The 58,339-nt window shown below is 35.8% G+C and overlaps 2 protein-coding genes across 2 annotated transcripts in view; one reads left to right on the forward strand and one right to left on the reverse strand.

Moving 5' to 3' along the window:
- Window positions 1-898, reverse strand: part of LOC128991688 (60S ribosomal protein L7a-like) — an 8,139-nt gene extending 7,241 nt beyond the window's left edge. Inside the window, exon 1 of the mRNA XM_054414788.1 lies at window positions 774-898. Coding sequence (XP_054270763.1) covers window positions 774-788 — 15 coding nt within the window. The 5' untranslated portion in view covers window positions 789-898. The remainder of the gene's footprint in view (window positions 1-773) is intronic.
- An 11,978-nt stretch (window positions 899-12,876) lies between these two features.
- On the forward strand, window positions 12,877-57,249 carry LOC128991643 (HEAT repeat-containing protein 5B-like). Its single transcript, XM_054414717.1, has 38 exons — window positions 12,877-13,068; window positions 16,457-16,590; window positions 17,511-17,722; window positions 17,958-18,105; window positions 19,301-19,411; window positions 21,490-21,670; window positions 22,535-22,695; window positions 23,210-23,459; window positions 23,874-24,011; window positions 24,373-24,496; window positions 25,660-25,786; window positions 26,541-26,652; window positions 27,366-27,484; window positions 27,676-27,809; window positions 28,707-28,816; window positions 29,442-29,605; window positions 30,679-30,711; window positions 32,113-32,187; window positions 32,543-32,818; window positions 33,540-33,696; window positions 34,040-34,164; window positions 34,909-35,098; window positions 35,945-36,114; window positions 36,438-36,579; window positions 37,735-37,914; window positions 39,017-39,283; window positions 39,792-39,973; window positions 40,840-41,085; window positions 42,532-42,685; window positions 43,940-44,128; window positions 45,132-45,294; window positions 46,054-46,172; window positions 46,693-46,959; window positions 48,892-49,128; window positions 49,305-49,456; window positions 50,315-50,528; window positions 54,886-55,022; window positions 56,892-57,249. The coding sequence occupies exons 2-38, from the start codon at window positions 16,462-16,464 to the stop codon at window positions 57,066-57,068; spliced, it is 6,072 nt and encodes a 2,023-aa protein (XP_054270692.1). The 5' UTR covers window positions 12,877-13,068; window positions 16,457-16,461; the 3' UTR covers window positions 57,069-57,249.
- The last annotated feature ends 1,090 nt before the right edge of the window (window positions 57,250-58,339 follow it).

Here is a 58,339-nt window from a genome sequence, read left to right on the forward strand (position 1 = left end):
AGCGGCAGATCGCAAGACCTATCTTTGACAGTCTATATTTACTCTATTGTCTATGGTTGTACTCAACGGTGGTGTTATTCATACAGCCTTCTTTAGTAGTACTTAGCAGCTGACTGCCGGCTCTAGGGTTAAGGGACCTTTAGAGAAATGCTAAAAGATAGAAATGCTAACAAAGACATAAGTTTGTATTAGAAGTTTAGTTCTTTTTTTCTATTATTTCATGAGTTTCATAAACTTAGTTAACCTTAAAGCTGCAACAGCATAAAATGGGGTGGCAGACTACACTCTAGAACTAAAAACACATGACAGAAAATAAAACATTTATGTTAACTTACAGTACGCCAGACCTATAGGTAGATATATTGAAATATTTTAAGTGACACTTATGACAAACTTATATTTCATCTGATAATAGGCCTATACATCGCAGGTTCTCTGCTTAACTGTATCCTAACCTAAACAGGGTCGATATAAGGGGTAGTAGCCCAGCCTATAGAAATTTAAAATTTTGAGAAGACCTAAACCCCTACGGTAATAGAAGGGGTATTATCAAATGGTGAGGGTAAATCATTTGTTTTAAAATCTTATAAAATAAAAAATACGATCAAAATTGAAAACTAGGGGACTAACAAGCGCTATTTCGTGAGTTGGAATATAACCATAACCTAACTTGTATAATACCAAGGGAAAGGATTTATTTTGCAAAAATATTACGTGTAAAATATAAATACTTAAAAATGTATTACTAATTAACAGTAATTTGAGTGTATTACCTTTTTCTGGACCATTGTGGAAAGGATTAATTAGAATAAATCTATGAAAACTAACACACGTAAATTGTGTGTAGAATAGTCAAACCGGATGAAAGGAAAAGAAGTAAAAAAAACATCTATCAACATCAACTGAGAAGAAACCAGTGGGGAGGAAATCGAAAAACGTGCATGGAACTATCTACCTAAAGAGATATATAATACCAAGGAATATGGCATAAATAAGAAAATTTTTTTTTATATGTATAATTTTAACTAATTTCATGTATATTTATTTTTCGATATGAATGTTACACCTAATGCCCATGTTAATAACTACAATCTTTAATAGCCAATGCTACAATTCAGTATTAAAGTTGAGAGTTGAATACTAATTGATTACACCTGCATTTCCCCAACTATAATCTCCCTCCTATAAATGTCCTATATACTATAACATATTCTATACTATAATCTTCCTCCTCCTGGATATGCCTGCCGTCCCGCCGTAGCCATAGTGGGCACACTCATATCACATTCAATAATAACTTGTAAAAATTGCCTTGCCAGCCATCCGTCCGTACCATGCCACCATCAATACAATATTTGTATTTAAAAATAAAATGAATATAATAAGAAGAGCAATTAATTAATAACAATATGAAGAACAGTGCGAGAACAATAAAAACAACTATAAACAAACATTGAACAAATGAGATGATTTAAAAAATCAAAACATGGATAAACATCTTTTTAATCATCTCTTCTCTGCAAACAATTTTTTGTTCAGCATTTGTTTCTGGTTCAATGAGGTTGTCACAGAAAAGTTGACAAAATAAGAACAATAAATTAACAATAATAACATTATCGTGGGTTCACCCAGATCTGAGACACCCTGTAACATAATTACCGTAATTTAACTAAACATATCCAATCTTCTTATGGTTATAATAGGCTTAATACATCCAAAAGATCTTGAGGGAGCCTTCGACGTAGCCTCACCTGTTCTCATAGTTGCTTCGCCAAGATCAAAAGCTAGTGCACGTCAGGAACATTGTTTAAAGACTTCAGAAATTTGGAGGTGGTTTTTTTTTCAATAAAGGCCGAGATAGACTCCATTCCTAGCTCTTCATGTATATGCCTGTTTCTAAAAATCCAGGGAGCATTAAATAAAATAAATAAAAAAGGTCTTTTTTCATGAGCGAATGTCAGTAACAATACTGTTTTACAAATTAACTCAAAAGTCAGGACTAAAACTAAACAAAGATTCTTAACACTACAAAACAAAATAAAAATTTAATTACAAATTTTTCAGACAAGTTTTAAATTTGTTAGTGCTTTTAGTTTACAAGGAAGTGCACTGTACTGAGCTGGCCCGAAGTAAGAAAACCTCCTTCTACCAGCATCAAGAACAACCTTGATATGTCAAGCAACAAGTCCTGTCTAGTTCTGCGCTCTCTCAGCGGCCGACCTCGCTTTCAGTTTTTCCTTTAAATATTGCGGTGCCTCAGTGACAAGTGTCTTGTGGACGATACAGACAACCTGCTTATCACAGCTCTCCTGGATGGAAATTGTATTCGACATCCTACGGTGACTTCTGATGAATACTTTTTAAGGTTGTATACGAAGGCTCCGTGTTTAGCCCGGACGTGTTTGACGCGGACACCCTCAAAATGGTGTTTCACCCGGACGGACGCTTCAGAAATCCCCGCGCCACGGCTGGGTGGGTATTTCGTCGCTTTTCGCCCCCATTATATCGAGTAAGGACGCTCGTTGGCATTTCCCTCCCAACACAGGGAATTAACTATCGTAACCAGAACTGGTGGCCCGTAGCTACAAGTGGTAGAAAATACTGTTTTTTTGTTTATTATTAATTCTATTCGGATTTCAAAAACTAAACGTTATTACTACCTGTATAATTGCAAGCACGGAATCTATAATGTTATAAATTACAATTACAAATATTACTTTTAGCAATAACTTTTAAATATAACAATAAAATAAAGGACATTGAAAGTAAAGCCTTCAAATTTTAGTATTATATCAAATATTGCACATACTTATTAACAATGAACCTGAGCATATTCAATAACAATTAGAGAATGATTACTTAGGTGGCTATTTTAAAATCAAAATTTAAACTTCAATTTTAGTCCTGCCCCACGGATGGGGAACAAGACCGTTTCATGATTCTTAGCCTGAATTTTTTATACTGCTTTACTGCTGTACCGGATTTTTTAAATTATGACACAACTATATATTAATGACGTAAGCCGATTCTTTGCGTCAAAATTGTGGGCAACTGGGAAGTTGTAGAACGACCGGAGAGGGCTCAAATTAAAGGTCTCGATCCCGTAACGGCGGGAAAAATACCGGTAGTGAAATTCCAAAACTTTTTTGATCGTGATTTATCTTTAAGCCAGTATGCAAAATTACATTTGGATTACTCCATTTGCTAGTCAATTCTGCAACATACTGTATACTATATAAAACCAGGGTTAAGGGTACCTATATTAATTAAGACTTTTTAGGGTTATAGAATGTTGAAGTAAATTATTTTACTGTGAAACTTTTCAAATTTGTGTATTTTTAACGTTTAACATAAAATAACCACGTTGACTAAATAATTAACGATTCAAGATGGAAAACTTCGGCTTTGTTTATATTTCAAAACACATGTTCTAGATTTATTCTACACCTTCTTTGTAAATTAACTAACATTTTAAATTTTGAGATTTATTGTATATCAATTTTTGTATATAATTGTATATAATAGGGTCTATAATTTTTATTTATTGTATATAATCAATATTTGGTATGAAGTAAAATAACCTCAACGGCTACTCTTACAAAATAACCTGGGAATAAAGATGAAATAGGTTTGATCAGGAAATAAATTTCTTAACTAAGTGAGTACTATGACAAGTTCCAATGGGCGGAAAACAATATTGTTTGGAGGAGATTTGAAACAGGTACTGTCTTTACGTTCCAAGCAAAAAAGGTTAAAATAATATAGCCTAGCAAGTATGGTATAGTAGTAAATGGAGCATCCATATATAACAGTAAAACCTAGATGTAGTTTCTGTTTCTTTACGTTTTTTAAACAAAGGAGTATAAACTATTATTTTGATTTAGCTGTTTTGGCCAAGAACTAAGCATACCTCAACACACCTTCTTTGCCTTTATTTGCCTTTTTATATTTCACGAAGGCAATGTCTAACATTCAAATCAGGGAATCCTTTTTTATGCAAGTTAATCACGAAACTAAATCTACCTTAGTATGACAGTACCGTATTTATTCACAAACAAGTATATAGTAAAAAATATGTTGATATGTTTGCTGCCTTTAGCAGAGTGATTTACTTATGGAGTGATTCAAATAATCTATTGAAAATAACATCATCAAAAGCAAACAAAAACAAACAACAAACTGTTTCTACACAAAAGTAAAGTAAATTAAAGTAATGTGTTCTCCATAAGAATAGCATTAGCAGCCATTTTACAGCTGATTTTTGTTTACTTCAATACTGCTGATCGTGATTTATCACTAATCCAGTACGCAATATTATAATTTAGAGGATTGCGTATATAATTCAAATATACTCTTATTTGCCAGTATATTTGGCAATGCACTGTATACTGTATAAAACCAGAAATAATGTTATCTGCATAGACCCTTTTCGTTAGTCTAATAACATCCAAAGGCTCTCTAAGAGTTCAAGTTCTGATTTGTATACTTATCTATTTTGAGATAGACCTATGTTTTCACTAAGCTGAATGAATACATCGAAGTAACCTCTCTGAAAGGTACTAGGAAGCCATATAAGTTAGCCTAACTTCAATGAAAGATATTTTTCCAAACTAAGAGGTCCAATTAATTTTTTTTAATAATTCAAAATAATACAACTTCCTTTACTGTAACAATTACGGTTCAAAAGTTATTGCAACTTTTGGGATTTTTTCTACAAAATTATTATAGTTACTCATCCCACCAACTTACCCATGATAAAGGTTGTTTACAAGCTTATGGGAGAAAGTATGTGTCAGATTTGTGATACTGTTTATTTAGTTTCTTTAGACTATTTAAAGATTTTTACACATTTTTTAATTTTCTTCTATTTGCCGAAAGACATTTTGTTGGACAACTTCAGATTCGTGTTCAGAACCTCCAAAAATATAAAGTAAGCCTTAAAAAAACAATTACCTATGAACTTTCCACTTCAAGCCCTTTTAAAAACCCACTTGACTAGACTATAAGGCCGTTATTTTAAATACAAAATTAATGTAGGTTAGGATAAGGTTGCCGTCATAAATATCCTTAATTCTGTAAGACAAAATTTTTACCCTAAAATTGTGAACGTCTGGTAAGTCGCAGAAACGTGGGAGGGGTCTTAAATTAAAGGTCTTGACCCCAAGGACTCAGGAAAAATTATAGAATTTCCATAAAGTTACAAGAAAACGAGATGTAACGTTAAATGTTCTTTATAGTAACTAGCTATTACCCACGGGCTTCGCCCCGTTTGAGTTCATAAGTTTAATAGCATTATTGATTGGTTAGGTTGGGCTGAAATAAACAAAACAGAATAAAGTAATACAAACAAATAAGTACAGCTGAGGTATTTTAACATTAGGTAAATGGAAAGTTTCCTTTAGAAAAGAATTACGACCTTAAATGGCAATTTATGAAATAATGGATAGTTTTGCGCAAGGTTTCTCGTCATTACGAACATTTTAAGTATATGGTTTATGGGCATGGTGGAAGATGTTTGCGACTCGGTCCCTGCACTGAAGCTTTGCTTCGCAGGGACCTGATTTCAGATTATTTAATGTAAAAAGTATATGTAATGTTTATTTTTTCTAAATAAATGAATGAATTGAATTGAATGAATTATATGTTTGCTGCCTTTATCAGAGTTAAACTTATGGAGTGATTCAAATTATTTATTGACTAGCTGTGTACCCGTTCTACGCACGGGGATCTTATAATATTCAGTTGAAACCTTCTTATATAAAGAACAGCAGTTGGTTTGCATATTTTAAGATATGCTGGCCAAACTATTATACATAGCTTCATTTTATGTTGTTTTTTGTTGTTCCGGATCGGTATGACAATCAATAAAAGGTTAAATTACCTCTGTGTCTGCCGGTCGATCCTATAACGGTAGGCTTACTTTTATTTTTACTATCTGATCTCGTTTGCATGGCTCAATCACGTCCTGGTTGAAGTTCGTTCGCTACGCTCACTCACCTGTATGTTGGAGCTCGTTCGCTGCGCTCACTTTCCTTCAGGTTAGCTCGTTCGCTACGCTCACTTGCCTTCAGGTTAGCTCGTTCGCTACGCTCACTCGCCTCCAGGTTGCAAATTAGCTGTTGTCATAAATGTAAAAGAAATAATAGTGCTAGTGCTGCACCCTGTTGGTAATCCTTGTAACTTTAATGCTATTGAACATCACAGAACAGAACCAACTTGTTTAATTGAAACAGCTGTTAAGATTCAATAATTTCATTTCTCATAAGGTTAACATGGGCTTCCAGAAATTCCACGTCAAAAATCGACAAAAACTTGATTTTCAAGGGTTTACTGTTAAATATCTAACTGTCTCATATTCGATGAAATACGTCTAAAACCATCTCATATATGTATAGTATTTGGAAAATAAGTTTCAGGCGGGACAGTGCTATAGTTATTGAGGAGTAGTTGTAATAAAGTGCGTATTTTAGCGTTACCAAGAGAATGACAGATAGACAGACAGACAGACAGACAGACAGACAGACAGAAATTGAGATAAGGTTTGATTCGGTTTCTCTGACCTATGAAATGTAAAAATAACCAAAAAGTTCATTATTCTAAGCAATGTACAGACAAAACTCTAATTTTATTTATATAGATAATAAATATATTTTCATGACTCACAACACCGTATAACATCAACAAAAGCAAACAAATGCAAAACACCAAAATGTTTTTTTACACAAAAGATATGGTGTACGGGGATATCTATTCTGACACATTGATAACATATTTATGAGATTGTTTAAATATTAAAATAATTTGTCAATTATTCAGCTTTTTAGGGACTTATATCCTTACAAGCCACTAGTGATATTTATTTAAGTAAATAAAATAGGTATGTTGAACTTTAGCTTATGTTCTTTATTTTCACACCTATTAATAATTGCTGCGGCACGCGTGGTGCGCCAATATTTTGGTAATAATAAAAACTAACACTTTTAACTGAACTATGATTTTATTGATGTAAATATAAACAAATTGTATCAGTGGACTGTATAGTGAAACTACAATAAATGAATTTCTATATCGAAACTGATTTGGTTGTAAACTAAATGTGAATTTAAGAATATTATGAAGCTGAAAGAAAGCAATGTTACTCGGCCGAACACGACAATCTCTTGGCTAGACCCTACTAATCATATTGACCACAGACCACCCTTAACCCACGGTCCTAGATAGCAATTCTAAAGACAAATAGAAAGGGAGTTTATGTGACCGTATTAGTTCTTTATGCAGAAGGACGGTCTCAACTGCTTTGTTAAGAAGCCGACTTGCCCTAGCAGAACGAATGAGTGGTTTATGCGATCGTAAACAACTCTAGATGTTTGACAATATTTGAAATGTAGAAACGTAACTATCTTCTAAAAACATAAATATAAAGACACACAACAGATGAATTAGATACACTCTCCTCAACAATGATTGTTTCAAGCAAAAATACTCATAAATAAAAAACAAATTTTTGAATGAACAGTATACAAGTATTTGCCAAAATCGTGTACGCCATCTTTAATTTTGGACTTCCGAGACTCCGATTTATTTATACCGTTTCCCTAGTAAATGCACACAATTCTTAGTCAAAATAACCAATTAAACAATTTAAAGCAATTTTCTCAGGGTTGTCTTACGGATTTACTCGACTATATTCAAATCTTTGAATTATGTTTCAATTGTTTACTTATTAGTTCAGTATATTTTGAAAACACAGAAATTGATGTTGCTGACAAATGCTGTGAATACAATTCAGTGACACAAGAACAAAAAATCTATGTAAATAATAATACCCCCGCCGCAGCAAGCCTGCAGTCTAAGCGAATTTCCATTTACCCGGTTCGTTCGATTTTTACTAAAATATTCCCACAAAATTGTCAGATTTATTTCCTATTTCTAAATACCATTACTTTTAGTGAGTACTTAGGTTTGCTGCTACGGGAAAGATATTGAGGTGTGATTTTTATTGAAATGTTGATAACTATGTTGATAGCTTAGTATGAAATAAACAAAATTGCCAAATTTGATTAAAATATATCCATAAACAACCAAACTACAACAGTTTATTTATCCTCCATAAGAATAACAAGGGAATGTTAAATTTACAATTTTTAAAATTATCTCCAAACCGTTGGGCATACAACAACTCTTCAATATACGAGTACAAAATTATTTATTTTATAAGCTCTACAATATGGTTTGGAGAGAAATTAAAAAAAATTGTGTTTTGGGGTCAAAAATAGGAAAAATCAATTTTCACCCCATAAAACTGGTTAGCAAACTCGTTCGAATAAACGTAGATTTACACGTTTGTGCCAAAATGTCATCAAAATCGGATCATTTTTGCTCTAGTTATCCTCAAAACGATAACGTAAATCGGTTCCGGGTCTAGTCTTACCATGTGTTACATGTGTCTTGCCATGAGACCTAGGGTGAATTTTTGCTTAGTCCCTATATGGGAAATTCGCTAAAATTAGAGTTTTGTCTGTACACTGCTTAGAATCGTAAATGTTTCGGTTAGTTTCATCGTATGGAACGAGTATTACGATAGGAAAGCCATAACGCGTGCTATCTCAATTTCTGTATAAAAAGGTTTAGGTGAAAGGTTATAATACCCCCGCCGCAGCAAACCTGCAGACTAAGCGAATTTCCAATTGACTGATTGGATTTACACTGAAATGTCTACTTAAAAATATAACATTTATTCTCGATTTAAAAATTAAAAATAAAAGTTAATAATTAGTACCTTAGCCATAATGTTGTACCACTAACAACACTAACGCCTTAAGATTACTAAACATTCGCAAAATATCACAAATTAATAATGATATCAAAAACATACCCCCGCCGCAGCAAACCTGCAGACTAAGCGAATTTCCATTTGACTGATTGGATTTACACAGAAATGTCTACTTAAAAATATATAATTTATTCCCTATTTAAATAGAATTAGTTTAACAAGTACATAGGTTTGCTAGTTAAACTGCTAGAAATGTTAATAGTTAGTAAGAAATAAAAACATTTTCCAAATTTGATCGAAATATGTTCATAAACAAGCAAACTACAACAATTGACTTATTCTCCATAAGAATAACATGGGAATTTTAAATTAAATTTTTGGAATTTTCTCCGTAACCATTATATAGGCGCATAATAACGCTTCAATATACTAAATTATTTGTTTTTTTAAGCTCTACAAAATGGTTTGGAAAGAAATTGCTAAATTTTATGTTTTTTTGGGTCAAAAATGGGAAAAACCTATTTTTACCCCATAAAACCCCCCGTAAACCCCCGTTCCCATGGTCCGATCATGCTGGATCGCGAACTCGTTCGAATAAACGTAGGTTTGCACGTTTGTACCAAATTTCATCAAAATCGGATCATTTTTGCTCGAGTTATCGTGCTAACGGACACACATATATATGAATTTGAACGGATGGTGTTTTTGGCCTCTAGGGACCTCAAAATGAAAAAAATCGGTCCCGCGTCCAGGTCTTACCATGAGTACTACGGTAATAGCTTATTCCCTATATGGGAAATCCGCTAAAAAGTACAAACAAAGAAACAGCCAAGAATAAATTATTCACAAACACAATTGTAGCGTATTACAACAATGTAAATGATCACTGTTTTACAGGGTTTTGCCCGTGGTCTGTGTGTACTGTTATCCAAGTGAATCTTTCATATACATATTTCATTTGCAGTTGTGGAATGTTTATTAATATTCTCTACCCAGTTACTATAACATATCAATACTATTATGCCTGCTTCGGAAAGTCCTAGAGGAAGATGATTTGCAATTTCGACTAGGCTATATCTTGAGCAAACAAAACACCCTACATGACTTACACCACTTTTAGCTGAACCAATCTTTCATATAATATTTTCCAAAGGTACTATACGTGTTAACGACCAATTTTCCACTTTTGAGAGATTTTTTAGTGCTGGTTTCTGAGGAATAACTTTCATATAGTCCCAAAAGGCTTGAGACGTTACTGTATTTCTTTTTATAATGTAGAAGTACACCGATTGCAGGAAACGATGATGTCTGACATTTCAATGTATCTAGAAAAGACAATTAGTTTTTCATTAGGCCTAATGTAATGGACAACTCTTTCTTTCCTAAGGAATATCTAAAAATGTTTATTTGCATTACCCATTTGATACCTGAACAGGTGACTCAAGCAGTTTTACAATAATGATTGTTCTGTGGAACTTTTGATTGTTTCAAACAGTTTTGCTTATCAAAAAACCTCAAGTTGTTAATACATAAAAAAATATACAGTCACTAAAAATCATGAAATAATTTATTTTTGTAAAAAAATACAACCGACTTCAAACGCTCTAAAAAGAATGAAATAATTCCAATAAAGTAAACTTTTGTATTAGGCAAGCTCACGTATTTCAAGTCGGCGCGGCTCAAACTGCAAATATGATTGAAATTAAATATTGTGTGTGATTTTGAAAATCAATTAATTGTAGCTGGATAACATAAATAATATAAAAAAAACATACTGAACTGTTTTGTTTATATATTAAAGGAAATATTTTCTTGTATATTATGTTTACTTCAGAATAAATGCATTATGACAATAACACACACAAATGTTCTATATGAATATGAAAATAATTTAGTTTGATATTATGATAGGGAAAAGAAGCTAGTTTAGTATTAAAACGTTACTTTTCCAAGTTAGAAACATTTAAAATGCGTTATAATCTTTTTAAAGATACTCGTTAATACTATAATGCCGATCTCTGATTACGGTAATAAAATAACCCTTAACGCATTAACTATGAAAAAGACATGCAGATTAACACCTTTAGTTATAGATAGTCACCTGCAATATGGACACCCTCTTTCAATTTTGTATCAAAAATCATCATAGAGCCGCGCCGATTTAAAATACGTGAGCTTGCCTAATACAAAAGTTTACTTTATTGGAATTATTTCATTCTTTTTAGAGCGTTTGAAGTCGCTTGTATTTTTTTACAAAAATAAATTATAGATGAGTACGGTAACGCCAAATCCTGAACATATAAATCAACAAATCCTAAATTAACACATAGACTTATTCACGTCTTAAATTTAAATTGAAGATTCCACAGCATTTTAGAGTTTAAAGATTTGTCTAACTCTTCTAAAATGTTAACATTAAAAATTTGGACGTCCACGGGGAGTAACCAGATATGACTAGGCCTACGTGTTAGGTACTGTAATTGGGTTATTAGAAATTATAGATAAAACATAGTCTCTCAGCTATTAACCTACAAAATCAGAGTAGGTAGTTTAGGTGTGGTTGAAAGAACTGGGCGCTGGGAGGCAAAACACGATAATTCCTCGGACGATTCGGTAACGGGGATATTCCCCGCGAGCCGGGTAGATGCAGGGAGACGTCCGCTCAATTACCCACCCGAACCAGTTTTGTCCGCCTCACGCACTGTCCGCCTCAAGCACGTCCGGGGGAAACACGGCACCGTATACGAACCTTGGAGAGGAATTCTGTAGCCTGTGTAGGATAGTGATCTGTTCTTGTGTTAAACTGTATAAAAAAAACAGGTAGGCAGTAATTTAAGGTAGGGAAAATCAGGTATTTGACCAACCTCAACTTGATGTTTGTTGGGAGCAATGTTCTTAACCTACCTATTAAGAACTTTTAATTTTCCAACAACACTTGCTTATCTGTTTTACATGGTTAAAAAAGGTCACATGTGAGTCAATCGTCACCCCAAGAATCTTTAATGCTTTTGGAAGTTGATAGCTCTGAATTATCAACTGTGACTTTGATGCTGTGTTTTTCCAACTGCTCATTGATTGCTGCATTGGCAAAGTGCAAAGTGGAACATTATTCAGGGCTTAGTTTTAACCCATGATCCCTAGACCATTCACAAACCTTTGAAAGGTTACTCACATGTTGTAATGCCTCTCCAACCAAAGTAGGCTGGTATGATAAGAAGATTTGGCAGTCGTCAGCATAAGAATACATAATCTCGAAATCCATACCTACTATACATATTAAATAAGATAGGACCAAGACAACTTCCCTGGGTAACACCGACTGTCTTTGCCAGTGACGACGAGAGCTGATTTCCCACCTTTGTAATCTGTGATCTCCCACTCAAATAACATTCACAGCTATTCTTTGAATTTTTGTTTGGATCACTTGAATTTTGAAGAGTTTGTTTTTTGCTACAGCTAATCCCCAAGATGCATTTGTAATCAAAGGCCGGATTATTGATTTGTAGATTAGAACTGTATACATGCTAGCTAAGAGTAGATTTCCTATTGATAAAAGGGAAAAGCTTTACAAGGCGAGCATAACCTTCGGATGGTTTTTTTATTGACGTGGTAGTTCCAATTAAGTTTTTTTGTCTAGCTATATTCCAAGATATTTTATGGCCAGGTCGTCAGGGTTCTCCACACGGTAGAAAGTTACCATATATTTGAATTTCATATGTGGCTATGTATGTTTTTTTCAATGGGCCCCTGGTCCATATAGGTGGGATGTCTACTAACTGTAGTCCAAACATCTTCATTCCCTTGATATGGTAACACCATTAATATTATTATTATTAAATTACCTAAATATAACGGGTTTTTGTTTAATTAGTGGATATTAATGAAATAAAATCCCGTCATACATGACTATACGACATTTAACATCATACTATTTAGCTAAATACTTAATCGATGCACCTAAGAAGAGTTTGTTCTGTTGACTGTTTACAATTTTCTTTCATATGCATACCAACTACATTTACCTTTTTTGAACACCTGTCATTTCATTTTTATCCTGAATTGTCTATCTGTCATCTGCCTGCATTTGACATGTAAGCGATGGGAGATGGGACGTCGACGTCCGTAGATCTCTAGATCGTTGAAGTGGGTGATTTTATGGGCATTATGGCATCAATAAAGTGTCTGTTTTACTACTAAATCTGTGCAAGGGTTTCTGAATAGTATATTACTAACGGAGCAATAGTAAATAGATACATTAATTAGGTGATTTGATTGGAATCGAAGTACATAAGAGTGTAAGTGTTATGGAGTTTGATCAACTAAGTAAGATAGGGAATAAGTCAAAAATGGTCAATAAAACATACTATAGTGTGGTATTTAAATACTTTATACATAATACAAATAATAAGGTTTTTATCTGTTTGTTTGGAATCTAAATATTTGGACGAACTTGAAGGATTTTATTGGTCTCAACAATTTTGGGTAGTGATGTACTTAGGCCTAGGCCTATTAGCCTTAAGCATAGACAAAAAGGATTAAATATAGACTGTCAGCCGTGCAGTGGTTACCACAGGTTCTGGCGCACACCGCTGGGAGCGCCATGTAGTTACGTAGCGCGTAGGCTGTACTACGGCGCTACCAGCGGTGTGCGCCAGAACCTATGGTAACCGCAGTGCAGCTGACGGTCTATATTTAATTCTTTTTCTCTATGCCTTAAGTTAGTAGGCCTAACCAAATCACTACACATAAAAAAAACTTTAGTTACGGTACATTTAAAAAATCACTTGCTGAGCCAATGTTATTTTTGTAGAATGCCAATGACGATTATCACTTGTTGAAGTAGGACGTAGTAGGCTATATTAGTTATCGTGCCAATATGTAAATTGTGTAGTGTAGCATGATGAGGTAAAAATAGGGTTCTCAGAAACCCTCCATAAAATAAAGAGTAGGCTACAATAAAAACTCACGGGACTTGGGGGATGCTGGGTCACTTGTGAGCAGAGTGACAGTAAGGCAGTGTTAGTGTTGCTATTGTCTCTAAATTAAGCTTTTAAAAAAAATTTGATCCAAAGTGGAAACAAGACTTCTACAATTAAGATATTATTAATTTAGTGCAATGGTATTTTAAATTAGTTTAGAGTTTCATTCTCATTCTTGGTGAAGTTGGTTCAAGTGTTGAAAGCTGATTAGGGCTACGGTATTTATTGTGATTAATAGTGACCATGGGAACTTATCAGGTATATAGATTCAACAGAAACAAAATTTTTAGCTGAAAATAAAGGTGCAAAAATTTCTCTGCGCTCATAAATATTAACGGAACTACGGCCGTTTGAAGTTTTGTTTAGCCTATATGTAAAATGACTAGGCCTAACCTATTTCTTAGCCTATGATATTTCCTCACTAGAAACTTTATATCTTACGTTAATTTTAAGTGATTAATAAAGTAACTATTAAGAGTATTAGCTTTGACTAACTTATTAATGAAACTAGACATTCATTCCCATGTTAAATTTGTAGCCAGTTTTTTTTACCCAGTTGGTTGATGTGAGCCACCGACAAATTGTGCTGATCTTAATTAGGTACTGATTTCTGTCGAATACACAATCTTCTTTATCAACTCAAACTAATGGAATGACTTATTGTGGACTATAGCAACTGTTATGACCCATCAACTTGGCCAGCAACAAAAAAATAAGGTAGAAAATAGAGTTTTAGTCGCTAGCGCATTCTGTGACTAATTCACACAACTTCGTTCTTTTTAACAAAAAATAGGCTACAGCTGGTCCATATAGATGGGAAGTCTACTTTAGTATCCAATAGTCAGTTATTAGACTCACTTTTAACCTGAAAATAAAAGGGCAATATTTTCGGAGGTCGCGAATATTAACTAAGATACCGTAGTTTGAAGTGTTGATTTATTCTATATACATTCTTGTCTGCCTGCAGTCAACTAAAACTGAAATAAAATGAAAATACGAAAACTGAAAAGGAGAAGAGAAGAGGATAAAAATAAGTTAATGCAATGGCATTCAAAGTACATGTTTTACAGACATCTAAAACACAACTGAGTACTGAATTTTTTAATATCTTATTTAGGCATCTTATTTAGACTACATGCCTTCCACTCATGCCTTTTCTGTCATAAAACACAACATTTAGGCTTTACAGCAAGTTTGGTTAGGTTATGTTAGCTTAGAACAATTTAATTTTATGATTAACATATTGTCTTAGTTTTGAAAGAGCTTTAAAACTATTCTAAAGCTATATGGTAAAAAAACTTAAGCCAAAGCAAGCATGGCATGGATTACTGGAAATGGATGAGCGGATGTATATCCAAATGTATCATGGCCGCGTTTAGTAACAATCAGTTTAGTTGTCTAGATGACAATTTTGTTGTTTTTTGTTTCCTAAACTATTGATACCGGTATGTTGATAAATAAGCGTATACTTTAAATAACCCATTAACTATTAGTGTGGGCCTAATATTCACTTTAAATCATTTAGAATCAACAGAAAATTGATAACTATAAGTATATAGTGAGGAAACATTGCATCAAAATTCAGTAGATTAAAAAAAGTAAACAAAACTTTAAACGGTTGTAGTTCCGTTAATATTTGTGAGCGCGGAGAAATTTTTGCAACATTATTTTCAGCTAAAAATCTAGTTTCTGGTGATATATATATATATATATATATATATATATATATATATATATATAGGTTCCCATGGTCACATTAATCGCAATAATTACCAGGCCTACTTAGGCATGCAGAAATAATTTTTAATTTTCTTCAAAAGTCGAAATCCCGGACGTTTTGCTGATAACCCCCCTGGTTGTTTCTACTTACCCTACCCAAAAAGAAAACGTGCAGAGAAATGGGGTTTTCTGGGATCCCTGGGTAAAATAAAAATAGTGTCCATTGGGTTCGAGCCCATACATTCGCTGGTGGTTTTTGGGTTTGCTTTAAGACAATAATTGTTAAGTTAAATGTTCTATTCAAGAGCATTTATCTTGAGAATGCCTATTGCATGTACATGCCTAACGGATAATAAAGATTTTCATTTCAATTCATTTTCTGTTTGACTGTTTGATCTTATCATCACTCCTATAACATTGATACAATGTGAAATTTGGCAATATTTTTTTCTTAGAACTGCACACAAGTTACAGTTATATTTTAATGACAGTAGATATAGCCTATTTACTTATTTATTCCATCGGCAGTGTAGATTGTGTGTTAAGCGGCAGAACTTAAAATTATAGTTCTTTTATTCTATTAGATTTTCCTTATTAATTGATCTTAGCAATATTTACAAGTTATCAATTGAATTTTATTCTGTCAAAAATTATAAGACACATGCCATGCAATTTTGAACTATTGCTATTTAATAACGTGGTTGGGTTAGGTAGGTCATTTTTTTAACATTAAATAGGCTAACTCTATTAAACATTATATGATGCAAGTATCAACAATTGAGTTACCGGTAACGTCACAGAAAAAGATTGATTCAATTGAAAATACCGATGGTTTTGGTTTGATGATTGGGTGGCATTAGAAGAATTGTTAAACGTTTTACCTGTTAATCTAATAAACCTTGAAATGACTTAGATTTTACAATTTAGATATATAGCTTAAGTTGGCGTACTGTGGACATAATTTAAGATCAATCTCAATTTTTAGGAGCCATGATGGAACTTAGCCACAGCCTAACCCTTAACGAAGAAGCTTTAAATCAACTTCCCGAGTCCAAAAGGCCAGTGTTCGTTTTTGAGTGGCTCAGATTTTTAGACAAAGTATTGATTGCTGCACAAAAAGTAAGTACATTTATTTAAGATTCGTTCAATCAATTTATATTTAGCTTTAATCAACCAATAGTCTCCTTCAATATTTAAGGCAAATGATATAGAAACAAGGTTAGCTTATAGACATCTTTAGCAAAATGAGATACAGTAGGCCTAGTATCTATTTTTAATCATGTCTGTTTGTATAGATAGTATTTTTCCTACAGTCACCCCACAAAGTGGGCTTCCTTTCACAGATTATAGTACAGAAAGCCTTACTTTGGCACACAGTTTTTTACTTGGGCACACACCAGTATTCCAATGAAACACCACAAAACATCGTGCTTTTATTACGCACATAATCCGTGTACATTTGAAAATAAGTTGGCAACACTTAAAGATATTTTGTTAAATGTTTTGATTTAACCTAACCTAAAAATGTGTTGTACAGTGTTTGAATAGTAACTGTAAGAAAAATATAATGCGTAACACGAGTGAAAACTGCCATTGCTGCACTTGAGAAACTTTCCACAACAACATTTCTCTCGTGTTCAGCAAAGTGCCACTTCGCCCACTAGTTACGCAAGTAACTTTTGTTGGCTAAGTATGGTAGTATTTTTTCAGGCTAATTTTACAAGGCAATAAAACGTTCACAACAGTTTTAATATGGTATGGTCTCCTAGAAAAGTGTTGGTTTCATTAATAGACCCACATCTCTAGTTAGGTGACTGTACAGCCAACTAGTCTCAGACTTATTACTTTTCTGTCAAGATCTTGTACTTTAAACTTTGAAACTTGTACTTCTTCCTGCAAAACCGCGGAGCTGATTTTGCCCAGTAGGCATTTTTCCTGTATATCTTGTAAACTTTCCCCTATTCATCACATACAAAATCAAATCAGCGATGTTCACTTGAATGTAGTATGCATTTTACTTGAGGATGATTTCTTTTCAGAATGACATCAAGGGATGTCAGAAGAAGCTTGTGGAACAGCTGAGCCAGCGGATACAAGAATGTCCCGGACCTCCGACTCGTCGTCTGGTTGCGCGATGTCTTGCGACTTTGTTCAGTGTGGGCGACACTTTTCTGTTGTTCGACACTGTCAACAAGTGCAATGACATCTTGCGAAATAAAGACGATTCCCCGAGCTTCTTGCCAACTAAGCTGTAAGTTTAGGCTATGTGTCAGTTCAAGTAGTTTTTGTCAACGGTCATCCATCATTTCATTAAATTAACTTTTGTTTTGTTTTGATTCAATGTGAATACGTCGTGGTATGAATTTAAAGGCGAAGATAATCAAAGGATGAGTTTTGCATGGGTAAGATGATAGCTTTGTGATAGACCCAGATAAGCTGGTTTTTAAAGTGTTCAGTATCATCCACCGAGTAATATGTTGTTGTAGTGCTGCTATTTGCTGCATTGGTGCCATGTATGAGAAGCTTGGACGTATGATGGGACGATCTTACGAGGAGACAGTACAGATCCTTATCAAGTGCTTGAAAAGTGCAGAGTCCCAGACTCGTATTGAGATCATGTTGACACTTGAAAAGGTAGGTATTCAAGATTTATTAGTGTAATTACCACTTTATTTTTAGCACTAGGTAGTCCAGTATTTTCTTATCAATCTCTTCAACACTTTTTGCAGATTAGCAAGAGGCTGCTGGTTTTAGTAATATATTTTAATTGTTAAACCTAATTAGATTAAAGTAAGATGTGTTCAATTTTTTATCTCATACTTTAATACTTTTCATACTTTTCAATGAAATGGCGACCATACAAAGTAGGTATTTTAAGCCAAGTATGAATGGAGATGAGTGTAGGATGAGTGGCGCGATCTTGTAGTCTTGTTAGTGACTAAGGCCGACATATCCTTAGAAACAGCTGTTTAATAGTCCATACAGCTAATGGCAACTAAGGGACCTACAGTTTATAGTGGAATCCGAACCACATTTCTGCCTTGGTATCTACGAATTGGTCTAATTATAAGGATAGCACTGTGGATAGTCGTAGTACTCACTCTTGTGGACGTTAATCCACACCAGGGAGTATCACATCCACAGTGCATGCCTATAAATATCCGCAATTCGTGTAAGTTTTGTAAGTGTTGTATTGTTTTTTAAGTCTTTTGTAGAACATACAATTAATTGTCTAAAATCAAAAGGGTTTTTTTCTTTCTGAGAAAAAGTAACAATCCAGTATGTTGCCTTGTGAATGATACCTACTTTTTATATATTTTTTGAATTAACAATGCAAACCGCGGAAAAATGCAGTGCAATTTTGGAATAACCAGTAGTTTCAAGGTGAAACGGTAGCAAAACTTTTAATAAAATTTTGTTGTATGAATACTCTTGAAACATTTTTTTGTCCATTAAAAATATTTTCAAGGTATGTTTAACTACTTTGTATTTATTAGCTGCATCATGTTATTAGGAGGATCTGTTGTAAATTAGTAAATAGTAACTAGTCCTGTAAATTGATTTCTTAATCGATATTTAGTCTATGAGTATCTGTGCACCTATTTTCAATTTGATGTAATAAATAGAGCATTAAAGAGTAAGAGTATATTTAAAAAATATATAATAATCCTAAATAAAATTAATTACTAAATATTTTACCATAAACCAATACAAAATTTATTTGTTCTGCAAAGATCATTTTTTTGTAATTGTTTACCTTCCGCTTAGGGAAAATTCTTTGCAAAAATAGGATTGGTCTAACTTTCTAATATCTTGTCTAATTACGTAGGTTTGCTGCGGAATGGGGAGCGCCATTTCCAACATGCACAAAGAAATCTACAAAGCCGCAAAACACTGTCTTACTGATAGAGTAATGGCTGTCCGCTGTGCTGCCTCCAAAGTAAGCAAGAACTTTAAGTTTTACTATTATGAATCATATATTGAATGATTAACTTTGTTAGTTCTTCCTGGTTGATTTCTTAGACTCAATTAGCCAATAGGCAATTTCCCAATACTGTACCTAGGGTTAAGCTTTGTGAAAAAGGGGATTATTATTTTTTATAAATATGTTATTTGGCGAAAGTTTACTATACTGATAGGAGTTTTTTACCACTTAACTTAACTTCTCTAGAATATGGGATTGGTGAACGTAAAAAACACATTCGGTAATTGTGATTTGTTTGATTATATGTCAAATGCACTAAGTTCCAGATTTAAAGGACTAATTGAGCTGTAAGTGACATTTCTTGGTGTAATAATAATATCTAAGTTCTTACCGTCAACGCAATCAGGAGTAATATTCCACTACGGCCGTTTCGGAGATGACTCCATCGTCAGGTGCGTAGTGGTACACTAAACTATAGTCTTGTCACATTTAACACGAGTTTTCTTCATTTGCATTGCGTCATGGGGAGAATAAATAATACACATATATGTACAGGACGGACACACGAAAACACGAATACACGAAAACATTTAGAGCACGTGCACGGCTTGAAAACTGACGACCGACTGTTCAATCCTGGTCACTGCAGGAGTTACGTGGATGACTGGAACAGCTGATAACACGGTGTGCCAACCTTATCTACTCAAATTATTACTTTCCTGTTTGATTTCCATTATTCTCTCAAAAATTGGATTGGCAGCTGAATTTGTTTGGGAGTTAATTACTAAGTTGGGTTCTTTGGCTGTACTGCTGTAGATATGGAAATTTTCGATGCAATTAAGTTTGTGACTTTTATTGCCAATATGTAGTATTTCTAAACTGTTTATGTCGGAATAACCATGGCAATACTGTTGAATATGTTCGGCATAATTTGAAGTAGGGTTGGGTTTCTTAATGGCGCTTATGTGCTCTTTGTATCTGGTTTTAAAGCACCTACCAGTCTGTCCAATATAATACGAGTCACATTCTCCACACTTAAGTTTGTAAACACCTGGCTTTTCCAACAATGGTGTATTCCTGTGTCGAGGAGCAGACAGCTTACGTTGGAGGCTATTACTGGTTCTGTACGCAACTGAATAATTTTGTCTACTAAAGGGACGGGTTGCTTAACGTTGGTTTAGTTTACAGAACTCTAACGTGACGTATTTTTTATCATCCTTATCAGCTTTATTGTTGACTTTTTTCTTGACTCTCCTGTGCAGTACAGCCAAAGAACCCAACTTAGTAATCAACTCCCAAACAAATTCAGCTGCCAATCCAATTTTTGAGAGAATAATGGAAATCAAACAGGAAAGTAATAACTTGAGTAGATAAGGTTGGCACACCGTGTTATCAGCTGTTCCAGTCATCCACGTAACTCCTGCAGTGACCAGGATTGAACAGTCGGTCGTCAGTTTTCAAGCCGTGCACGTGCTCTAAATGTTTTCGTGTGTCCGTCCTGTACATATATGTGTATTATTTATTCTCCCCATGACGCAATGCAAATGAAGAAAACTCGTGTTAAATGTGACAAGACTATAGTTTAGTGTACCACTACGCACCTGACGATGGAGTCATCTCCGAAACGGCCGTGGTGGAATATTACTCCTGATTGCGTTGACGGTAAGAACTTAGATATTATTATTATATTTTCACGCAATCTGCCACACTCAAGAATATGATTTCTTGGTGTCTTGCTTTTTTTAAGGTTTTCCGAATGTGCTCTTTCCCCCAATGTCTCGAACCACATTTTAGCCTCTCTTCCTTCAAACAAATTTTTTTCATGTGACAAAATCACCTCTCACCATTAAGAGTTTTTTTCTAATATTGCTCTTTCTTGTCAAAAATGCTGTCTCATATATTTATTTACAAGCCTCTCAGAAATTTCACTACAAAAACTTGTACATCACTCTTTGTGTTGAGTGTAATAATGTATGTATAGGCTATGTGACTGGGTAAAAGTACACAGTATCTTTTTGCTGCTTTTATATTAAGTTTTATGCTTTTACTCAGTGCAATGAAACTTAAAACTAACATTATATTTCTGTCCGCAGTGTATATTGGAGATGTTGAACCACGCGACGTTCATGCACACCACGGAGCTGGAGAACCTAGCAACTTTGTGTTTCCGAGCTTTCGACGGCTCCAACTATGAGGTTAGGTGCAGTGTGGCCAAACTGCTGGGTGGACTGATCGCTATCACCCAGCAACAGCAGCCGAAAGCCAACCAACCAGGTCAGTGGAGTGGGGGGAAAAGTCACACTTAATTACTTAGTCCCAGTTTCCAAATAAATCAGTTATATTGGCAGCACTACCAAAGCCCCTACACCTCTCTCGTTCTTCTGTGTCTTCCTTAGTTACTTATATTCTCCCCATATCAAGAATCACCCTAATCAACCGTTCTCAGTTGTCTTTCTTCAGGATTCCTATTTTTTGAGATTATTGTCACCCCCTCTTCTCTAAATATGCCCATCTAACTGTTGCACATAAACTCACACATTACATTTATTATGCAAGGATTAAAAAAGTCAACTCCTGACCCCTCCATGATGAGTAGTGTAGTTTTCTTCAAGTTCATCTGTGTATTTATAAGTACGAGTAATGTCCAGTGGTCGAAACTCGACCAAAAATTTGTAATGTACTCACTTATGTTAATGTTTCACCCCACACTGTAAATAAAACATGTGATTGGAGTTTCTTCCATTTGTTTTCATTTTCTGTTTATATTTCGTTGTTATTTCGTCACCAGCATGGCAACGCATAAGATCCATGTAATTTTTTTCAAATTTTTAAACTCATTTTTTGCGCTTATCTTTGAGCCTATTTAAATTTATAAAGGGATTCTGCACACCTACAGGAAAATAGCTTTCTAACGGTATGCGTAGATTTTCCCTACGATGCACACGAGCTGAGAAAAAAGGTTTTAAAGAAACATGCTTGCCTATTAATATATAGATAGATAAATAATTATAAATGTATTTTCGACTCCTGATAAACTATTTGTTATTTGGAATTTCCAATAATGTAAGTCTTCTTTAGTTTTGTCTGTAGTTTCTATAAATAAGAAGAACATGGTAAAATAACCGCTTGTGTTTACAGTCGCCCAAAACAAGGCAGCCAAGCCAGTGTCTCTAGAGGAGGCTCTGACTGTGCTGATGTCTGGGTTCCTCAGAGGCGGCGTTGGGTTCCTCAAGAACACCGGAGAAATCATCAAAGGCAGCTCCGGACTCAACAGGGAGGTTCGGGTCGGAGTGACCCATGTGAGTGTTGCCTTTGAACAAATGTGATGTAAAGAAAACATTTTTTAGATCAGATGTATCTGATGATATTAACAGGATCTGTGATTTTGTGAACCAGTGACGATCAAATTTAATGACCACGATAGCTCAGTGTCTTGGTCGGGCAATCCAGGCGTTGCTGGTTTGGGACTAGTCAGCACTTTCTGATACCCTCTTCCAGTAAAAAATCATATATATTTCTGTTTGTTCTCAAAACCTATACCTGCCTCCTTAGCTTTCTACTGTGTCCACTTAATGTCCTTAAGAACATAAATCCTTATACATTTCATTTACATCATCCTTTACCTGCGCTGTTGAATCCTCAAGAATTGTTTTAAATCCTTTCTATCAGTGAAAAATATTTACAATTTTCAAATGTGTGTCGTGATCATTCATCCCATCGGAAGCAGGTGTTTCAGTGGTGTTTATGTTTCATTTTGTAGAATTTCTTAGCTCTTCATCAATGCACAATATTTCAAATACAATTTTTCCGCAGGCGTACGTAGTGTTTATCCAACTAATGGGCAGCTCCTGGCTGGAGCGTAACCTGACCATAGTTTTGGGTCATGTACTGGACTTGGTGGCCAATCCCAAGGCAGCGTCGTCCCATGTGGACGCAGTTTACGCTCGCAAGTGCATCAACTTCATCCTCCGCTCAGTGCTCGGCCGCATGTTGCCGGAGAAGGCTCAGATAGCTGCTGTCAAAGAGATGACGCTCATTGTTGCCAAACAGATGACGTCCATAGGTACGTTGTGTTGTGTCGCAATAACTAGACTGTGCATAGTATTTGGATTGTTCGGATTTTTAATTTTCCTACAATTGATTAGTGGTAAGTATTAATCCTGTACAAGGCAAGTTTATGTAATCCTCTTTTTGTACAGCTGCTGTTATTAGATTCATCTAATAATAGTCTGTCAAGAACTTTGATAGTAAATTCAAGTCTCCTGCATAACCTATGGGACTCGTTTACAAAGATAAGGTTTCTGGGATTTTTAGACACTTCAATGATTATTACATTTGCAGGTGTTAGAGTCACTCCCAAAGTGATTATTTGAAGTTTGAACAATGCCGAGTAGGCATCATGTTTCTGTTTATCACTTTTTATTCTGTAAATTCAATTTCACATGATTTTTAAACCCATTTTGATATGTGTCTGCAGATTTTAACCCAGAGAACGCCAAGGACTGTAATCAAGAGACTCTGTATGGCCAACATCTGCTGGTCTGTGCTCTACAGGAGATGGCTTGTCTGATAGAAAGTCTCGGCACCACGGCCAGTAACCTGCTAACCTCTTCCAGTGAGTAGAGAAAACCTTTCACAAGCTCTACTAAAGTGTTTAAAATGTGAACTTTGACTCATAAATAGGGACAGAACTCGTTGGTTAAAATACTCATTCATAAGAGCTTTGTTGTTATTCCTGATGAGTATACTTGTTCTATATTGAAACATAATTCTGTGTTTCCTTTAAATCTACATGTTACACCCGGTTTACACACATTTAAAGGTTTATATATGGGGGGTGGGCTTAAGTACGCTACTGTGTTTAAATTTTGCACTTCCTTGTCCCCAATCCACACCGATGTAGGTGACTTTATACCCTTTTTACGACCTGTTGTGGTCGTTTTCTGCTTGGTCGTAAAATACTTTGTATGTTGCAGACCTGATAGATGCAGTGATGGCTGTACTGATACACCCTTGTCAGGCGGCTAGGCTTGCCGCAGCGTGGTGTCTAAGATGTATATGTGTGGCTGTGCCGAGCCAGAACACACCCGTTATTGACAGGTCAGTATCTTTCCTATATTGAATAATGTTCTAAAGTAAGCTAGTTTCCATCATGAAGGTATACAACAATTTGATACCATGTGGTAGTAGCAGTAGTATCATAAGCTTCGGTGTGAGACAACATGCAACAAGACAATATGTGAGCAAAAAAATGTTTGGCGCAATAAAGAAGACCAAATAGTTACATGAATTCATCTGCAGAAACCTGGGTAGCTTTCTCAAAAATTGTCTGGAGCGTATACTTTTTGGGTCAAAATGTAAAATAATCATGTACAAATTAAACGATATGACTGAAGTCTTGATCCCCCAAAAGGGTTTTTATCAGTTTGGGTGTAAATTTACAGGTTAAGTACAAGCTCAATAACAATGGTTGTCTGTAAATTATGTCTCCGTTGAGCTGCCATCACCATGAAGCGTCAGAAGTTAAAACCTTGAATCAATTCAGTGTTCTTTACTTCATCCACTACTATTTCTTCTAGTTTATACCCATATATGGTGATTAATCTTGCCATAGTAGCCGAAAACAATGTAAAGAAAATCAATGCTCCTTCCAGTACACAATAAGCTGTACCAGCTGCAATGTAATTTAATGGTCACTTGTAAGCCTGGCCTATGTTAAAAAAAATATAGAAAACACTCCTGCCAAGTACGAACCCATAGAAACCTAATCACAGAATTTGATTCATACTTCCATTCGTGTCATCGAGTTCATCTCATCCTTTAAACCCTTATTCTTCAGTCATCTCCAGCTAGAAATACATAGACTGACGTGTCTGTGTTGAACAAATGTAATTTAATGTAACTAGCTGTTACCCACAGGCTTCACCCCGTTTGACTTCATAAGTATTAATTAATAACATTATTGATTGGTTAGGTTAGGCTGAAATAAACAAAACAGAATACTGTAATACAAAAAATAAGTACAGCTGAGGTATTTTAACATTAGGTATATGGAAAGTTCCCTTTAGAAAGGAATTACGACCTTAAAGGGCAATTTATGAAATAATGGATAGTTTTGCGCAAGGTTTCTCGTCATGACGAACATTTTAAGTATATGGTTTATGGGGGTGTGACTGGTAGTTTTCTCAAAAGTTCATGGGTACTTTTGGCTTTATATATAGAAGATGTTATACTAAAAACATTTATCTGATTTCGACTTGCAGGTGTGTGGAAAACATAGAGAACATGAGATCATCCCCAGAAGCCATTGCAGGATACAGCGCAGCGCTGGCCGCTGTACTGGGGGGAGTCAAACTTTCCCCCCTGGGGGTACCCCACACCAAAGGAAAGGTAAGAAGCATTCCTCTCCACTCATGGATGTAGTCAAACTGTGTTATCCAACTCCATCATGTAAAAAACATTTTGATCCAAAACTATCAGTATTTTAAACTGTTTAATCTATACCTACTCTATTTTAGATAATTTTGTCATACTCTTTTATTCACAGAGTAAATAATTGTTATCAAGAGTAAAATGAGACAGACCTTCCACGATTATGGTTGTCATCAACAGAAAGGAATTTGACCACAGTTTTTTTTCACCATTTCCGATCATTCTGGCTAATTTTGAGAAGGGATAATTCCAAGTTATAGGGTGGGAAGGGGAATTTTAGGCGAAGTGTTTTACCACTGTGCCTATAACAGGCTATAACACAGTTAACTAAAAAAAATACTAAATTTAAAGCACATCTTACCTAACACAACACTTCTTAGCCTGACTAAAAAAACCTAAACAAACCTTGCCTAACCAAACCAAAGGGAGTGGACCATGATCATAATTTATCATAATTTATTATCGAATAAAAGCACATCCATTACATTACAATTGTAAATAAATACAACTAAGGTGGATCCGCATTGATTCCTATCAATTTAATCAACGGAGTGGTACATAAAAGTTTTATTAAATTAGTGGTTAGCAATATTAGTTGCTGCATATTTGTTTCAATTATACTTCTGGTTTATTTATACATTTTATTTTTAATTCTGTAGGGCCTTTTTTAACACTCCATGTATCTAAGTTGATTTCAAAATGTCTGTTACAGGTGATCTTCAACACAGCAGAGGAGTTGCTTCGTAGCGCTAGTCAGAACAGTCGGCTCTCTCTAAACCGAACACAGTCCGGCTGGCTGCTTATTGGTGCAATTATGGCTCTGGGTAAATATGTCTTTGCAAATATGCTTTAGTTTTCTTTGTCTAAACAGATTTATGAAAGAGAAATTTACCCTTTCATTCAGGCCCAAGATGATTATCAATGAAACCAAGAGTAATCAGGTTTCCTTCCATAAGAAACACTAAATATTGTTGAAATTGAATTTTAGAAGTATACTATGATATAAAGACTAAGTTTTAAAAAGGTAAATCCTTAATTTTCTATCAATCAATAGGTGTACAAAATTAACTGTTCGTCTCAATAAAGAAGGATTGTTTTTCATTTCATTTATCTGCCTTTTTAACTAGTACTGGTGTCTAGGGCAAAGTCCAACACCCCTCCCCCCCCCAACTACTTTGCCCTCATGCACTTCAACACTCACGGTGGAAGGAAACCCTGTGCCCTGAGCGATATGAATTTCCACACAGTGCTCGCCGTTCAGGCTCTTCGTTGCTCGTCACAAGTACATTTCTAGCACAACATACCGGAGCTTAAAGCGCACGGTCGTCCCATAAGCGTGTTACCTCTGGTCCCTACTTCTCTGTGCTGTAACAAAATTTATTTTTGAAAAAAATTTATGAAAGCTATAAAATTATTCCTAGATAAGTCTGATCATTCTAGTTTTCAAACTAATACAAGTAGATATGAGTTTTACCAAAATAAAAATGTTAGGATTATAAGCATTATCATGTTTTAAACCATTTCTTCTTTTTCGCAGGAGTGCCTGTAGTGCGAGGCTTGTTGCCGAGGATGTTGTTGTTGTGGAGAAACTCCTTCCCTCGGTCCAACAAGGAGTTAGAGTCCGAGAAAGCTCGTGGGGACGCCTTTACTTGGCAGGTATGTGCCCACTTCTTGTCTCAACGGTGAACTATTATTAGTGTCCTCATGACCAGGTAGACAGTTTTACACTTAACAATTCTTCTGTCTCATTTGGAAAACACACCAGTTGCTGCTGTTAGCTAATCTACATGTACACAACAATTATGTCAATTAATGATTTGTTCTGAAATTAACACAATGTTTCACAGGTTACTCTAGAAGGCAGGGCTGGAGCTCTGTCTGCCATGCACAGTTTTCTGCTTTACTGTCCTGAACTGCTGACTGATGATATCATCAGGAGATTGCTGACTCCCATAGAGGCTGCCCTGGCAATGCTCATCAAGTAAGTACGATGAAAACTGAAAATTTTTTCCATTTTTTTCTTGCTGTTACATTTTGAATTAAACAATAGCAAACACTTTTGAGGGAAAGCAGTCCAAATTAGAATTTTTGTGGAATGTCTGGGATTGAACCTATGCATAGTCTTAAGTCCTCTAGAATAGCAACAAGTTCAAGATGTCTTTTACTTTTCCAATAGTTGAGCCTAGTGACAACTAAGAGCGGAGTCTGTTCCCACTTGTGTACTGGCAATGTTGCTTACCCGTGATAGGCCTATCAGGCAAAACGTATTTATTTATTTTTATGTCGTGCGTTAAATGTATTTGTCGCGTATTGAAAACAAAGCTATCCAAGTGGAATTAATGTATATTCCTGGTTTGAAGTGTTTGACAATGGTAGCTCGCCGAAACATGTAACATTTTGACTAAGGTTACAATTTGGAACTGATACAAGGTAATGTAAAACCAATTGGTGTTAAAAAAGGTTTTATCGTTAACTTATTTTTTGTAAATATACTCTTAAAATGCCTGCTCTACTAGGGCTATTAAATTAGTAGAATGGTAGTACAACTAGCCTAATTAATTAAATTCCAAGGGTTGGTTTCAATATTTAGTGATTCAAAAATTACTTTTATGGCAAGAATAGTTTAGATAATACAATCAGTTCCAGTTGTGTAACTGAAATTATACTACGCTCTTCTGAAGAGCAAAATGTCAGAAGCAGATCAGCCCAGTTTGTTAGTTTTCTATTTGAGGCGAAATATCATACTCAATGTAAAATGTTTGCTCCTAGAACTCTTATCTTAGATAAGTTAGTGTGTATCTGTTCATTTATCTCTACAGTATGTATTTTACAGTACAGTATTTTAATGCAGATTTCATCAAAGTTTGTCCTTTTCCAGCATCTCTTCGGTATTGAAGAGCTACGGGCAGCATTTGAAAGCTCCTGCTGCTATGGTGAGACTACGGCTGTATGAAGTACTATCCTTGCTGCCACCCCAGTCTTTTGAAGGTAGGCTTGGAAATTAACAAATTAGATTAGATTCATACTACCAAGTGTGACGGGGTGCAACTAAGTGTATTTCATTTTAACACAGTTATAAATTAAGAATGAGTGTTGAATGGCGTCAGATACTTTTTGTAGCCTTGTTACTGACTAAGATAAGATGTTTCTTTAGCCAGTTGGAGTGAGTCTTGTCATGTAGATTCTTTTCCAACAAAAGAATCTAAACCTAAATAAGATCTAGAATCCAACCCTTATATTCTAGATCCCAAACGTCACAAAAATGTCCAAATTATTTCTTAAAAAAAAATCCTCTACATTTTGTTTAGTACATGGGAAGTATTTTACTAACTTGAAAATCAGTGATATTTGGCCTTGACTTGTGAAGTTGTTGTTCAGTAGAATACATGACAGACTAAAAATCAATGGTAGCAATGTTGTGTTTCACATCTTAACATGCGTCTTTAAGTTTATCAGTATGGTTCACTCTTGTAATGGACCAGCTACCGTTTGCTTTGCTGTATATGTTCCATGCAGTGGCCCAAGGCCTATGTGGACTCAACTAATCTCTTACAAAATGTGTAATCCAGTGTTGAACTTTGCAACGTTGACTGTCTATCCTGTCCGTCTACAGGCTCCTACACACACTTGCTGCGACTACTTGTGGCGGAGTTCACGCTGAGTGAGAACTCGGCCAACACTACGACGTCCCAGCTGCGCTCCGTCTGTCACATTGACGAGTCTGTTATCCTGGGATCCTGGCTGCAGGAGACAGACCATCGCACTATAGAGGAACAGGTCGGTTTGTCATCTCTGAGTTTCCTATTTACATTACAGGAATACTATACTCACATGATGGAGTATGGTTGATATAGAAATTTACTTAGAGCTGTTTGGTATTCAAACTGTTAAGACGTTCGCTGCGGTCAGGTGTAGGAACTAATGTGCTACAAAGGATGAATAGAGTGTGCGAAAATGTTGAAATTTAGTTTCATCCAATAGGAGAGGCAGTTTAAGCATGTATTGTGCTCCAGTCATTGTGGAAGTAGTTTTACAAGAAACCATCAGATAGCAGCACTAAAAAAAAGGGCGGAGAGTATAAACCAGGGCGAAGTACCCATAAAAAATATCACAGAAAAGGCCTCAAAGCACTAAAGCCAAACCCCCACACTACACTGTTCAAAAAGCACTGCCACAGTAAGATACAAAGATGGCTGATCTGAAAACGATTTGCAACAAAATAACATACGAAACCAGCACTACACGTATCGACAATAACAATTAACTCACGGTAGTTTTAATTTAAATAATTGTTTTATCGAAGCATGTTGTAAAAATCACATTTCAGAAAAGGGACTTCTTGTTGGCCCTATATTATTTCTCCAAAAGATAATTAAGGTACCTCTTTTCGGGACGACAAAATTTGTGAGATATTGTGTTCTCCGTAAACTGAACTTTGTTGTAGTTCTCTAAATTTCCATTAGAATGCAGTACAATTCATTTTTTGGACTAAAGTCTGTTTATAAAGTGAATATTAAAAATGGGACCTCTTGTCGTTATGGCAAAATAACATTAAACAACAAGAGGTACCTTTTCTCAGACCATGCAGAGGCTAACACAATGATTTATCAACATGGCTAACATAATGGCTAACATAATACTAGGCCTATAGTAATAATAAAAATCAAAATAAAAAAAAAAAAATTAAAAGTAAAAAAAATTAATAATAAAAAAAATGACATATTGATGCCTGATCTATATTCAGGCTTTGTTCACAACAGCATTGGTGGCACCCCAACCTATACTCGAGCATACAATCAATGTGTTTTAAAAGTTCGAGGTTCAATTCCAACTTTACTGTTGTTGTTTAGATGGACTCTGGTCGCAGATCTGATGGCGAACATGTAAGTCCAGTGGTTTGGACTGCATGGATTGTTGGTTTTGTTTTTAGTTTATTTATTTTTATTTTTGTCCAGCTCATATTGTGCATCACTATGTAGGCTAAACTACAGAAAATGAGATCTTTTGGAAATTGAACTAAATTTTTTATTTATAATTAAAAGTTAGTAAGTGTTCTTGATATAAATTATCTTGCAAATTTTTACAGACAGGAAGATTTTTTAAAAATTGCCTTTATGTTTATGAAAAATAGTTGTTAAAATAACAAGTAATCTCTTTTGCCTCTAAGTTTATTGCACATATTTATTATAACTAATAATCATACAATTTATTTTATAACTTCACCCTGTAACTTTCATTAATGGTGTTGCTGTATTCCTTCCTTGTTGGAAGGTTGGAAGGTACGCCTTGTAGATGTTTGAAAGTCTTTGATTTTGTTTCACCAATTTGTACCTGATCTTTCTGTAGTTTACATTCTCATTGCACTTAGCGTTATCAAAGGGGTTGTAAGTGTTGTGTCTGTTAAGTTTGCAACCATGATTTGTTAAATTTCCCTGACTGATTACTGTCTTATTTTTTACACCTTCATATAGAATATTGGTTTCATCTATGTTCTGAATTGTTTTATGTTGATTTATTAGTGTTGGAAACACTATTTCCTCAGTCCTTTTTTTTGTAATTTTATGTGTGACGTTTCATGTATATTTATTTGTTATTTCTTCAATTTACCACAAGCAACGTAGTCTAATTTAAGGTACTAGTCCATTTAGTGTTGATTAAAGCTTGTACATGGGGTATTTATATATTAGCAGCTGCGTTAATTAAAACACAAAACCAAGAGTGGTAAATTCATTGATTGCAGGGCTTCTTTTCTTAAATAGACCCGATTGGCCCGGGCCCAGGGGCGCAAAAGGTTTTAGGTTGTTTAGGCATGAGGAAAATAAAAATTCTCCTAAGAATGAGGGGGGGTGGCGCAATTATTTCTCGGGTTCATAGTGTGGTACATGCAACTTACAGGCCTGATTGTTTAAAAATTAATAATTATTATAATAAAAAACAATAAAATATTTTCGTACGTTGAATTCTTGATAGAAAAGTGATCCATAAAACCTATATGATTTAGATTTAGCCCAATCCTGTTAAGCTAATTTGATTAGCTTCCTTTTGACTAAAGAGCATTTTTCTTCTCTGCCTTAAATGAAAGTTGTAAAACACCTTTGTTATTTTTGAGCTAGATCTATATAAAACATTAAAATTAAAAACTATTGAAAAACAAAATAAAAACAAACTACTATTAAAATGAGTCTTTGTTGAGTGTTCAATCTACAGTATACAAGTATTAGTAAGTACTCATTGAGGTTTTATTAATTAAAATTGTTTTATGATAATTGTGATTCCCTTTACAGTTGCAGCCTAACAGTGCCGCTGGATCGGGTGCTTTGGAACATGATGGCTGCTGCTTGTTCCGTCCCGTCCCTACAGTAAGTGAAATTAGATTGGTGATGAAGATAATAGATTTATTATACCGGATAAATGTTTGTGTTTTGAGATTAATCCAAGGTGACTAAAATATTCACTGAATAAAGTCACATTCAAAAAATGACAAAATTAGAAGCTGTATTGTTCAAGATACCTAGAGCTAAACTTTTTCTAATTGAAAAAAAAAAACATACCAATCACTTTGTATAAATCAAAAGAAATTGAAAATTAAAGTTGTAGACAGTTTCTAGGTCTAATCAATAAAGCAAGCTGGGATGAACACAACAAATATTGGGAATGTTTTTTCGTGAAATCTTTACATTTCCAAGAAATTTGTCTTTATTTTACCTTATCTAGGGAGAGAAGATCCCTGGTCCGTTGCCGCTGGGCGTGGCTGTGATTGACGCCTCGGTCGTGTTGTTTGGCTGTGTGTTTCCCAGAGTGGCCAACAAACATCGGCTACAGATGCTGGAACACTTTGCCGAGTGTATGAAGGCAGCCAAGAGTTGTCGCGCGGACGCCGTCACTCTCAATGTGTTTGCGGCTCTGCTCTCAGGCCTCAAGGGGCTCACAGACAATAAGGCTGGGATTGGACAGGATGACGTGAAGAAGAACGCAACTGCTTTGATTATTGTGAGAAATTCAGTTAATGTAGTAAATATGGTTTGGTTTTTTATTTCATATGATTCCCATTTGGAATACAAACATACAGTTGAATCTCGTTAATCTGACATACGATAGTTCAAAATACTCATGAGTCAATGTTGACATTGGACGTTGATTTACGTTGTGACAAAAAGACGTTCTTATCTTTCTGGTTACGATGTCCAGTGCCATTTTGTGGTTCTTATAATGAATGGAGTGATGATTGTTACCCTCTCACTCCCAAAAGCGTTAAATTATCTAAAGTTAAGTGTTTTTTCCTAGTCTTAGTTCATTTACTGGGTAGCCGAGTAGGGTCAAAAAGTTAGGATTGATCATTATATTGATCATTGGGTCTTAATTAATGACAATGACTGAAAAACACTACACTCTTAGTGATTAAAAAAGCTAGAAAAATCTTTGTACTCATCCGTCATATCTAATTTGTATTTGCCTTGAAATATGTCCTAGTTTCCAACATATCCCAGAAAAGTTATCTAAAGCGAAAAGTTGTTTAGGCTGGTCCCTATAAAAGAAGCAGATTGGCAAGATAAGGCAAATGGCTTACTGATTCCCTTTTATCCTTTATGTGAAATAACCGCTGTATTATAATCCAAATTTTGACGATCCCTAAAAATGATTGCTGGGGGCAAGTGCTTAGTCTGCCGAGTATTTCCAAAGGCTTGGGTTTGATTCTCTGCTGATTCCGCAGGGTGTGCTGACCAACGGCAGCTCCATGTTGCGCTGTGCCGCCGCCGAGTGTCTGGGTCGCTTGGCGCAAGTGGTGGGAGACCCAAGGTTCACGGCTGAGCTAGCGCAGACAAGCTTTGACAGGTTGAAACTTGCTCGTGATGTTGCCAGTCGGACAGGTAATGTCATGGTTTTGTTGGTAGATAATATTGTTTGGCCGATTGAGATTTAAAATTATTATGAAAAAATTATTTTTGATTGTATTACTAAAGTGTGTTCAATTTGTATTACAGCTGAATTCATTAAATTATTGAAAAGAATTAAAATATAATATTTTTTTTATTTAATTATCCTATCACAACCTAACATAATTTGTTTTTGGAAGTTTATTTCTGCTAACATTTGTAGTTCTTTTACACAATCTGAAGCTATCTCATGTTTAATTAAACCACCCTAAAAGCGCTTTTCAAGGCTAAAGCCCTTGGCAAAAAGGACAAACGAACTACTTGTTCTTGTTTGTAGGTCACTCGCTCGCCCTGGGTTGTCTACATCGCTACGTAGGCAGTCTAGGTTCTAGTCAACATCTGAACACCAGCATTAGTATACTACTTGCTTTGGCTCAGGACTTGTCTTCCCCTACTGTACAGGTAGGTCTACTCTTCAAACACACTGATACTGCTGCTACATACTGTGCTGCCTTTCCTGTACTGGATCATGTGTTTACTTATTACTCCTTAAAATCATATTTAGTCTCGACTTGGAAAATACTTTTGGAGCATTGTAATAGCCCAAAAACTGTAATATTTACTTGGGATTTACAATTCATTTCAGCCAATCCAATAACCACATTCACGCACGATACAAAGGAGTTGAATTGAAACTCTTCTTGGAATCTATGATTTTATACCTAACTTGGTGTACTATTTTTATATGTCTTAAAATGTTATACAGTATTACAATAGGCAATTGTAAATCCATCATGTTTGTAGCTTTGAAATTGCTGGAGCTGGAGTATTGAAAATGCAGGATAAATAGCGCTACTTGAAAATAGCGGTTATTGTCAGGAAAGCTGAAATATTGCTAAAACAGAAAGACAAAGGAACTACTTTGGTTAACACAACCTCTACTAATGGTAAAAATAAAAACTAGAACTAAAATAAGGTGCTTAACTCCTTCGTGTTTCTTGTTTGGAGATTTAATTAAAAAACACAGAGTAACCTTTAAACATTGCTCGGAGTATGGGTTTAATTTCTAATAGTTTATCATAAAAATCTGTGGTTTAATAAGGGGTTGATTAAACAAAAATATTATAAGATAAATTTATAAAACATTTCTAATAATCTTCTTCATATAGTCTACCAAATATTATGTAATCACCTTTGTCATGTTAGGTATGGGCGCTACACGCGCTGGCTCTAATAGCCGAGTCTGGAGGACCAATGTTGCGAGGTTATGTAGAACCTTCACTCTCTCTGGCTCTCAAACTGCTACTCAACGTCTCCCAGTTCCATGTTGATGTACATCAGTGCATCGGGAAGGTGGTGTCTGCTCTCATCACGACTGTGGGACCAGAGCTGCAAGGTAAGTGAAGTTATGAGTGAAAATAGAAGAATGATTTAGATATATTATATAATAAGATTAATTGTATTAGATTTATATTTATGACACTAACACACCATTGTGCGTGTATTTGGAGGTGATTATGTGAGTTGACAGTTATGTTATGTGGCTTACACTCACTATCCCTAATTCACAGAATGTATACAGCTGTTAGATATCCCCAATCTCCAGAAAAGTCCTTGCCATTTCAGCTAGATCCTGGATGTTCACAAAAATCTACAGTATTTTTTATCTACACCATATAATATGTAGCTTGTAAATGTTTAAATTTTTCACCTAGGAACTTTAATGCAGTTATATCTTGGGTTTTTTCATTTAGAGTTTGAGCATGATTATGTTAGGTTAGTCTACTTGTGGTAAGTCACTTATATCTGATGACAGTAGGTATAAGTGTTGTCTTACTGGCATGTAAGCCTACAAAGTCAGTCTATACTTAGTCCATTTGGCTTAAGAAGTCCTGTTCTGTCATTTTTATTAAGGACTTCTTCTGTGTAACATACAAATCTTACTTTTTGTCTTATATTCCGTTCACAAAATTTAGGCGGTTTATGGGAAGAAATCCATCCGCTCGACGTAATCCTACCTTTAAAACAATAGCTCAACAGGTTATAACAAAAGCCTATGTAGTTACGCCCCTTTGTCTTGTCAACGACGATTTATTCAACTCACTATTGCATCATACCTTAGACCACTCATAAACACTCTTAAAAAGGTAGGTTAACATTAAAATAAAACGCTTGGTTAATAAAGTACTAAAATACATTTTAGGATTTAATTAGGGAGGTTGATATCAGTGATCTTCCGCAGGTAACAGCGCCAGTGTTTGTCTGACGCGCAGCTCGCTGCTGTGTGCGTGTGCCATCATGCAGGACCATCAGGAGCCACTGGTTCAGGCGGAGGCGACATCTTGTCTTCAACAACTCCATCTGTTCGCCCCTCGTCACGTCAACCTGTCCTCACTGGTACCAATGCTTTGTGTAAGCTACTTTCCCACAGTCATTTTATTGCTAGTTAGATTGGCTAGAAACATTAACTTTACTTTATGGACCAGCAGTAGCCTATATTTTATTCAAATTTAATTTAGTTTAATTTAATTTAATTTGGCAATACCCCCATCCGATCCAACTCTAAGGCAAGAAAATATTAAATAACTGCATTGTAAAACTTCATATAAACAATATTCAAGACTAAACTTTTGGAAGTGAACCAATAATTTATGAATGGAGACTGTTGATTACACTTTAAAACATTAATAAATAAAATAGAAGCCTCTTCAATAACTTTACTTTGTGATTCACAGAAAACACTAGCCAGCAATCACCTGCTGTTGCGTAAAGCCGCTGTTTCTTGCTTGCGTCAACTTACACAGAGAGAGGCAAAAGAAGTTTGTGAACATGCTTTGACGCTGGCTGGAGAATACAGGGATTCTGACTCAGTTGAAGGTAACATTTTTTATGTTTAAAAAATGTTTTGTATTTCCATCAGAATAATTTGTGTTTATTTAAACACTTCTGACAAAACTGCTACAACAGGAACATATACAGGGTGGCTGAAAAGTTTGCAACCCCCCCCCCCCCCTTAACTTTTCAACCATTTGAGATATTTGAAATCGGTTTGCGGCAACCTTCTTAGATATGAGGGGCTACAATAATTATGGTCAATTTTGAATGTTAATTGTTATGTTTTGTGAAGACCTGTAAAATGATACCAAACTCGACTATACTGTCATTTGAAAATTTTGAGCTACCCCCACCCACGCTACCCCTAAGGGCAAATTTTTTAAAGCTGACCATAATTATTGTAGCCCCTCATATCTAAGAAGGTTGCCGCAAACCGATTTCAAATATCAAATGGTTGAAAAATTAAGGGGGGTGGGGGGGGGTGCAAGTTACTTTTCAGCCAGCCTGTATACAGTAGCTAAGAGATGTGTCAATACTAAAATTCATTGATTCTTGATACCCGATACGAAAACCTGAAAAATTTACTCTCAAATATTATACTAATACAATTTGTTTGTATTTTACCTAATTTTCCATACAGATTGGTTATAAGCCAACCCTCTGATGAACTTACACAGAGTAAATTTAGGAGACTGGGTTGTTTTTTAAGTAGGCGAAGCAAATAACCAGACAATTAAAATTTCAACCTAAAACACCATCATTCTCTTTTGCGACAGTAGCAAAATCCAGGATATTTGTATCACTCACAGAAACATCATCGTCTTCTGTGATTGCGTTAAAATCATGAACATCACTAATGTATTCCACGATTGCGGCAAAATCCTGAATATTCCCTGCAGTAAGGAAACTTGGCTTTCTGCAATGGCGGCAACATTCTGATTATCTCCTGTGGTGAAGTATACATCATCATCGGACAATGAAACATGATTATCGTCATCCACCATCCTGGCAACATTCTGATTATCTCCCGCAGTCACAGAAATGTTATCGTCGTCAACTACAATCATGTGAATTTTTTGATCGCACATCTTTGCAGACGTGTTGAGGGTTTCAGTATCGGCATAGACTTTAGGTTTGTTCTAGAAGTATAACCTAAAATGATTTTTTACATCACTATCCTTGTTCTATGTGTGTCAGGTCTAGTGATCACAGAGTCCGGACTGCCCGGTGTGTTGTTCTCTATGTTGGACACTGAGACTGATCCACGTATGATCAGAGAAATCCACGACACTCTCACCTCCATGCTGCAAGTGCTAGCTGCGGACAATCTGTCCCAGTGGCTCTCGCTGTGTAAAGTCGTGCTCACTGTTGCCACAGGTATGTTAGCTAATAGTGTTTGTGATTTGTCACATCGCAGTTTAATATATAAACTATCTAATCTATGGTATCTATGGTCAAATTGCACAGTTCAATAGGGTGTAAAACTTGATTCCGAGGTAAAATGAAACCCGTGCAATACCCAGCACACCTTTTAACCTTGTCCCAGTAGTACCTTTTAAGATTATGTTTGTTTGGGACATTTATCAGGTGAAGATAACTACTAATTTTCAATAAATTTGTTAGATCTACAACATGGTTTACTTACCTCAATCAAGTCACAGTTGTCATAAAAGTAGCATATTAAATATACATTTTCACACTGTTTAGTCTCTTATTTACAATCTGACTGTGGTTAAACATTCAACATTCAACAGCTCTGTTAAATTACAATTCATATTTAAACTGTTGTAAAGAAAGTTGGCCAGCATAACTATATCTTTAAAATTGACTCTAGGGATAAGTTAAATGTCAGGGAGGCAAAGTCCTAAGTACTTTACCTTTTTAATTACCATTCGTAGCTGGGCTAGATCATGAGCTTTAAAATGACACCTCAATCATAAAAACTGTGAAGTAGGACAGCTGGAAAAAGGATATAACAGGGAACACTTGTATTAATATAATGTGTAATATAATATTAATAATGTGTACCTATGGATATTTTTATCGATTTTTAAAATTGTTGTCCATGTTCATTCAAGGTTAGATTCATGAGCATCATGAATGATTCAGTCCGAAGGAAAATTTTGAAATAAACTTGTATTGTTATTATTTATAATATATTACTAATTGCTTGAGTAAGCTTAACATACCAACGAATGTTTCAATATTGCAAATACTTGGTTCTATCATTGTTTGTTCAATCTGGCTGGTGTTATTAAAGCTCAATATCATCGGAATTATTATAATTTTGGTCTGTGCTTTGTTCAGTAGTCCAAATAGAAAAAGACATTGTTTACACAAATAAACTAAGGGTTGTTTGAACACTGTCTTGATTTGTATAGCAATGTTTATATGCAAATTATAACTTTTTTCATACAATTTAAAATCACACTCTATTTTATCTATATTTACTAAATGGAACAAAACCTTCTATTCACAGACACCAACAGTATTGGTGAGGGAGACGGTCTGTCAGTGAAAGGCGCAGAAGAGGGAGATGAAGAAGAAGAAGGTGACGACGACCATGCAGAGTTCCACACGGGCGAGTCGAGTACTCGTACGTTGGTTGTACAGCCGCGCTGGCCGACCAGGGTGTTCGCTGCGGAATGTGTGCGACGTATCGTGGTCGCGTGTCAGGCTTGCCGTAACACACCTGCACACTTTGACCTGTCCATTGCCAAGGAGATGCAGTTTACTAAGAGCCGAGGTGAGATCATGCTACTTTAATGTTGGTAGGAGTGGATCATACATTTGACTGCTGATCCAAAGTAAAAAGTTGGCATTCATATTCCTTTTTTTGTTCACCGCGCAGTACGGAGAGTCCTCAAGCAGAGTGAAAGAAGAATGGATAAGATGATAGTTTTGTTAATGACTAAGATCATTTGGTTCTTCAGCTATTATTCTTCAGTATCATTAAAAATCCCCAGTGATCAAAATAGCTGTGTCTGGTTTCAAACAGTCAAACAAACTTTTAACTTTTCCCATGATGGAACCAGTTTTCATCTCAGCTTTGATTTGATTATATACAATCAGCTATCCAGCTATTTTAATTTAGGAGATGCAGAAGATGATTTAATCCATACCATCATCCATACAAACTGACAATCTTGTGTAGCTTTGGTACACCAAATTGGTCACCTCTCTTCGCCCTATGACATGTCGTGGTACAATTAGTTAGCATCAATGGTTCTCATCATTAACAATGTTGTTCCCAGGAGACTACCTTGTGCTACACCTGTCAGACCTCGTGAGGATGGCCTTCATGGCAGCCACCAGTGATTGTGATCCCCTTAGGCTGGAGGGACTACAAACTCTACACCAGATCATCGACAAGTTCGCCAAAGTACCAGAACCGGAGTTTCCCGGACATTTGCTCTTGGAACAGTTCCAGGCCCAGGTAAACATAAATTAATTTATTTTCCCTAGTATAAAACACAGCTTACACACATAATAATCATTAAAAAATCAGTGGGGGGATTCGGTTTGAGAAGACGAAATACATATAAAACACAATGTTATAAACAAGTAAGTGCTATAACTTACTGTTGAGAACTAAGCCAAGTGATTGTTTTTTTACAAAAATAATTGAAATTTCTTGCATAATTCAAAGTTGTTGATTGAAAATCTTTGGAGCCAAGTATTAAAATAAATGACAGAAATACTTAATTTCTAGTAATTTTGAGCAATGGGAAATGTTAAGTTTTAAATTTTTATTGAAAAGTTTTTAGAATAAGTCTATCGATTCCAGCTGTTGGTTGTATGAACCGAATAAATAGGATTGTTCTATATCAACCCATTAAGGGCAGGTTTTCAAGCTAGCTGAGAAAAGGAATACCTAAAACATGGGGAGTTAGTTAGTTAGTTGAAGTTGAAGTTTGAAGGATTTCTAGGGTATGTAATTTATTGGCAAGTTGACCCATCTGAAAAGGAACCTGTTGTAATGGTCTTTAATTAAACAATTTAATACTTTGGTGGTATTTATCATCGTGGATGGTTATACTACGTTATTATGTTTTATACTCATATTGTTTCTTGTGTGTACTGTTGTTGTACTGATTGTATAACTTTGTATCTTTTACCATGGCACTTGTTGTATAATGGTTTTTCCCGTAAATAAATTAATTGAATTGAATTTATGGCTTTGGGTTTCCCCTGTAATTATTGAGGGTTGCCTGTGTCCTCTGATCCGCTCTCCGATGGTTTGTGTCTTGAGACCTAAATGAAGTGAAATGACAGAATTAGTGAAATAACAAAATGTCACAGGTTGGGGCCGCTCTGAGACCTGCGTTTTCACCAGAGACTCCGTCACACGTGACTGCCGCAGCGTGCCAAGTGTGTTCTGCATGGATTGCTTCCGGTGTTGCCCGCGACCTCAACGACCTCCGACGGGTCCACCAGCTACTAGTGTCTTCCCTCGCCAAGTTACAGAGAGTTTCAGACTCTCCGTACATATACAACGAGAGTCTCGCCACATTGGAACGTCTCTCCATACTCAAGGCTTGGGCGGAGGTGAGAACTTCAATATGTAATGTAGTCGGATTTGTGACAAGAATGTTGACAGATTAAGGTTTAGAAAGTTAATGAGGGTGTAGAATGGCGTTTAGGGAGGGTCGTGTGATAGAGACTGAAAACTTCCCTCTACACTCTTCTCCTTCTCATGTATGCTAATTTAGTTCTAAGGGTAAGTTTTGTAATGTTTACAAAATGACAAAAGTGTTGGTTGTAGGGAAGGGTTGTAATGTGCATTCCCATCCTGCTTGCCACTCTGAATTATTCAATCTATAACTGTGCTACTATTTCATCATCTATATATGTAAAATACAATGTATGTTTGTATGTTTGTTTGTTTGTTTGTTTGTCCTTTATGGACTCTGAAACCGCTCCACAGATTGTAATGCAACTTTCAGGCATTATTAAGCATTATTTAAGGATGGTTTGTGTGAAGTTTGGTGCAGATCCGTCAAAAGGGCTCCGCCCCAGTGGCTCTGGAGTTTCCCATGTTAACCTCATGAGAACTCATATTTAAATGGAATTAAAGAATCTTAACTGCTGGTTGAACCATAGACAAAAATGGTTGAACTAAACAATTTGATTCTGTGATGTTCAATAGCATTAAAAAGTTAATAGGTTTGCCAAAAGAGTACAGCACTATTATATTTTTGGGCTTTCGGGCTCCGCCCCAGTGGCTCTGGAGTTTCCCATGTTAACCTTATGATTTTTCATATTTAAAAGGAATTAATGAACCTTAACAGCTGTTTCAATTTAACAGGTTGGTTCTGTTCTATGATTTTCAATAGCATTAAAGTTACAAGGATTACCAACAGGGTGCAGCACTATTATATTTTTTTATTGATGACAACAGCTAATTTGCAACCAAAAGGTGAGTGAGCGTAGCGAACGAACTTCAACCTGGAGGCGAGTTAGCGTAGCGAACAAGCTAACCTGAAGGCAAGTGAGCGCAGCGAACGAGCTCCAAGCTAAAGGTGAGTGAGCGTAGCGAACGAACATCAACCAAGACGTGATTGAGCCATGCAAACGAGCTCATCTTGAAAATGTACGAGCATTTGACATAAAACCACATTAGGACAGGACGACGTTTGTTGAGCCAGCTAGTTTCTAATTTATATCAACCATAGCTTTTTCATTTTGTCAATCAAGCACATGTTCAGGTCAGAATATGTGCTATTAAAAAAAAAATTTTCTCATGGAGTTTGTTAGAAGTTTTAAATAAAAGTAACAAGGAACACAACAGACATACTTGAGAAAACATTTAATATTAGTTGAACATTTGCTGATTACATATTCGGATGTACTAGGACTTTTGTGTGTCTTGCCCACCATAGTAACAATATCCCTTCACCATAATCTCAGCCCATAGGTATATGGATCTCCTAACCCTACACTCATTTACCCCTCCATAATGCTGTACTTTACATTTGTATGATATGTCGCCAGGTGTACATCGTAGCCATGAGTGACACCAGCAAAGAAGGTGACCAAGAGTCCCGAGGCGAGAGTCTACTGTCTCTGGTGCAGCCGGAGCTAGTCAGTCTGTCACGCCATTGGCTAGCAGCACTCAAAGACCATGCGCTACTCTCATTACCTCCAGGTATACGGGGTGTTTTGGAATCTGTCCTAGTGTTAAGATGGTTATGTGACACTAACGATTTTGTCCGCTCCTCGTATTGGTAAACTTTTGAATCGTAAAATAAATTCATCACCTGTGGAATATTGCAGTAAAAATTGGGGATCATCGTCAGATTATGGAAATAAGCTACCAATTTGCATACTTGTCCTAACACCCTGAACGAATGCATGAAGCTGCTTTCAACAATTTGTTTTCTCCAACAAAGTCATCTGAAAAGCACTGTTGTATTTGTTTAGCAAAATCAGGGTGATCACCATTACAAACATTTTAAAGAAGAATAAGGCACTTTCCCACTGCCACTTTTGCTTCACCTTTCCGTTTTAGGTTATTGCAATGATCACAAACATTGGCCATGGATCATTGCAATGATATTGTTTTATATGACAGTGTAATATGAATATGTTAATTCAGAGTTGGTTTAATTGCAAATTTGTTATTCTACGCTGTAATTGTTTTAAAAATCTTCCTCATATTTCTGAAAAGCGGGTTGATTTACCTCCTGATTATTCAGTTTGTGCTTGAAAACACCATCTCTGTGCACACAGGTTGTTCTGGCTTTATTTGACAATAGCAGCGCTTTTAACTTCTTGATTTTGTACTTACCATTTAAGCAGCATCTTGTAATAGTTTTTTCACGCTGTTTTGAAAATGGCCACTTCTGACATTGCCACTGAACTTCAGGTGCTTCTCTGGTGCTTCCTCTTCCCTAAAAAAAATAATTTTCCATTCCGAAACATTTTGAACACACAGCCAAACAATCATGATTCTGCAATCAATTCGCAGGTTGAACTGTATGTTGTCATCTTGAGTATTTATTGCTTGTAATTATTGGTAGGAATAGTTGTCTACTGTCACTGTAATTGCATGATCTCAATTTTTTTTTAAATACAATAACAGCTCTTGGCAAGCTTTTGAGATGCCAAGCTGTCCAGTAATTTCTTTAAATCGCTAGAAAATATCCCAGATTATGTTGTTACAAAAAGCTGTCTAACGAACTAATAATTTGAGTGAGTAAGATGTGACTATGTCTGAACCAACTTGCCACTGATGGACGGGAAGCTAGTAGCAGGCCAAAATCAAACACACAAGTTAATAAATGGTCTTGACTAAAGAAACAGATGGTCAGTAAAAGCTATTGTCTCATTCACTGAACAACTATCACTCAAATGTGTCAGGGTCGTGTAAACTTAATCCATTCCCGCATTTGCCTTGCAGAGTTTTCCAGCCAGTTGCCCCATGATGGCGGAGCGTTTTACACCACAGACACGATGGACAGTTGTCGCCCCCACTACGCAGCCACCTGGCCCCCGCTACTGCACGCCGCAGCACTCTGGCTCAACGCTAGTGACTTCCACATCGACAACGACACCGAGACACCCAGCAACCGCTTCCACCTACTGTTTGGTATAATTTTTGTAAATTTTGAATAGTTGGCTTTCACGACTTATTATATGTTTTTTTTTCAATGTCATGCAGAACTAGAAACCTAGATTTAGTAAATATTCTTAGCAATTACTTTTTTGTGTGCATGGGTTTTGTTTGGGAGGAGGAGGTTACATGGGGGTAGGCCTACTCCTGAACAAAATTGCCAGTTATGTAGAAGAAAGTTAAAAATATTGTAAATTGGTCAAGGACTTTTACTTACTAATTAGCCTGATATTATTTCTTAATAATTGAGTTTTCAGCATCCCTCAAGCCCAAAAAGTCAATATTTTGGTCCTCAAATGTAACACGTAACATAACCTAACATACTTCTCGACTGTCTATGTACTCATTCAAAACAGTTGAAAGCAGTGTTTCCTCTCGACCAAAACAAAAATCCCGCTAGCTAGCCCTCTAGTTAGTTTCACCCCTCTTTTAAACAATTAAAAAATCAAATTTTATCCCACATGAATTTAATCATTCTATCCTGAGTGATCTTTTTGACGTAAATGTTTTAATAGCTTATCAAACCTTTCAATAATTCTGCTCTAGTATAATTTAATCAATTAGGGTTAGTTTTTATCTTAAAAGCAGGATAAAAAAGAAATTTATGTGTTCGAGTCCAAAATCCCATTTTATCTCGCACTCCGTTTTTAAGGTGCTTAAAGACTAAAAATCCCCTTCTCGGGATAAAAATTCCTCTTATAGGAACACTTGTTGAAAGCTCTACCTGATACGTGCCGCAATGTGGAAGCTAAGTTTCAAGAAACTAATGTGTTTGGGTTTACCAGTATTGTCAGTGATATTAACATTAGATCTGAAGTAGGAATGGATCGGTTATTTAAGTCCATTGTTGGTTTGCCGTTCTTTAACAAAACACCGAAACTGAGAATTGACATAACCAATTGTAAATAATAGTCAATTGTTTGTGTTTAAAGTACACTTTAGCTTTTTTGTGTTCTAACTAGCTACTATTTCGCCGCAGGTATCTGCATGGAAGCTCTATGTAGTCCAAGGTTGTCCGAGCCTTCAGAAAACACTGTGATTTGCTTGAAGGCCCTTTACACACTGTTTGAGGGACAGGAGCCGTGTAGAATGCTGATGGAATCAAAATCACTCTCTATCGAACTCTGCAACGTCTTGCATAGGTATATTAGTTTACTGCAGAGTTATTAATTTGGGTAATCAGTATTTATGTGGTAAGTTTGCAACGTTGTCTATGAGAGAGGATGTATCAACGGAAAACGTTCAGGTTTGTTTTAAGTGGAAAAGCAATTGGTTCCTAAACAAAAATCATGTTAAGAATGTTGGATTTTCAACTGACCATTGTTCATTCAGATTTTTTGTGAGAATATTAAGCTTACTGAATGAAAAAGAGCCTAAACTAGCAATTTTGGACTCTTTCCCATTCAGGTAAGCCTGCTCATAAAATATCCTAAAAATCTAGGCCCTTGTGCTCTATGTTACATCCTTGTTGCTTTTTTGCCTAAATGCTTATACAATTTTTCCGTTTCCACATATTTTGTTCCTTTGAGTCATGTTAATCGAGTTTGTTCAAGAATATACAATTTTCTATGGTTGTAAAGTTTTTCTATCATACCAATACATATAGGCCAAGGCCGAATACAGTAACAATTGTATTTTGTGTAAATTGGTAAACTTTGCTTACTCTTTTGAGGATCCTTAATATAAAAAGGCAATAAGCTTTAAGAATTTCTTAGGAAAGTAATAGCTTTCATGTAGGTACTGGAAAGAGTCCACCGAGAAACACAAAACTAAACTTTTACACTAACTATATTAATATTTCACTATCTTTGACATCATTTTCAGCCAAGAAAGGTTTGAATTTAAAAGAGAATTCAGATGTTTAGTTTTTTTTCTTTAACAAAATTGCCATCGTGTTGCAGACAACTGCTGATCACAACTGACAGTCCCGAGAATCAGCTGTTGGTGATAGAAGTGCTGAAGCAGGTGCTTAATGCAGCGCAGGACTATCTGGATAAGAACAAGAAGAAAACACTTAGAGGTATGTGTGTGAAAAGTTATAGTTCACAGGAGTGCACGGTCTGGGCCTTGTTTATATCGCTAGGCTTAGGAGAGAACTGTAATAGTCAACAAGGGAAAAGCCATTGTCTCCTACCTCATATGGATGACAAATTATGTAAACTGCCTTTGGGGAAAAAATTATACAAATATTAGAATTATTTATTCCTATAAACAAGATGGAAGTTTACAATTTATCAGTGTATATTTTGAAGGAAGAGCACTTGACCGAGGAATGCATGAAGAATAAGTAATGAATGCACAATTAACTTAAAGAAAAGGGTTCAAGTGTGTTATCAATTGGTGCATTTTATGTTTCAGTAAGCTATCTAAATAGAATTATTATCTCAGATAGGTAAGTAGTGATCATTCTTCCTACCAGTCTATGCAGTTTAAACAGCAGTTATAAGCACAACAAGTTCTGAGAATCACTGGGTGATTATAAAGCAGCCTTCATCCCCTAAAATAGTGTACGCTCGTCTCAGTGACCTCTGACCTTACAGAGATGGTGCCAGCCAACCAGGAGTCTCTGGCCCAGCAGGAGGTGGACTTGCTAGGTGAGGGAGGTGTGTTGGGAGAGCTACCTACCGAGAGTTCCCTGGTGTTTGCTGCTCTAGAGGTTTGTCTGTGTGCGCTGGTAGGACAGTACTCTGGACTGAGCCCGACTCCTCCACATATCAACACGTCACGACCTCGTCACCACTCTCCTCTGCTTGTGGCTAACACACTTGCCGTGCTGGAGCAGCTGCCTCGGCTGTGCTCACCACAAGGTATATTTTTTTATTAAAATTGATTTTTTTGTAAGGAAGGACCTGTCCTGGAATTTTAGCAAATGTATATTTCTAATCTTTGGGACGGATTTACATTATTGCAGGTTTTTAGCGAATTTCCCATATAGGGTATAAGCTATTACCGTAGTACTCATGGTAAGACCTGGACCCAGGACCGATTTTATTTTTTGTTTTGAGGTCCCTAGAGGCCAAAAACACCATCTGTTCAAAATTTATATATACAGGGTGTTTTTTTAAAAACTTGCATCTTTATTTATGTAAAAACCGCAATAGATAGAAATATGCAGTTTGCGGGAATCATCTATTGACGTAGGGGGACCAATTGTTTTGAATTCATCGTTACATTCACATTCCCCCCCTTTCCCCCCCTGCCACCAACTAATTTTTTTTAAATAGCAAGGTACCCCTTGTGACATATCAAATAAAAGAGCATAAAAAAATAAAATGTTTGATGAAAAAAAATTGAAAATCGGTTCATAAATTTGTGAGATATTCCCCCCCTCACCCCCCCGGAACTTAATTTTTTTTTAATAGCAAAGTACCCCTTGTGACATATCAAATGAAAGAGCATGAAAAAAGAAAATTTTTGGTGAAAAAAAATTTAAAATCGGCTCATGAATTTGTGAGATAATCACCCCCCTTTTCCCCTACCCATAACTTGTTTTTTAATAGCAAGGTACCCGCCCTTGTGACATATCAAATGAAAAATAAATTTCGCCAAAATTTATCTTTTTTCATGCTCTTTTATTTGATATGTCACAAGGGGTACTTTGCTATTAAAAAAAAATTAAGTTCCGGGGGGGTGAGGGGGGAAATATCTCACAAATTTACGAACCGATTTTCAATTTTTTTTCATCAAAAATTTTCTTTTTTCATGCTCTTTTATTTGATATGTCACAAGGGGTACTTTGCTATTTAAACAAATTAAGTTGGGGGCAGGGGGGAAAGGGGGGGAATGTGAATGTAACGTTGAATTCAAAACACTTGGTCCCCCTACGTCAATAGATGATTCCCGCAAACTGCATATTTCTATCTATTGCGGTTTTTACATAAATAAAGATGCAAGTTTTTAAAAAAACACCCTGTAGATCTATGAATAACATGCAAGAAAATAATATATATATATATGTCCGTTAGCGCGATAACTCGAGCAAAAATTATTTTTAACTGTCAGCGATTTTTCATGTCACCAGTGACCATGATTACGTCTTTGCAGTTGCGGAACATGTTATCGATGGTTTTGCTCTGGAGTGAGAGAGGTGTACGATTTTGCTGTGATTGCAGGACACATTCACGATGGTGCTGTGAACGCAGAGTTGATGATGATGTATCTGTAATATGGGAACATGTCATGATGGCATCGCGATCGCATGTAATGTTTACATTGTCTCTGCAATAGCGGGAGATATCCTTAATAAAAAAAATAAGGTTCCCTTTTGGCCCAGTCCCAAACTAAAAGTATGATTCCGCCAATCTAAAATTTTTATAAGTTTTTAGCTGCATAACATAGATATATAGTTGGACCGCTCTTCATTAACAGTAGAAAGTTAATTTTGACTAGCCAAATTTCAGTTGAAAAATGAGTTTACTCTCTAGCATTCAAAGTAAAAATAACACTAAAAAATTGTTGTATACACCTGCATTTTTGCAATCCAGAATGCTTAGCTAGAGCAACTAGTTTTGTCAACTAAAATAGTCATCTTCAGGCTCAGAACTGGATGTCTCGTCACTTTTGAATGCATCAACTCAAATAACGAACACGTATGCGAGGCGTATGTTGAGGCGAAGATGATTAAAATAAAGTGATTCTTCAGCTTGGACCATTTATTTAAAGCCCAAGTGATCATGGACAATTGAGTCCTTGGTGTAGTTTTCCACAGTATAGTTTAACCACAATGCTGGATGGTCCAGGTGCTGTGTCTATTCTGCCGACCCTGCTGTACCTGACCACCGGTGTGCTGAAGGAGTGTTCGACCAAGAGCGCCAGTGACTCTACAGTGTTGAGCGCCAGCCCGGTACTCAAGGCAGTGCTGCACTGTCTCATGGTGCTGTGTACAGACAAGTACTGCCGAGATGAGCGCTCCTCCAACCAGTGGAAGAGTCTGTTGCAGAGCGCACTGGCTAAGATCATCGACCTCACCAAGACAGGTTGGTGCAATAAGATAATGATAGTTTGAACATTTTGATAATTTAGTCCATAATTTCGAGCAAAAGATAGTTTAATCATTTGAACAAGTTCACACTAAATCAGGTATGTTTGATTTTAAAAAGCTGTTTGAGGAATTTCTTTGATGCCTTTGTTCACTATACTTGTGTATGTACAGGGTGTGAGGAGACCAAGCAGGATGAGGTGGCCATGTTGATGGCAGTGTCAGTGTTTGTACTACATGCCCCGCCAGAGGTGGTGTTGGCCCCCAATCTGAGATACCCTTGTATCAACCATATGACTCAGTGTGCTCAAAGTTCAAACATCCAGGTGCGTAATCCAACCAACAAATGATTTTTTATTGGATATAAGGAGCCTGCATGCCAGACTTTTTTACTTCAAGTTGGGTCAGGTTAGGTCATGTTGATCCTTGAGTCTTGTCTAAGGCAAAAATGGGGTCGGGCTAAAATCTGGTTGCTATAAAAGTATTGATTTTAAAAATAAGATTTATTGTCACACAATCAGTTTATACAACAACATGATCATCCTGATATGGAGGATGAAATTGTGAACTCCTACAATCACGTCCAAATCACTAACAACTTTGTGGTCTCTAAGAAATTATCTAAATCTTCCCCAGTCATGGTGAAATCATAAACATCTACCGAGGTCATGCTGAAAACTAGAACATCTTCTGCAGTCTTGGTTAGACAGTGAACGTCTACCACAGTCTTGATAAAATCTTAAACTTCGTCCTCAAACAATGTGAAATTGTCATTGTCTTCCATGGTAATAGCAAAATTGTGAACATCTGTGATCACAAAGACAACTGGAATATCTTCTGTGATGTGAGCGTCACTGCGGTCACAGCAAAATAAACGTTTTCTGCGGTTATGGATAAATATTGAACACCTTCCGTGATCATGGTGAAATCATGAACATTATACACAAATATGTTACGACCAAAAACATATTCTGTGGTTACAGCAAAGTTGTAAGCATATTTCTCAGTCACGGCAAATTCATAAAAACCTTTTACAGTCAAGGCAAAAATCAGAGCATCTTTTCGGTAGCTCAACTCAACTATGTTCACTTGTTCAAAAATTGGTTTCAGCTTTAATATTCAAATGAAATGTTAGTTCCATCAGTAATCAAAGATACCACCTTGCAACTTATCCATTCTTCCAGGTCCAGATCAAGTGCATGCAGACTTTCCGCAGCATACTAGGTCACTCTGCAGCTAACGTCTCTGCGGGGTTCATCCATGCTCTGGCGCCCAAGGTGCTGCAGTATCTGCATGGTGAGCAGGCTCGGCGTGTGACCACCGACCTTGACCTGGTGCTTACCTTGGAGAGTCTCGGTGTAGTGGAGGCGCTGGTGCGTTTGGCAGAGCCGCAACACCGTAAGTATACAACACACTGTGACAGTTCACGTTGATATCGCTCAGTCATCCTTTATTTAGAGTATATTCTTCATGATGATGTGTTATTTGAGGATGAATCGTGGAAATTTTTTATTATGATTAGTAAAATAAGGTTTTCACAGCAGAAAATCTGCTTCTAAAAGGTCCCGGGTTCAAATCCCACCAATCACCAATGGATTTTATCCATGTTATAATGCTGTGACCCTCTAAGCATAGCCTGAAACTGAAGTAATATGTAGATCGATTCTGGGCTGGAAATCCTTCTTAGAATGTGAAAGTTAGTCCAAAAGAATTAACAAAAACCGTACAAATACAGTTTAAAGTAAAACCATGAACAAATTGTCACAAAAATATAACTCAAGGAAGAATGAACCTACATCTTGTGTAGCCATGTGTATTGTGTACTGATCAGTTTTCAGATCCCAAATTGTTGGGACAACTTACTTTTAGTAGGCCTAATCGTAATAAAAAAGGTTAACAATAATCCCTCAAATAACATACAGTAAAGTAGTGTAGAAAATGTCCTAACATAGTGGATCTTGCTAAAGTGCATCAATACTGCACAAGCAAACACACAAACATTTGATTTGGCAATGTACAAAAATGTAGTGTAAAAATGTACAAACATATTTGTTTATTGAAAACCCCAACTCTAGAAGTGGTTAGTTATTTTCTTCTGTGTCTGTATTCCAATAAAATCTACTTTGCTCATGTGGTCTAACTGAACTCTATCCTTTTTTTTAAGACAAACTTTAAAAAATCCATCTAAGTGAACCACCTTAAACGTCATGTTTGATTCAAATCAAATCAAATCGTCTTTATTTCATATTGGAATGGCGTCAAAAACTATATCTAAAACTTAACATAAAGAAATCAAGTCTAATAGAAATAAAACACTAATTTAACATATATTCTTATAAAGAGTATAGAGATAGTGACAACAAGTGGTGCTTCAAATGTTTTTTTTAAATTTGAAAAAAATATTTTCTTTCTTTATGTAATCAGGCAGTTTATTATAGACAATAATTAGACATATAGATTATTACACATTGAGTGTTTTTGTACAAATGCTTTGGAAATAATGTATATAGTTTAGGTCTGTAGATCTCTTTTAAGGCTTTCTGTTGACAAAATGTGTATTTGAGTTTACTTTATTTGTTAGATTAAATTCTTCGACTTTTGAAGAAGAAATTTGTTAGAAAAAGAAATGGAAGAAAGATAGAGTTATATTTTGGTGAATTACAACTTATACTTATAACAATAAGCTTTTTTATTCCACAGCTGGAATTTTCCAAAGCAGCTTAAATGTGATTTACTAAGACTTAGTTATATTACATATATTTATTGTTTAAACTTGTTATATTTTGTCAAATTTGTGAATTATACAAGGTCTGTTCAAAAAGTATCCAACCTTGTTCAGGAAAAGCATAATTTATTGATCAATTTATTTTAACATGTGATTTTGTTCAAAATAGTCACACACTTATCCCAGTGCTCCTGCCACTTTTGGAAACAAGCCTGGAACTCTTCCTTCTTAATGGACTTGTGACGAGCTGTAACATTATCCTATTTCTGCTCTGAAATCAGGTCCCTTTAAGCAGTGTCTTCAAGGTATGGAACAGCCAAACTCACACGGTGCCATATCCGGTGAGTTGGGGTACTGGCGAAGCATTCTGAATGCATTCCAGCATATCTTGAGCTACTTCAAGCCGCAAGGTTTTTTGTTCATGTAAAGTTCTTTAGGACAAATTTTGTAGCAACTCTGCGCATAGCCAAATCTTCTGTAAAAATTAACTGAACCAATGCTGATTCCAACTTCCGTAGCTAGTTCACGAACAGTATTACATCGATCCTCGAAACTCGAACTTGATTAATAACTTCATCGTTTCCACTTGTTGATGGTTTCCAAGAACGAGGTTCACTGCCCACCAAAATGCAGCCATAATTGAATCTGTTGTACTCTTTTATCTGTGTTACACCCATAGCGTCATCTCCAAAGGCATGCTGAATCTTAAGAATCGTTGAGTTGGGTATCACCGAAATGCGGCCATAATTGAATCTGTTGTACTCTATTATCTGTGTTACACCCATAGCGTCATCTCCAAAGGCATGCTGAATCTTAAGAATCGTTTGAGTTGGGTATCACCGAAATGCGGCCATAATTGAATCTGTTGTACCACTCTTTTATCTGTGTTACACCCATAGCGTCATCTCCAAAGGCATGCTGAATCTTAAGAATCGTTTGAGTTGGGTATCACCGAAATGCGGCCATAATTGAATCTGTTGTACCACTCTTTTATCTGTGTTACACCCATACTGTCATCTCCAAAGGCATGCTGAATCTTAAGAATCGTTGAGTTGGGTATCACCGAAATGCGGCCATAATTGAATCTGTTGTACCACTCTTTTATCAGTGTTACACCCATAGCGTCATCTCCAAAGGCATGCTGAATCTTAAGAATCATTTGAGTTGGGTATCACCGAAATGCGGCCATAATTGAATCTGTTGTACCACTCTTTTATCTGTGTTACACCCATAGCGTCATCTCCAAAGGCATGCTGAATCTTAAGAATCATTTGAGTTGGTTATCACCGAAATGCGGCCATAATTGAATCTGTTGTACCACTCTTTTATCTGTGTTACACCCATAGCGTCATCTCCAAAGGCATGCTGAATCTTAAGAATCATTTGAGTTGGTTATCACCGAAATGCGGCCATAATTGAATCTGTTGTACCACTCTTTTATCTGTGTTACACCCATAGCGTCATCTACAAAGACGTGCTGAATCTTAAGAATCGTTTGAGTTGGGTATCACCCAGATTCTGGCAAAATTTAATGCAGTATCGGTGATCCACCCGTTCCGTAATTTTGCTTGGCACAAAACTCGACAAACACAACGTACACAGTTTCACGTTTGGCGGCTGACAACGAACTCACGCCATATCAAGATCACGTAACGTGTTTTACAGTTGCCTCGATCTACGTGCCAGGGTGCAGCTAAATGCAGTTGGATTACTAGATAAAGAAAGGTCGGAGACATTTTGAACAGACCTCATATCTCTTATCAGTAGTTATTACTGTTATACATTTCCACAAAGTGGACTTCTATACTCATGTTACATTTTGTCACCAGTTTTAGAACAAAAAAAAAAAAAAAACACTAAGAGTAATGTTTGTGTGAGCCACAAACAGTTTGTGCAGTCATAAATTGTTGTTCCTCTCTTGTATTCCAACGATTTTTTACGATCCTTACCAGTGATAAACTATGATAAACCTATGATAAACTAAAGGAGAAAAATAGAACTTTATATTATAATCCTACAATTGGCTCATTTAAATATTACAAACAAAACTAGATATTGTTGGACAGCTGATCTCACCATCTAAAGTCAATGGCAGTAGTGATTATTTTCACATCCATTAGTGACTCAACCACACCTCACCAATGTACAGTGTTCATCCCACTTTAATCCTGCAAAAAACCAGAGTCTCGCCCATAATGCAATGTTCTTAACAGCTGTGTATTATATGAGAATAACTCCTTAGCCCTCTGTTTTGCTTTCTAGAGGATATGCTGCAAGGCAAGTAGTCCAATCCTTCATATTTTGTATCCGTTTTGTCCACTTTGCTCTTTGGATTTGTTTCACTTTCATTTATTTAAGATTTTTATTTGTGAATCACATTAATTTGCTCTCTGTGTATTTGAATGTTGCATTTATTGTGTAAATTTTGTGTTGGTTTATTTACAGCAAACACATAATGAAAGTGTGTTTGCTGTTTTTTTGTTGGATAATTTTGCAATGGCTCTCAAGCAACACACACTAGAAAAAAAAATATTTTTTTTTGTATTCCAAAGAATTGAGTTTTATGAAAGTGCATGAAATGCTTTCCACCCTTTTTAGAGTTGAATTTCTTTAACATGTATTCGTAATTTTACTATTCATATATTTACAAAATAATCTTTTTGTATTTTTTAAACATAATTGGTATCCAGAATACTGAAAATAAAATCAGCCATTGTTAAAACCTTTGAATACCAAACAGAACCACAGGTCATTTTTATCAAACTGTTTATTATATATTTCTTAGGTAAGTTATTTGTGCATCCATTCCTTCATCTTCTGTGTATTCCTTTTTTCCTAGAAAATCTATATTATGTCTCTGTCTCTCAGTGTTAATTTTTTACACTTTTTTTTATAGCTCGGCTTTTTTCAAACTTGGGACTTTTAGGTGCACATTATTATTTAGTAATACATGCTGCACTCTCTATTTCAAATTGTAAAACTATTTGAGAATTGTTATTTTTCAACAATTTTTTAACTTATGCAATGTAGGGATCCAGATGTTGAGTTTATTGGTGCCAATCTTGGTGGATTACCTGCTAGAAACTCCATCAGCCAACAAACATTTGTGGACCCTACATGAACATTGTCTGCAGATGCTGAAACAGATCGGCCCTCAATACCCCCAGGTGATTAAACTACCTTATAGAACTTTATAAATAGGATTACAGTCGTTATATTTAGTATTTTAAACCAGTCAAACGTTCAAAACCACATTTGCCTATAGGTATCATGGCTATAACACGTTGCAGAAACTCAAAATATGTTTTGAATTGCTTTATAAAACAATATCCTGTATTTAAAACAATGTCACAAGTGTGACGCATAGCGGCACGCTTTATTTCTTATAGTGTCAGCGCTTCGTGTGGCAGGGCTGCATGGCGAACTCGTCAGCCCACCGCGAGCAAGCGAACGGCTTCCCCCACCGACCTTCCCCAACCTTCTTCCCACCGACCTTTCCCAACCTTCTACCTTCTCCCCACTTCACCGGCACCCACGATCAAGAACTCTCACAGAAGAAGTGTTCCCCAGGAAAACCTACTAAATGGATAAGTCCTTAGATTAATTGTGTACAATATATATAGATTAATATGTCAGGCTAGTTAGCAAACAAGGGGGATACCTACAAGGGTCGCCCCGACATAGGAAAAATGTAGGAATTAACAATTACGGTTCGAGGCTTTCAGCCTCGGACCATCTGCAACAGGATTAGGGCAACACGTTTTCCCCAGAAGTTTCCATAGTTCTTTTAATTAAATTGTTTGGCATTTCCTATTTAAGTAGTTCAATAACCAGTCAATCATTTCATTAACAGTCATTTTCTAGGTCACAAGTTTTGGAAGGATAGTTTTTTAGTAAATTAGTTGTATTAGCATAAATCAAAGCTGGCTATGCAAGCTTCCGGTCTGGGTAAAAGATCTCCGTCCTCTGGTCCCCAACACGTCTTTCATTAATTAATTTGGTACGGTAGCAGAATCAGCACGCTTAATTTAGTTTTACACCTCAGTCAATCAATCAGTAATCAACAAATTAGTTCCATTTCAAACGGCCCACGGCTACACAAGCTTTAAATTTAACTATAAAAGGTATAAAATTACCTGAGTACTGCCAGAGTGATCCTGTTTGTTCCTTACGGATAACGCGTTTCGAAGACTAAGTCATCATCACGGAAACATATTATGTACAAACGTGGATAATCAATGACCTTCACCTGTAACTGTGCGGTCGGACATTGTAAGTTTTCGTCGGTAGGCCTACTCGTTTTTATTCGTAAAACATCCACGTTTGTACATAATATGTTTCCGTGTTTTGTATGTAAACTCTTGACGACCTGTTCGAAGTGACAGTGTTTTAATGTTTTTGTACAAGATCTGATGATGAAGACTTAGTCTTCAAAACGCGTTATCCGTAAGGAACAAACAGGATCACTCTGGCAGTACTCAGGTAATTTTATACCTTTTATAGTTTGTTCTGTGATCCAGAGACAAAACAACTCAAAATATGAAATTTAAATTTAAATCTTCACACAAATAGTACAAATTTATATTATGATTGGGTAGCTTAGTAATTATGATGGGTTATCATAATTACATTTATTGTTGGGTTATCAACCAATGAGGCTCTCTAACAAACGGTCAATGTTGGATGGTTCATTGACCAGGGTTTGGACCGTTCCTCACAAAAACGTAAAAAATTCAAACAGCATAAAATACAGAAAAAAATAAAGCTTGGAAAATACAGCCAAGTTTTACTTAATAATATAATATTTTCGAAAGAGAATAGGATAGACCTAATAATTTTATTGTTACTAAATTTTTAGTCAGTTTGCCTAAGAATATTCCTATAATTTATGAAAATAGTTGTACAGTAATTAAAAAACCTCAGCTTTTAGCTTTTTTTATTTTTAGTATTTTTCTGTATTTTCATAATTTGTATTTGGTGTGTATTATTGGTAATATGGAATCTGGAGGCGATACAGCACTATAAAACTGTTTTAGGAGTTCAAGTCTATCATGGCACAGTCGGCCAACCTTCGTACAAGACTTGAAACTGCAATACGCAATAGTCAAACACAGAAACAGTCGCAGACCACTCAACGAACTGCCACGCAGAAAACCAACATTACCACTCCAACGATTAAGCTGAAGACTGACTTCCGCAATTTTACCTCTTAAACACTTTCTTCCTGTGATTAGAGTTAGCTAATTAATCTTTAGAAAGGTTCAACGTGTAGCCTAGAGTATATTTATTGAATTTTAATGTTTAGGACTGTAGATAATTACCAAGTTGTTTGTAACATTTTGAATATAATTCTAGACCCTATACCTTGTAATAATATAATTATTTTAAAAACTGTATAGCCTTTATTTATTCCCAATTTCAAGTGTGTTATATATTTAATCTAAATTTATTCATAACAATCTCAGTAATCCTAATATGGAATTAATTTAATGAAATGTTTAAAAATTACAACTAAAAGCAAGCAATTATAGTAGGCCTACAAAATATGAAAAATGTATGAGAATAATGTTTCTTGCTTTATAAATTAATGAATTATGCTAGTGAAGGCACCCCTAAGCAGTTATACAAGATACAAGAAATCTTTTGTTAGTAAAATATAATGTGGTACATTATTATCTCCTAACTCGTCAATTAACCCTAAACCTAAACATAATTTTATTAATTTTAATTAATTTTATTACCGGGTATCCAAAAGAAAAAGCCCTCCTAACGCTTAAAGCTTTCCTAAACATGATTTTTCTCTTCCACCCACTTTTTGACAACAATTTTAGTCGCCCTCGTTACCGATTATTATTTTTAGGATCTGAATTTTTGTGGGTTTCAAAACTATCACAATTTGTCTTGAGTTCATTTAACACAACACATTTTTTTGAATCAAAATCTGTGAAATAATGTTCACACTACATCCTTTCCTTGGCAGTTTTCATTGTCTACAACAGTTTTTGGGTAGTGCTAGACCTGCCCACACCAAGACCAGAGGACAAAACAAAAAGGTAAAAGGGAATTGTTAAAAGGCATTTGTACCTCGACCACCCATGGTTAATGAAGGGGTTGGTAAATAAAAGATGACATGCATGGACACAAGCTCTTTCAACTTGAATATGATAGATCCTGCTAAAAATCATCTGCAATCTTGAGATTTTTTTCTTGGAAGAACATTATTCAATTGCAGATTCTTTTCTTTCCTGTTCTGTGGCCAATCCCTAAATATTCTTCTGCAGCAAACATCCAGATTCGATTAAAGAATACTTTCTCAAAACCAGGGCCCTAGTGGCAGTTGATGATGGCCTCACTTGAGGAATGCTTAAGGTTTCAAAGGAAATGTTTTCTCTGATGAAATTAAAAAGATTTTATCAGTAACCTGGTAGGGCAATACAGCCGTTCATAAGTATCTGCGAGGATTGCGTGATCTTAAAATCAAAAT

Source organism: Macrosteles quadrilineatus, unplaced genomic scaffold (genome assembly GCF_028750875.1).
Source record: "Macrosteles quadrilineatus isolate MER2022 unplaced genomic scaffold, UCM_ALF_1.0 Scaffold_4__1_contigs__length_99947679, whole genome shotgun sequence".
NCBI classification, from domain to species: Eukaryota; Metazoa; Arthropoda; class Insecta; order Hemiptera; family Cicadellidae; genus Macrosteles; species Macrosteles quadrilineatus.

Coding starts and splice junctions, on each gene's coding strand:
- LOC128991643 (XM_054414717.1), top strand. CDS start 16,462: ATGATGGAACTTAGCCACAGCCTAACCCTTAACGAAGAAGCTTTAAAT. Junction 21,671..22,534: donor GCCGAAAGCCAACCAACCAG/GTCAGTGGAGTG, acceptor TTGTGTTTACAG/TCGCCCAAAACAAGGCAGCC. Junction 49,457..50,314: donor CTCAAAGTTCAAACATCCAG/GTGCGTAATCCA, acceptor CCATTCTTCCAG/GTCCAGATCAAGTGCATGCA.